General features: G+C 41.2%; 4 protein-coding genes across 7 annotated transcripts in view; all 4 read right to left on the bottom strand.

The window, feature by feature from the left end:
* Positions 1-1,460: 1,460 nt before the first annotated feature.
* On the bottom strand, positions 1,461-9,962 carry LOC125297768 (GTPase IMAP family member 8-like). Its single transcript, XM_048248228.1, is given in 8 exon segments — positions 1,461-1,555; positions 2,073-2,613; positions 5,351-5,490; positions 7,075-7,806; positions 8,113-8,856; positions 9,062-9,501; positions 9,503-9,758; positions 9,932-9,962. Coding segments are annotated over 8 exon segments (2,979 nt in total).
* On the bottom strand, positions 9,935-33,547 carry LOC125297537 (GTPase IMAP family member 8-like). The gene is given in 10 exon segments (XM_048247932.1): positions 9,935-10,011; positions 23,079-23,243; positions 23,867-23,971; positions 24,432-24,685; positions 24,687-25,062; positions 30,069-30,257; positions 30,548-31,243; positions 31,592-32,266; positions 32,392-32,660; positions 33,478-33,547. Coding segments are annotated over 9 exon segments (2,496 nt in total). The 5' UTR covers positions 32,423-32,660; positions 33,478-33,547; the 3' UTR covers positions 9,935-10,006.
* Positions 19,454-21,653, bottom strand: LOC125297562 (NACHT, LRR and PYD domains-containing protein 1 homolog). Of its 2 annotated transcripts, XM_048247995.1 has the most exons (3): positions 20,753-21,653; positions 20,409-20,519; positions 19,454-20,185 (listed from the first exon to the last, which is right to left on the bottom strand). In XM_048247995.1, the coding sequence occupies exons 1-3, from the start codon at positions 21,648-21,650 to the stop codon at positions 19,902-19,904; spliced, it is 1,293 nt and encodes a 430-aa protein (XP_048103952.1). In that variant the 5' UTR covers positions 21,651-21,653; the 3' UTR covers positions 19,454-19,901. The 2 variants fall into 2 exon arrangements, with proteins under 2 accessions (XP_048103952.1, XP_048103953.1); XM_048247996.1 differs by lacking the exon at positions 20,409-20,519.
* A 16,006-nt stretch (positions 33,548-49,553) lies between the features above and the next one.
* LOC125297516 overlaps positions 49,554-62,163 on the bottom strand; it is a 15,928-nt gene continuing 3,318 nt past the window's right edge. Inside the window, exons 4-13 of one of the 3 annotated variants that reach the window (XM_048247882.1) lie at positions 61,434-62,141; positions 60,277-60,984; positions 59,123-59,827; positions 57,966-58,649; positions 56,737-57,438; positions 55,883-56,542; positions 53,079-53,237; positions 51,335-51,488; positions 50,115-51,142; positions 49,557-49,907 (exon numbers count right to left, since the gene is read on the bottom strand). In XM_048247882.1, the coding sequence (XP_048103839.1) occupies positions 49,645-49,907; positions 50,115-51,142; positions 51,335-51,488; positions 53,079-53,237; positions 55,883-56,542; positions 56,737-57,438; positions 57,966-58,649; positions 59,123-59,827; positions 60,277-60,984; positions 61,434-62,141 (5,771 nt within the window). In that variant the 3' untranslated portion in view covers positions 49,557-49,644. Of the gene's footprint in view, positions 49,908-50,114; positions 51,143-51,334; positions 51,489-53,078; positions 53,238-55,882; positions 56,543-56,736; positions 57,439-57,965; positions 58,650-59,122; positions 59,828-60,276; positions 60,985-61,433; positions 62,142-62,163 lie in introns of all 3 variants that reach the window. The other 2 variants (XM_048247880.1, XM_048247881.1) reach the window with 2 other exon arrangements.

Here is a 62,163-nt window from a genome sequence, read left to right as displayed (position 1 = left end):
ACTCAGCACACAGTGAGGTGAAGCACACACTAATCCAGGCGCAGTGAGCTGCCTGCAACAACAGCGGCGTTCGGGGAGCAGTGAGGGGTTAGGTGCCTTGCTCAAGGGCACTTCAGCCATGCCTACTGGTCGGGGTTCGAACCGGCAACCCTCCGGTCACAAGTCCGAAGCGCTAACCAGCTAACGGCTGCCCCAAATTTAATTGAAATTAACTGAAATATATGAATTTTAAATTGTTAAGATCCTCACACTTTTTGTGACATCCAAGTCTTCCAGATGTTAAAGAGCCAATCCCAGAGCTGGTAGCTCCTGACATCAGAGAGTGTTGATCTGAGGGGGCTTCAGATGCTGTGTCTGAGATGAACGTGCCATAGCCAGAGGTTTTTTCAGATTTGTCATCACCTGTCACTGAAAACAAGACACACATTTTTCCAGAAACAACATTCCAGCATTGCATTGTCATTTAATACCACACATTCAACAATAAACATCACTTTATATGTATGTATTTGTTGTAGTTGTATTCAAATTTCTTATGAGTGGTTTAGACCAAGGCAATGCAATTAGGGGCCCGCCATGTTAGTCCTAAAGTTATGTCAGCAGCTGGGAATTTTGGTCCCAATAGTCATGCAAAATCATACATTTGTACATTTGAGTTTAACAAGTTCGAGCTATCAAAAGTGTCAAAAACTATGAATTGTTATGAAATGCTTTACAACACCACATATGTCTTTACAAAAAATAATAGACTAGTTTACAAGATGCTCACACTCACTTCCAGCCACATTTTCATGAACAAGCCAATCAGATGACAGATTACAGATGACCACAAATGATGCAGCCCATGTGGATTAAATGACCCTCCGTTAAAAAACTGCCAGTCCGCATAGACAACATACTCTTGTGTCCAGCAGTAATGTGAGATGATAATAACCTTGTTATCTAGCTCATTTAGATGTCTATTTAAATTTAACACAGAGCCAATATTTAGATACCTAAAGGCTAATATAAAGTTACTTGATACCATAAAAAAGAATAATCTCAGGGAAGTTGCCACTAGTCTTAATGTGGTTGCCTACTGAAACCTGGTAACTGTTCATGTTAAGCTCACTGTCCTCATAAAATTAACCAAAATCACAACTGACCCATGAGGGGAGGCTCAATGCTCTTCACCAGCTCATTCTCTTCCATCTGTTCCACCAACTGCTGCACCTCCATCTTCCAGTCTGCTGCTGTGGTCTCATTTGTCCTCCCTTCCTCATACTGGAAATGGCTTCCTCCATTGAGAACCACTAACTCATCAACCTTCTTCAGTACACCTGGCCAGCTCTCCTCACCTGCCCAGTGAACATACCTGTTCCCACATTTCTCAACCAGCCATTGCAGGGCCTGTCCTTCACTCTCAATGTACTCCTCAATGTTCCTGTCTAAAGTCAGGTCATCAGAGGAGTCAAACATCACTATGGCGTGATCCCAAACTCTGTCACCAAGAAGCCCCAGATGTGTCTGGAATTGTCTCCTTCTTCTCTCAGTGAAGTGAAGATCAGTGTAAATGCTCAGCACAAATACATGTGGACCAGGATCACACAGAGACACCAACTCTGCTTTAGTCTCTTCTAGACTTCTCTTGGTGTCATCGTAACTATAGTGTTCTCTCGACCTCCACTGATTTCCTCCTCACACTGAAGCGTGACTCCTTCTGCCATCTCTCCTCTGTCACTGTCTGTGTCTTGTTCTGAAGTAAACTCCTCAACATATTGCAGGAGCATCACCTTTATCCCAGAGAGAGGCTGAAATTCACCTGTAAAACTGTTTATTAATTTACATATTCCCCAAAACCCCACCCCCATACATTTGGCCTCAATTAAAAGTCCTAAATGTATTTTGTAGAGAACAAAATGAGCTAGCTAAGTAGTATGCATGGTGTGGGATATAGTCAAGTAATGTAATCTAGAGAGGACAAAATTAAATTGCTGGTAGTCAGCAGGATGGCATACGGTATTTCAATAAAAACAAAAAGATAAATCATGTGTATTGGTAATGTTCCGATCATTGTATAATAAACAACTCACCCATGACATATTTAAATACAACCTCCTGTTTGTTTCCTTTTGTCTCTCTGTCCTCCACTCTTGTACTGAGGTGTTTCCTCTTATTCTTCACTTCCTGTAGAATAGTTTTGTCGACCTCAAAGTGACGTCCACCATTTCCTGCTACCATCTCCTCAATCTTCTCCAGCAGCTGTGTGACCTGCTTGTCATCTATATTCTGATTGTTGAGGACATGATATCTGTTCCCACATTTCTCTACTAGAGGCTGCAGGGCCTCTTCACTCTCAACGTACTGCTCAATGGTTGTGTTTCCCAGCCAGTCTCCATGGGTGAACAGCAGCATGGTGTGACTCCAGACTCTGTCACTGAGAAGCTCCAGGTGTTCTTCGATGTTTCTAATGCCATTCTGTGTGATGGACTCAACTACTCGTACAAGCAGTAAGAGAATGTGAGGTCCTGGAGGACACAGAGACACACTGAGCACAATCTCCTGTTTAGTGAGCTCAGGAGTGTCTATGATGTTGATATTATTCCACCATCCTGGAGCCTCGACTACAGTGACCTGTCTGCCTGCTACTTCTCCCTGTCTCTTCACACACTGCAGTGTTCTCACATCAGGGTCAAACTCCTCTCTGCCCAGGATGGTGTTTCCTGATGAACTCTTCCCAGATTCTCTGTGTCCCAGCAGCACAATTCTGAACTCTGATAGTGGAGATGGTTCTCCTGTAAAATAGAATGAAGCAAATACAGTATGTGTTGTGAGAAGGTGACATCCCCCTTCTCACTGTCTTGCAATCCCAACAGAACTTTGATTAAATCATCATGGCCCACAAGAGAAGGAAAGAGAGAGAGAGAGAGAGATGAAGGCACTTCATCACACACACTCACACAAATACACTCACTCACATATTCACTCACTCTGTAACACACAAATACTTTCTCTTCTCTCCCTCTCTCTCTCTCTCTCTCTCTCTCTCTCTCTCAACAGTTAATGTCGAGCTCTGGAGAGAAAAATAGAGAGAGAGAGAGAGAGAGAGAGAGAGAGAGAGAAAGGGAGAAGAGAAAGCAACCTGCTCATCACACCTGATTGCCCCTGTGGCAACCACATATTGTAGCCCACGTTTTTCTTGTACTTTTAAATATATTTTCATTATTTCATATTATTTTCATTACAATACAATTTAGGGTATTTGCATTCGGATTTATTTACTACGTTCACGCTCTCAAACATAATTGTTAAAATATCCCACACGGTTGGGATACAGGAGTGCATTTTTCACTCGCAATGGCAGAGCAGATTAGGCTAATTTAACTAAACATGTTTAATTATTTTGATTTGGCATTAAAACTAATCACACTTCATCTGTAAACAACACTAACGTTAAAGTGCAAATTAAATTAAAGTGACGAGGACTCTGTGCTTAAAGTTCAGCCCCAAAGCAAAACTTTGTGTAGGCTTGCTCTAAAAAGTGATGTGTTAAAAAATGACACATCTGCTGTGTGTGCTCAGGGACAGCACATTTTGTGTCAATTTCAACACAGCAATTGTGTGGGTGAAAGGTTAAAGATAAATTTCAGCTATCTAACAATAAACTATATTTTAAACTGTCTTTCACCCAGCCATCCACACAATTGCTGTGTTGAAATTGACACACAGCAGATGTGTCATTTTTAACACTGCCACATTAAATTAGTTTAGGATGATGTTTTTCTTCCCTCAAAAATGATAAGAATCCATTACTTGTTACAACCTACCCTCCTTATACATTTTGACCAGGGGATAAAAAAGAGGGAATTAGCTACTCGTAGAAGCAGTAAGAAAATGTGAGGTCCTGGAGGACACAGAGACACACTGAGCACAATCTCCTGTTTAGTGAGCTCAGGAGTGTTTTTGAGGTTGTAGCTACTCCACCATCCTGGAGCCTTGACTTCAGTGACCTGTCTGCCTGCTACTTCTCCCCTGTCTCTTCACACACTGAGCTGTTCTTGTCTTCCAGGTCAAACTCCCTCTCTGCCCAGGATGGTGTTTCCTGATGAACTCTTCCCAGATCCTCTGTGTCCCAGCAGCACAATTCTGAATTCTGATAGTGAGATGGTTCTCCTGTAAAATAGAATGAAGCAAATATATATGTTGTGAGAAGGTGACATCCCTTCTCACCAAGGGTTCTGCAATCCCAACAGAACTTTGATTAAATCATCATGGCCCACAAGAGAAGGGAAAGAGAGAGAGAGAGAGAGATGAAGGCACTTCATCACACACACACACTCACACAAATACACTCACTCACATATTCACTCACTCTGTAACACACAAATACTTTTCTTTTCTTTTCTCTCTCTCTCTCAACAGTTAATGCCTGAGCCCTTGGAGAGAAAAAAATAGAGAGAGAGAGAGAGAGAGAGAGAGAGAGAAAGAAAGGGAGAAGAGAAAGCAACCTGCTCATCACACCTGATTGCCCCTGTGGCAAACCATTGTAGCAGCCCACGTTTTTTTGTAACTTTTAAATATATTTTCATTATTTCATATTATTTTCATTACAATACAATTTAGGGTATTTGTATTCGATTTATTTACCACGCTCACACGCCTCAAACATAATTGTTAAAATATCCCACACGGTTGGGATACAGGAGTGCATTTTTCACTCGCAATGCAGAGCAGATTAGGCTAATTTAACTAAACATGTTTAATTATTTTGATTTGGCATTAAAACTAATCACACTTCATCTGTAAACAACACTAACGCTAAAGTGCAAATTAAATTAAAGTGACGAGGGACTCTGTGCTTAAAGTTCAGCCCCAAAAGCAAAACTTTGTGTAGGCTTGCTCAAAAAAAGTGATGTGTTAAAAATGACACATCTGCTGTGTGCTCAGGGACAGCACATTTTGTGTCAATTTCAACACAGCAATTGTGTGGGTGAAAGGTTAAAGATAAATTTCAGCTATCTAACAATAAACTATATTTTAAACTGTCTTTCACCCAGCCATCCACACAATTGCTGTGTTGAAATTGACACACAGCAGATGTGTCATTTTTAACACTGCCACATTAAATTAGTTTAGGATGATGTTTTTCTTCCCTCAAAAATGATAAGAATCCATTACTTGTTACAACCTACCCTCCTTATACATTTTGACCAGGGATAAAGAGGGAATTAGCTACTCGTAGAAGCAGTAAGAAAATGTGAGGTCCTGGAGGACACAGAGACACACTGAGCACAATCTCCTGTTTAGTGAGCTCAGGAGTGTTTTTGAGGTTGTAGCTACTCCACCATCCTGGAGCCTTGACTTCAGTGACCTGTCTGCCTGCTACTTCTCCCTGTCTCTTCACACACTGAGCTGTTCTTGTCTTCAGGTCAAACTCCTCTCTGCCCAGGATGGTGTTTCCTGATGAACTCTTCCCAGATCCTCTGTATCCCAGCAGCACAACTCTGAGCTCTGAAAGTTGAGATGATTCTCCTGTAAAATAGAATGAAATAAGTATATGTTGTGAGACGGTGAAATCGTTCTCACTGTCTTGCAATCCCGACAGAACTTTGATTGAATCATGGTGCCCCACAAGAGCCGGGAGAGAGAGACATGAAGACAGCACACACACACACACACACACACACACACACACACACACACACACACACACACACACACACACACACACACACACACACACGCCACACACACACACACACACACACACACACACACACACACACACACACACACACACACACAGCACACACACACACACACAAAACCCTCTCCACCACGCACAGTAATACACACACACACACACACACAAACTCCTCCACACACACACACACACACACACACACACGCCACACACACACACACACACACACACACACACTCACACACACACTTCACACAAAACCCTCCACGCATTACACACACACACACACACACACACACACACAAACCCTCCACGCACACACACACACACACACACTCACACAAAACCCCTCCACGCACACGCACACACACACACACACACACGCCACACACACACACACACACACACACACACACACACACGCTCACACAAAACCCCTCCACGCACACACACACACACACACACACACAAAACCCCTCCACGCACACACACACACACACACACACACACACAAACCCCCTCCACGCACACACACACACACACACACACACACAAACCCCTCCACGCACACACACACACACACACACACACACACACACACACGCTTAACACAAAACCCTCCACGCACACACACACACACACACACACACACACACACACACACGCCATTACACACACACACACACACACACGCCACACAAAAACCTCTCCACGACACACACACACACACACACACACACACACACAAAACCCCTCCACGCACACACACACACACACACACATCGCCACACATTAAACCCTCCACACACACACACACACACACACACACATCGCCACACAAAACCCTCCACGCATTACACACACACACACATCGCCACACAAAACCCTCCACGACACACACACACACACACAAAAACCCTCCACGCACACACACACACACACACACACGCACACACAAACCCCTCCACGCACACACACACACACACACGCTCACACAAAACCCCTCCACGCACACACACACACACACGCTCACACAAAACCCCCCCACGCACACACACACACACACACACACACACACAAACCCTCCACGCACACACACACACGCTCACACAAAACCCCTCCACGCACACAGCACACACACACACACACACAAAACCCCCTCCACGCACACACACACACACACACACACACACACACACACACACACACACACAGCACACACACACGCTCACACAAAACCCCTCCACGCACACACACACACACACACACACAAAACCCCTCCAAGCACACAGCACACACACACGCTCACACAAAACCCCTCCACGCACACACACACACACACACAAAGATACTTTTGTTGGTTTTAGTTTAGTAATTGAAGCACAACTGACCCTTCAGTGACTGGTGGTGTTGTCTTTGCTCCTTCAGTGACTGCAGGTGTTGTCTTTGCTTCTCCACCTTCATTTGTCTCTCTGTTGCTCTCTGTTCTTCATTCCTCCTCCTCTCCTTCACTTCCTCCAGTCTCTCTCTGTCCATCTCATAGTGATGTCCACTGTTTCCTGCTAAAACTTCTTCAATTTTCTCCAGCAGCTCCTCTACCTGTGTCTCATCAGCCCTGTTTTCATTGTTGAGGACGTGGTATCTGTTCCCACATTGCTCAATGAGCCAGCAAAGTTCCTTTCCCTCACTCTCAATGTGCTGCTCAATAGGTGTGTCCCCCAGCCAGTCTCCAAAGTTAAAAAGCACCATGGTGTGACTCCAGATAGCACCACGAAACAGTGTCAGATATTGCTGTAGTTGCTGTCTGTCTTGACAAGTCATGACTGTGTCTAGATTTACAATCAGTAAGAAAACATGTGGTCCAGGATCACACAAGGACACACTCAGTATAATTTCCTGTTTGAGGAATTCCGGAGCCTCAGCCATGCCAGCTCCCCACCACCACCCTGGGGTGTCGACCACAGTGACCTGCCTCCCTGCTACCTCTGCCTGTCTCTTCTCACAGTTGAACATAGAGCACAACTCAAACACATCGTCACCCGGGATGGTGTTCCCAGTTGAAGACTTCCCAGTGCCCTTGAATCCCAGAAGAACTATCCTCAGGGATGACGGATTTGTATGACCTGTAAGAGTAAACATTATGTAAACAAGCTGTACGTTCGTGTTGTTGCTGCTGGTGATGTAATTGTTGCTGTTGCTGTTGTTTCCATTGTCATGGTGCTACATGACAAACTTTATGATCTTAATTAATTAATTAATTTGTATTCCTGTCATAATACCATAATCCCACACATAAACACTGTACAAGATTTGAATACATGTTATATAAATACATTTTAGACAGAAACACCTATAAGGAGCCAATGCAAAAACAGTCAATCTCTCTCCAAGTTATCTAAATGCATCTATCAAAACATACCGGTACTTACCTTGTGATGACCTGAGATCATGTCTTTGTTTCTTCACCTTCATCATTCTCTCTTCTGCTCTGCTTCTTTCTATCTTTTCTCTCTCTTCTAAGTCTCTCAAAAGACCTCTGTCCATCTTAAAATGAGAGCAGCCATTTCCTGCCACCATGTCTTCAATCTTCTCCAGTAGCTCCGTCGCCTGCCTTCCATCAGTGCTGTTGTGATTGTTGAGGACATGATATCTGTTCCCACATTTCTCAGTGAGCCATTTCAGGGCATCTCCTTCACTCTCAATGTGCTGCTCTATGGGTGTGTCTCCCAGCCAGTCTCCATGGGTAAATAGCAATATGGTATATCTCCACACTCTCTCACTGAGAAGCTCAAGGTGTTGCCTGGCTGAAATTCTCTGTGCTTCAGTGAATAAGATGTCTGCTCGTGTGATCAACAGAAACACATGGGGTCCCTGGTCACACAAACCTGGACAGAGCTGAATAGCTCTTTTAGTCATTTCAGGACTACATTTAATCTGATAATGACTGTGCCATCCTGGAGCCTCCACCACAGTAACCTGTCTACCTGCTACTTCTCCCTGTCTCTTCACACAAACAGCAGATCTCTGTCCAGTCTGAAACTCTTCTCTGCCAAAGATGGTGTTTCCTGATGAACTCTTCCCGGCATCTTTAAATCCCAGCAGCACAATTCTCAAGTCTGTTAGGGGCATTGATGTTCCTAATACAGTGAATACAATACATGTGTTTGTAGCATCTAAAAGTGGGACAAACTTAAATTGGAGCATTTAAACACTGGACAGCAGAACAGAACAGAGTTTTAGCAGGAATGATAGATCAGTGAAAAATAATGCAAACTTTATTATTAGATTTCCACTGGATTTGATAAACCAATGTAAACAATTACACATTTGGCAGAATAACTACAGAACACTACATGAGTTCAACTGGATACAAATGACCTGCTGATGATCGGTTAGATATTGTTAATAATCGGTTAGATATCGCTGTTCGTGTTCCCTTTTCTTTGCCTTTTCTTCTCTTCTCTTCTACTTCCTCCAGTCTCTGTCTGTCCATCTCATAATGACTGTAGCTATTTGTGGCCGCCATCTTGTCTATCTTCTCCAGCAGCTCTGTGACTTGCATTTTATCCCTGTTCTTGATGTTGAGGACATGATATCTGTTCCCACAATTCTCTACCAGCCACTGGAGCAATTTTCCTTTAACCTCAAAGTCTTTCTCTTCTGCAGGAGTCTCCTGAATGAACAGAACTAGAGAGTGTTTCCAGGCTCCATAGCCCAGAAGATTCAGGTGGTTTGATGTGGCATTTCTCGCTGCCTCTGTGAAGGTCATGTTCTCACGGATGACCAGCAGGAAAGCATGAGGTCCTGGAGGACACAGTCACACTGAGAACAATCTCCTGTTTAAGGAGTTCAGGAGAATCCATAGAAATATTGAGATCATGATCCTTCCATCCTGGAGTGTCCACCACAGTGACCTGTCTCCCTGCTACCTCTCCCTGTCTCTTCACACACTGCAGTGTTCTCACATCAGGGTCAAACTCCTCTCTGCCCAGGATGGTGTTTCCTGCTGAACTCTTCCCAGCTTCTCTGTTCCCCAGCAGCACAATCTTCACGTCTGAGAAACGGGGGTCACCTCCTGTAAATGAAGTACAGTCCAATCACTCATGAACTACTCAACGTTCTAAACACTTTGCAAAGTATAGTATTGTTCATCAAATTATAATAATCATTATATATTTATCTCATATAATATATTATAATATAATAACATATGTATATTAAAGATGGCATAGAGGTAGATATACTCACCTCTGGAGGGCTGTGGTCCTTCAGCTGCCATCTCTCTTCCTTCAGCTTTACTGGACTTTCAGCAGCATCAGTATTTCACTCTACCAGAAACATAGCAAGCTGCTTTCAACTTGGTTCAAATATGACGACTCAGGCGGATGAAAGCAGGCTTGTAAATGGTTAATCTCTTGGAATAGACCCCTTGCAGAAAATCTCACACTATTCTGCCCTCTTAGTCTTTAATGAGTCAAACTCAAGTAACCTTTCTGCTTGTCTTATGGGCGACGCCATTTTGAATTTAAGACTCGATAAGTCTATCGACGAATGTGAATTTTGTTTTGTTGACGGAAGGAGGACTGTGCATGTGAGCATTCAAAACAAATGTACTACAACTCATGGATTGAACCAGTTTCATTTCCCATGCGCGACACACCCCCTTTTTGAATGATCACGCGCACAGTCCTCCTTTCGTCAATAGACTTATCGAGTCTTAAAGGTACTGTGTGTATATAATGTCTTCTAAATAAACTTTCAGCACACATACAATGTTGCCAATGCCTTGTTTTAAATGTTAAAGGCTAATTCCGGTATTTAGCACTTTGAGTCCCTTTTCTGGTTTGTTTTGGATGAACTAGAGTGGTGGACTCCAAAATGTTGACGATGGGTCCTGTCTCGAGTTTCTGACTCGTTTGGAATCGCATTTGACTGTTTTTGAGTGGCTGGCTATGGGCATTAAATGTCCTCAAAACAACCCTTAATGTTTTATTTTCCATTCTGTAAAATCCCATTGATTTCTGTTGGAAGACCCATTGCTCCTTAAAATAACTGCTACTGGAAACGGAAAGGGGGTCTGTTTACGGTTGTAGTCTTTCCCCCGCGAGACCTACTTTTACTTTCTATGCTCCAGACTCAAATATTGAGCGGAAGTTTATACGCGGTTGTGAGGTATTTTAAGAAGCTAACTAGATGTACCGCACAGCGGTACAAAATATGACCGCCGCTCAGTCCTGTACATCCGTTCCGCGAAAAGAAATCACGCTTCAATTTGTCTCCATATTTTACTCCACCCCCCACTTTTGCCTACTCGTGCTGAAAAGGTGAATAGATTGTAGAATAGCCAAAGAAGATGTAGCATTGTTATAAAACCTTTAAAATCTCAAAACAATCACAAGTAGGGCAGTTCATCACAGTTCATCCATGGCAACTGGATTGATGAAAGGTCACTTACACCTGTAGGCTACATTGTATTTGGGAAAAGCAAAAGGTATCAGCATAATGTTATTTATTTATTTATTTATTTATTTATAAACAAAAACATCTCTGTCAGTTCCATGCCGTTTTCAACAGCTATCAAAAACAAAGGTCATTTTGGATGGATGGATTTTTTGTGAATGTTTCTTCTTCTACATAAGATTTTAGTCATCTTTAGTTCATCTGATACTTTATTGTCAATGCACAAATTAAGTAACAGTAGTCTGAAACGTTATTGTTAATGCACAAATTAAGTAACAGTAGTCTGAAACAAAATGCTGTTTTACATCTAACCAGTGGTGCAAATAACTGACATGTCCAAATGGGCCTTGATGAAATGCGTCGCTAGACTGTTCATACACATTTTAACGGGCCAAAGTTGAAGAGCTGTTGTCCGTTATTGTTCGTGCAAATATTCATGTTCCCTTGCGTTGTGTAACTGAGGTCCATGGCTAATCCAGGGGCGGATTATGAACTTTCGGGCCCCTGGGCCCAGATGTATTGAGGGCCCCCCACTAATTGTTGTATATGTTGGGGTTCATTTGTTTGATGTGATTTCCTGTATTCTGGTGCATTTTGGGGATGGCCAATACTAAATTCAATCACATTCATAGCCTACATCCTGATTTGTTGATATTGAGGCAATGATTCCATGCAAAGGCTTGGGCTTCAGGGCCCCCTGATCCCTTGGGCCCCTGGGCCCGGTAGGCCCATGCAGTAATCCATCCCTGGGCTAGTCTGGCTTTCACCAGACCAAGCTCAATCTTTTAAGAAATCAAAAAATAAATAGCGGGCAGATCAGGCTGGGTTCACCCAGCCTAGTCCATAGGCGCCCGATATTGTTTAATTTTCCGATTGAGATATCCACGCTCTGGCTATTCTAAATGCAAAAATGCATCAGAGTTATGACAAAACTGTAACTAACAAACTAGATCCTAATAGAAAGCTGTTAGCTTCCCTAAGCTACAGGTAGGATTATAAGGTAGGCCTATTTACAACATAAATTGTCAATAGGCTATGCTGGCGACACAAATAAAATCTCCTTTGGAAACCAATGGCTTACGCCTTACAGTATCAAGCGGACTTAAACTGACATATCGTGGCGAAAAGCTGTTATAAAATTCACGCAGCTCCATGAGTCAAGGACAGCGCGAATGAAGTAGCCACTTCTAAATGGGACCCACTACACAGTAGCTTAAGGTGTGTTGCTAAAGCAGCCATAATGAAATGAAGGTGTCATTGTTTGGATATTTCACACACACGTGCTTTTTAATTTCACAGACTACAACTACCAAGCTGGAATCAAAGCACATCGATTCCCCTCTCACACCCTGCACGCACTTAAAACAAAATAAACAGGCGTCTCAGTCTCATGCATGTATAGGCAAAACTGTATCAGACCGGTGTAACGTTGGTAAATCTTCCATTGCACAGAATGATTTTTGTAGCACGTGCAACAAATGACAGTCGAAAGATACAATTACAGTGCTGCTATCAATTTGCTTGGTATAACCGCATTTATAGTTTTCTACAAATGCAATCAATCAAATTGGCCTCCATCACTCAACCAACGCTAGGTAAAAGGTAACATTACCTAGGTCCTTATTGATATTATAAGATTAACGTACCTGCAGTAAAAACCAAGCATGTCCGATAAACATCCTCAGATTTATTTCGGCTTCAAGAAGAAATGGGAATTACATTTCATGGGAACATCGTCCTATCCTTATTAGACGTTCTCTGCGGTAAACTAGTCCTTGTAGGAAGCGTCCATTGTTTTTTCCAACCCACTTTTAAAGGGGTGGTTCAGGATTTTGGACATAGGACCTCATTTCCAAGTAAGCAAGTGTGATATTTATCAGTGGAGACCGTTTAACACGTTTCATCCAGTCCTTCTAATTGCAGAGTTCGCAGGTGCTAGGCTAGCGCAAGTCAACGGTATGTGCTAGCCTGCCACTAAAGACAGTCTTACCCACTCCAAAGTACACCCGACTAAATATCACACTTGCTTACTTGGAAATAAGGTCTTATGTCCAAAATCCTGAACCACCCCTTTAACTTCCAACAAAATTAAGTCTCACTGCAACGATGCACCATCTAGTGGACAAACGACTACTTATCGCCATTACTGGAAATGCAGCCATGATGATGATGATGAATATTTATTTTTTTGGCTTTCTTTTAATCCTACTGAATTTGTAATTATGTATCGGCCGTTCTAATACCGATAGTATGTGGGTGCCTGTGTGTGTGTGCATGTGTATATGTGTGCACCGCCATCTACAGGCCAATGAGTGTACAGTCACTATATGTACACATAACCTAAATTCGGGGGGCCCAGTACGGGGGGGGGGGGAGTGGCCCCCGGGGACGAAACGAAATTTTTCCGTAAAAGTCTAGTGGGGCTACATACCCACCAAATTTCATGTGCCCCAGTGGTTCGGTGTCCCGGGTATCGTTGACCAAAAATTCAGGAAGTAGATGACGAAAAAAAAAAAAAAAAACTTTGACAATCCCTATATGACCGCCGCTAGCGAAGCTACTGTTGATGGAGCTCTTGTTAGCCTTGTAGATGGGTTAAAATAAGTGATTTATGTGCATTATGAGAGATGCCCAGTTGCTAACACTAATAGAGCTATGGAAGAATCTGTAAAAAATGGTGGAATGCTTCGGGTTTGGGTAGGGTCACCCCTCGTCCATGACTCTAGCTTATGGTCATACTTAACGTATCTAAAACCCATTTAACACCGGATTTCTCCTTTAAAGATTGTTGTTGAAAATAAATAATGAGGAATGATTGTGCATTGTGCACTCCGTTTTCTCTTCAATTTTAAGAGAAAATAAAAATATAAAAAAACAACAAAAATACCACTTGTTTTGTTTTTCTTTGCAGAAGTCTGAAAGAGTACATTTATCCAAGTTACAACATTTAATTGTAATATGTACAATATTTTGTCCTGTCAAATTACAGGAAACTCCTAAAATGACAGGAAATTCCTGGCTAGTGAGTTGCCGTAAATATAACATTTTGCTGTAATAAATTTACAGTATTCTATCTGTGAAATTAGTAAGTAAATTTACATGATTGTATTGTAATTAATTACAGTAGGGATGTTGTATTAAGTACAGTACCGTGTTGTAGTTATTTTACAGTAACAGTCCTGTATACTGTTTACAATAAAATTAGGCTATGGCAATTATTAGCCAGGAATTTCCTGTAAAATTATAAGAAATTTCTAACAGTGTAGGGTGGTCCACATCCCTACCAACTGTTGTCTGTGTGGGTGAAACCATTTGCTGACCACAAGACTCGAGACATAAGGGGCACTATGGAGTCCCTGGGCCACTCATGGGGCTAAATCTCTGTCCCTGAGTAGAGACTGTGAGGGATGATATAATTGCTAAATTTTCTCCTGTGGTAACCATTGATTTCAGCCACCAAACGTGAAACAAATCTAAAGAAAATTCTAGGAATGGTAGAGGTAACACCAGTGAAATAGCCATTATATCTGTGACCAGATGGTGGTGCTATGCCATACGTGCATTTTGGGCATGTGAATCATCATTACCATAATATTCAATAAACTAAGTTATAGCCAAATCAGCCAATGTTTCTGTGACTTCATGACCTATTCTGTGTTTATGTGTGATAAGTAATCTGTGACTGATATGGAGAATGGCTAACAAATCTCTACCATGCACTGGAGGGCAGTGGGTTATAGTTTAGCAATAGTTATTTACTCACCATTACAAGAAACTTAAGTGTCTCAAGTACTCAAGTCATTTTTGACCAATCTTTACTGTGGCTTATCAACAAATCGTATAGCCTACACAAAGATCACATCACTCCTTGATGTCAAACAGACCATGCTATACTGTAAGTTAAATGAAGATACCTCAAAGCCATATCTCCTGCCATCTGACATCCTCTGACTCATACTCATACAGACTGAGTGCAAGTCTGGCCATGAGAAACTAAAATCGACTTTCCACTCATGAACACTGCTGCCACAAAAACAGGAAATGTGTCATGTAGTCATGCCAACCAGACCACAGTCCCCACAGTGCCCTTAATCTACATCAACATTGAAACTTTGTTACAAGATGTCTGCACTTTAGTGGATGAAGGTAAGCAGCACCACTAACAACTTTTGGATTGACCTACGATGACAAATCTACAACATTCAGACCTAGAAGTAGAAATCCCAAGTTGCTCAACTTCACTGATGTGGTGTTTGCTTATTTATTAACTTTGATTGTTGATGTGTATTTTTGTGTATTATGTATTTTTTGTTATGTATTTACTAATGTATTTTTAGTGGCATTTACATGTATTAATTTATCTTGTATGCCAATTATATCACAAGGGCCATTCTCCCAAGAGCAACTCGGAGTCAAGTGTCTTCTTTTTACTTGTTTTGTCATCTTCTTCCTCATAAAATTTAATTTAAAGGAAAACTTTGGTCTAAGAGCAACCTCAACAGTGTTAATCAGAGTAGTAAGAACGGGATATGGATTTACAGCAAAATAGCAAAAAATTATAAGGTTCTATCTGACATTTTTGTCAAAATTGGGTAACACTTTACTTGACAGTATCGACGTAAGAGTGACATGACACTGTCCTGCACACATGACACTGTTATGACAAATGAAACCTAATCTTAACCCTAACCCTAATCCTAACCTCTAACCCTAAACCATAACCCTAACTCTAACCCTAATCCTAACCGAATGTCACTTAATAATGGAAGTGTTATGTCATAAACATTTACGACTTCTTTGTGACACATTCATGACAGTGTCATGTCACTCTTGTGTCGACGCTGTCAAGTAAAGTGTAACCCAAAATGGAGTTTATTGACACTTATTCTCTGACAACTTGCGGCAGATTTGTTCCGCTTATCAGTATAACTCTATAGAATCCTAAAACTTTCAAGCTTAATATCGCAGAACTACTCAGAACGTAGATAGGACCCTATAATTCCAAGGGGAGGATATAGAGACAGCCTTGGGGGCAAGGTACATCACTCTTTTACGCTATTAAGATAATAAAACATTTCACAATGAGTTAGAGCAGTGGTTCTCAAACTGTGGTACGGTACCACTGGTGGTACTCGGACTCCTTCTAGTGGTACTTGACTTGAAACTGCGGACAGTCCCAGTTTTATGTTTGTTTGTTTCTCCCTGCTTACAGGCATTGGTTAATTCTGTGATGTACTGTATCAAATTATCACAACTCCACAACAGGTTATTTTCTTTTTATTGGGGGCGTTCACGCACGTAACTTTTGACCCGTTTTCAACTTTTGACTTTTGACCCGATTTTAAAAAATTAGGTAACATTATCGTTGGAATCCTTGGACCAAGACAAGTTCAACGCACCCTGTGACATCATTATTCGCCATGATGGATTTTCCGCCATATTGGATTTTATCAAAAGTGAGGTCACAGATTTGACCGATTGTCACCAAACTTGACACACATGATCTTCTGACCATGGCTTATACAGGTGCTTTTTGTCTTCAGAACTAAAACCGTTCACCCGTAACAGCCAATTGTAATTTATGGCGAAGCTGCCAAACAGGAAGTGAGCTCATATCTCTCCAACCATTTCATGTATCATAACAAAACTTCAACACAAAGTAAGTAGACTCATAACCCCATCAGGAGGACGCTCAAAAATGTTGGTGACCTTTGAATTCTAGGCGGCGCTACAATTAGCAAAATGCATTTTGGCCTGTAGCTGTTGTTGTGTTTGTTATTCAAATGTACTAGTGGGGTCTGGTAATACTGTTGGAGGTCCTTAGGCCGACCCAGGCCAAAGTGTGATGTCATTGTAATTGATTCGGCTGCCATATTGGATTTACTCAAAAACACTAAAAAGTTTCCAAAGGTCACAAATTTCATCTGATCTTCACCAATGAAAATGGCACAGTCCATCTTCTGACCACGCCTAACAAAAGTAGTGATTTTTGTAGTCATATCTATTACAGTTCGGCAGTAACAGCCAATCGAAATCGACAGCAACGCCACCAAACAGGAAGTGAACTTATATCTCTGCAAGGTTTTCTCGTATCAAGACTAAATATGTCCTCAGGACCCAATTAGGAGGAGGCTCAAGAAATCTGGTACATTTTGACCACTGTGTGGCGCTATAATCACAGGAAGTAGGCTTATATCTCAGCAATGCTTACACATATCGAAACTTATCGCTACTTATCGACACATGGACTTGAGACCCCATCCTGAGGAGGCACAGTAAATTTGGTGACCTTCGACCTCTAGGGGAGCGCTAGAGATACAGGAAATTACAGCAACGCCTTTACGTATCGAAGCCAAACTTGGTATATTGACTCGGGACCTCATCCTGAGGACGCACAATACATTTGGTGTACTTTGACCACTAGGGGCGCTATAATTAAGACTTTCTCGCATTGACTCCAAACCTGGTACATTGACTCGTGAACCAAGGCCGTAGTCATGATGTCAACATTGGGGGGGACCAAATCTGTGGTGGGGTCTGAGGGACCCCCAAACAGAATGCCCCCCCCGTGAAAAGAGAAGGGTGGAGAAGAAGCAACTTCACTGGTCCATCCCTGGACCCATGACTCCATTTGTGTTCAAAATGTAGGCCTATACTTTAAAAGAAATTACAAACTAGAGTATCTTTTGATAACCTCTATATTACACAGAATGTGGTTCTTTGACTTATTACTTACACCTGAAGATTTTCTTTAAACTAAGGCTTAGATTCATAGGTTTGGAGCCTAATAAGATTTTGTCTTTTAATTTAGATTTTATTATGCTGGCGGCTAATCACACAATTTTAACGTAGTTTGAAAGGGACAGGATTCAGGAATAGGCTACTAAGACAGGCCCCTCTTCTGTCTGACTCAACTCATGTTACCCCTGTATGCATTATAGACTGGCTTCTGACAGAAATGACGTTTCTGACGTTTGTAGAAACACTAGGCCTACTACAGCCTTTAATTGGTGAATGGAGGTGCAAATTCCTTTCTTTGGTTATTGTCCGCGATTCACATTAACTGTAGGCTATCACGTATTGTAAACGTCGCCACATTTGATCACGTTTTGCCTGCATGGATGCGCGATTAAGTGCGCATCTAAATATAATATGCAAGATGCAACAATCATTTCTAAGAGGCCTATACACGGTAATTTCTGGCATTACTACTAGCATATGATGCATTATTTATGTTGAAAGACGTGAAAGAAATGACACAGGCTTGCACAAATTCATCATTTAAAATAAAACGTTTCACTTTCGCCATCATTGCGAGAATAGGCTACAATATGGAAAATGTTCCCTTTCAGTCTGATCGGCTCCAAACATGTATGGGATTTCCTTAGCCTGTGCTACACCTTTCCAAGAAGTTTTGTGAAAAGTGTTCCGGTAGCTTTTGCGATATTGTTGACAGCACTACCTCACCGCAGTAGGGTGCAGTAAATGGAAGCTTTTGATAGCGCACGCCACTAACGAAAAACGGAAAATCACCAGGACAAACCACTCAGGGGTGTAGGCTACTCTGGAACCATAGGTTTGTGCGTTATTTACGTTTGATTACATTTCAGATACGTGTTGGTTTCCTGTAGGCCTAGTATAGCGCTTTATTCTTTCTTTATTTTTCTATGTTCGAATATTGGGGGGGACATTTTGGTCATATTTGAATATTGGGGGGGACACGTCCCCCTCAATGTCTATGGTGACTACAGCCCTGTCGTGAACACATGCTAAGGACCCACAATAAATTTGGTGGCATTTGACCACTAGGGGCGTTATGATTAGCAACACTTTCACCTATCACAACCAAACTTGGTATGTCATTGTAATTGATGTGGACTTGGGACTACATCCTGAGGACGCACAATTAATTTGGTGTGCTATGACCACTAGGTCATAGTATATTTATAAGTATATTTATTAAAACTTTCACTGATTGAAACTAAACTTGGTATGTGGAGTCATGACCCCATATTAAGACAGCACAATTATGTTGGTGAACTTTGACCACTAGGGGTGATATAATTATCAACACTTTCACCTATTTAAACCAAACTTGGTATGTGGATTTAGAGCACATCTTGAGGACACACAATACATTTGGTGACCTTCGAATCCAGTCCTGTCCAGTCCAATCCAATCCAACCTAACAAAACACAGTCCAATCCAATCCATTCCTAACTCCTGTTCAACTGCTTAACAGCTTGGCCCCCTCATTGCTGCTTGCAGCTATATTTTTTATTGTATTTACATCAATAGTGTACTGCAATGAATATATATCCATCCATAAATGTGATGTATCAACTCCACAACAGGCTAGTTTTACATTTATTTTATTTACATCAATAGTCTACTACTAAATGTATATCCATCTTCTGATACTTTCTGAGCAGTCATATTCTGTACAGTGAAGTCATGCTATGATGCAGCCTCCTCTCTCAGCTGCAGGGGGCACCTTACAAATTGAAGGAAACTAAAAAGTTATTTAGTTGTTTTCACCACAGACATCACCAGGACGGCTTTATCAAATTGTGTATAACATTTTTCAAAATGTCAAAGTAGCATTCCAGGTACAGTTTGTGTTTTGACAGTTTGTGGATTTACATTAGAGACCAATAGAATGGAGGTTTTGTGTATTGTTGATTTGCATGTGTTTTCTTAATAAGTAGTCCATTTGCACATATTGCCCACCAACGGTATGAGAAGGTTCCTATAGGTCTTAAGAAAGGTTCAGTGTTTTCTTGATAAGGTCTTGATAAAAGTAATAGTCCAGGTCTTTAAGGAGGGAGAGCATGATGCCACATGTTGTGTCTCCCTTTTTAAGCACCATGTCGATGAGGGAGGTCACCTGCTCATGCACCACGCTGGTCCTCTGCAGGATGACTTGTGCTTCCATCCTGTTCAACACAGGAGGCTGATGGGATTCAAGCCTCAGAACCAGACCTTTTAGTACGCCTTCTGATGTCCTCTCGATGAGATCAGGCCGAATATGGTACAGTCGATCTAGGAAGAGATAACTAAGTTTCAGGATTTTAAAACATCTTTTGATGCCAGTGTCTACTGATGCTGCTGCTATGCTCTACCCAGAACTTGAGCTCACCTCAACACAATGAAATAAGGTAAAACAAACAAACAATACCTTATTGGATTTACTGTTATTTCAAATGTTTTTTTTTTACTTTATACACAGAAAGTGGTTTAAAAGGTTATGTGTTGAGTGGTGTACCTTTGTGTGACATGGTGGCCATTTTCCCTTCTTCCTCATCAGTTCTGTGGATCCCTTCTCTGCTTGTGTAAGCCGCCTCTCTGGGGATCACTTCTCGGGAATGTCTGGATGCTGCGGAGGGAATTTCATGATTGCGTGCAACATCTCCAGTTTCACCAAATTCAAAATGTTCCATTGTCGTTATCCTAATGGACTTGCCATCACTGAGTATCTCACCTCAACACAATTAAAGAAGGTAAAACAAACAATAACATATTGGATTAACTGTTATTTCTGTTTTTGTTTTGTTTTTTTTACTTTATACACAGACAGTGGTTAAAAAGCTTATGTGTTGAGTGGTGTACCTTTGTGTGACATGGAGGCCATTTTCCCTTCTTCCTCATCAGTTCTGTGGATCCCTTCTTGGGAATGTCTAGATGCTGCTAGGGGATTTTCAAAACTGTGTGCCATTTCTCCCGTGTCACCATATTCAAAGCGTTCCAATGTCGCTTTCCATATGGATTTACCCTCACTGAGTATCTCCAAATCAAAAGAGTCCTCTGCGTTTTTAATGACAACTTTGAAAAACTCTGGAGGTTTGACGTATTTAAGGGTGATCGCTGATGGGGAGATCTTAGCATCACAGAGGGATGCTTTTAGGATAAACTCAGTACACATCCAAATGGAGATGTTCGGTCGATGTGTTATGATCTCCTTTGCATCTTGGTTCCTGCATAAATCCTCTTTAACGGCCTGAATCATGGAAGCATCCCGTGGCACAATGTATGTGAGTAGAACCAGGGGTGTCACTCTGGTCCGGTATATTAACACGTCCAGATGGGCTTTCATTGGGATTCCTAATTTCACCAGGACTTCTGTCAGTGAGAAGGAGGGCTTGAGGAGCTTTGCGTGGAAGCGGGTCAGTTCACATTTCTCTAGAGTCACACCAAAGTCAACTCCGTGCAGAACTCTCACAGCCTCTCTAAGAGAGGAATCGGAACCTTCCAGACAGGCAAAATGGGGCAGATGAGCCTCCAACAGTTCACCTGAGAGCACTTTGATGTCCATCAAGGGACCAATTGGCTCATACTGCAACATGGCAAGCTCTGCTCCAAATACATGGGGGTCACTAAAGTGATACTGTAGAGAGACTTCAACAGCACACACCCAGCGCAAACCAGATACTGTGCACTCAAAACTTCCTGGTGGAGAGCTGTGTTTATACACTGGGACTCCTGTCTCCATGGAAACAGAGGGTTCCATCAGGATCCAGTGTGAGGTGTCTTCATCTTTGTCTTCACAGGATTTGCAGCAGTTTGTTTGTTTGAAATACTGACACAGAATTGTGCCAGATGAAATGTCCAACCTTTAGGAGAGGAGATTTTAATTAGGTATTTTTCCTCAGATTTTGTCCTCACGTCCTAGGTTAGCAAGCCACAAAGAAATTAAATTAACACAACCACCAGCAAACTATAGTTGAACTGGAGTAATGCAGTGCCTGTAATCAAGCATGCATTCATTATGATCTTAAAACCTTTTTTAATAAATGTATGAGAAGGTAAATCTAAATCTTCATTCTCAGTCATATCTTCAGACAGTCCTCTCATGTCTCTCCTCCAGTCAGGATTGTCTACAGAATCCAAATCATCTTGGTCCAGAAAAGTGTCTTCTGAGGAATCTTCCTTAATGACGTTAGGCCCACATACATTTGATGGCTCTGGGACTTTGTCAACTGTGAAAATATTGTAAATATTGTTTCCTTTCTATGACTGAATTTATTTGAGATATTATAGAGATAATAGAAATGTACAAACCTAACCCCCAGTGTACCCATGAAATAAATATTTTTTTGCCACAATTTTATGTTCACGCTTTAAATTACATATCTCAAGAAAAAAAAAAAAAGATAACAGGGTGAAATGTTTATATGACACCTATACGAAACACACTGGACAAAAGATGAGCACAAATCTGAGACCATGGTGTGGAAACCAGTACTTTTGTGTTGAGTTGTTATAGAGTTATACCTGTGGCCAGAGGAGTGATATCTTCATCATGACTCTACACAAGTAAGGCAATCAATTTTGGGGTCGTTACTCAAAAAAGTAATGCATTACACATTACTCGCTACTGTAGAAAAAAATGTAATCCCTTACAATACTTCTTTACTCTCTATGGATAGTAACTCGGTACTGCGTTGAAATATTTCTATGTTATTGATACTGTCCCTTTTTTTTTGTATTATTATTATTTAATTAATGATGTTAATTAATTCCACTGATAGGAACTACAGTGTAATTACTGAATTAGAAGACTACTATGTTACTGACAAACGTAATGTGATTACAGTAATGTGTTACACTCAACACTGAAGGCAATGGGAAACAGCTTACATGTTTACAATACTTCGGTTTGTCTGTATAGGGATCCTATCTGAGCTATTCTGAGCATTGTCAGTGGTTTGAAAATAGCCGACTTGTTACTAATGCAAAAAACAATCTCAAAACTCCCAAAAGAAAGTTTGAACTTGTTTCCATCCATAAATAGACCAAGGTTGTTTTAACTTTGGATCTTTCCTTTAAGTGCATTTATTTAAGTTCTAATACGACCCTGATAATCAGCGCAGTACAGTGCATTGTACTGTAAATTGACCCAAACCCCAGAACAAAACACACCAGAGAGGTAACTCACCTCCCCCTCCAGTGCTCCCCTGGACACTCCACTCAGTGTGTATGGACTCCTGGGAGCCCCATTCAGCGGAGGCTTCAGACAAGGCTACAGAAGGTGCTGGTGATGGGTATGTGCCATAGCCTGAGCTTTCCACTGTGAACATCTCCGATCTGTCATCTCCACACACTGAAACAGAGTTTAATGTCAACAGTGGAAGTCAATGATACCACAGTGCTTTTCATCTCTATTATGTTGTCATGTTAATCCCAAAACAATATCACACCATGTGCAGCGACAGTAAAAGTTCGGATTGCACCTATCGGCCACCGTAAGGAACAGAGTTGTTGAAGACAAAATTTGAGTTGGAACAGTATATAATTATATTTGTTGGGTGGTGTGTATCTAACCCGGCCACACCCAGATATCACCTTTGACTGTAAGTACAATCATTTATCAACAAAACACCTAGGATAACAGAAAGAATAAATGCCTTCAGCAAATATGGTATATTTACAGAATAAAAACAGAATAAATGCCTGTAGAAAATATGGTATATTTATTCCAAAGTAGAGTAGAGTAGCTAAAGTAGCTACAGTGTCATTCAGAATTCCTGGCACTATTTTGCAATGTATTGTGATATTTCATAGGAATACATGTAGTACTCACTAAACTGAACTGGGAGAGTAGCAATGCTTTTCTGCAGACTCAACTCTTCCAATTATGCTGCTTATAGTTACAGTATCATTCCTAAATTCTGACACTATTTCACTATGTATTTTTTACAGAGAGTAATTACATAGGCTACTCACTCAGAGGGGGAGATGCCATGCTTCCCTGCAGAGTCATCTCATCCAATCGTGCTGCAGCCTCATCCATCGCTCTGTTCTGGTCATCTGCTCTATTCCATTTCAAACCTATACATTCAACATTAAAAAAAACTAACTGTTAATTTGGTTATGTAACGAGAGGTCCTATTCACCTAATTCCGCAACACAAACGGGGGGGTACTGTACATCCATTGCGATACACTGAGATAGCAGAGTTCTATCGAGGAGACAGGCATCATATGTTATGGGTCATCCTAAGTAAGGAACGTTTATTTAGGATTTTGGTGACTTAAGACATTTCTGTAACACCTTTCCTATCTGAAGTTAGGAGAACACTAACCTTCTTCAAATAGAGCAAACTACTGTAGGTAATGCTTAGACCACTGCATGACCTATGACCTTTTAGCATTGCTGTGATGGCGGGCTCCTTAAGTTCTGCTATGTGCTAACTGACAGGCTCTGCTATGTGCTAACTTTTACAGATGTCAACTTTTACAAAAAATAACAAGTGTTTTAATTTAAGTGAGGATACGATGTCACAACGCACCTCTGGAGAAAAACGTCCGTCTTCTCTCTTCTTGTGGTCTTTTATAGTGAGCACCTCCATTTATTACCACCATCTGTTCTATCTTCTCCAGCAGCTCTGTTACTTGTGTATCATCAGTCCAGTCCTTGTTGTTGAGGACATGATATCTGTTCCCACATTTCCCAATGATCCACCGCAGGGTTTCTCCTTCACTCTCAATGTGCTGCTCAATGGATGTGTCTCCCAGCCAGTCTCCATAGGTGAAAAGGACAATTGTGCCTCAAAATATTTTTACCAATAATGTCAAAATGGTCCCGCACACTTTTGTTGTTGTCCTCTGTAAACCTACAAGCTACAGGTATAACTAGAAGGACAGCATGTGGTCCTTGAGGACACAGAGACACACTTTGGATAATCTCCTGTTTAGTGAGCTTAGGAGTGGTGTTGACTGTGGCATCACCCCACCATCCTGGAGCCTCGACCACAGTGACCTGTCTGCCTGCTACTTCTCCCTGTCTCTTCACACACTGAGGTGTTCTTCTCTTCAGGTCAAACTCCTCCCTGCCCAGGATGGTGTTTCCTGATGAACTCTTCCCAGCATTTCTGAATCCCAAAAGCACAACACTCATGCTTGAGAGGAATAGAGCATCACCTGTTAAGAAACAGAAAATTAGCAAGTTGGCCCCTAGCAACAACCACAGTGAGAACAGTTGCTGTGGAATCTGCTAACCCCTACTGGACAGTACACTTTATTTTTGTCCAACTGGGGGCAGTGTAGTGGTATCCCACTTATAGCTAGACAGCTAGAAACTAGGGGTGGGCGATATATATCGTCTGCGATAATATCGTGATTGTTGTTTTAACAATGTGCAAATTGACATTATAGAGTATTTAAATTACTTATGGGGAAAAAACACTCGAAATCACGCATTGAAGACTAATACATTCACAGGAGGTGTATGCGGGAGAAGCCCCTGGCTGCAGCAGAGCAAGTGTCACGTGATCACTAGTGGGTCACAAGTTGTCACATGCACGCCTAATGTTTATTTTGTGCAGAGAGTAGCCTATTTGGGATTTTGTGCGGCTCAAGTAGCATTGATGTTGATGATGATTTTTTTCCTTCACAGTATTATATGGAGAGAAAACATTAGCCTTTGAGTATTTTAATAGTCAGTTGTAAACAAATAACTATTCTCATGTAACTCTTGTAAATGGACTGAAATTCGCTCTAAATATCTACGTTTACCGATTATGCTAACCGTTAGCATCTCTATGGGATTTCTCATATACATTATCCATAAGCTAACGCATTAGTTTCTATTCTGTAACTTGGAATGCTAGCCTACATGATTGCTCTTAAACAAAACATTCAAGGAAATAACTGAGATGTACTCTGTCGGTCTGCTTAGTTTTACAGTGAATCATATGTAAAGGTATGAAAGGAACTTCAGCTTAAGACTTTCTCTTGGGAAACTGTTAGGCCTATTCATGTTGTCTAATGTAGCTGGCTAGACCATGTCATTGCCACACAAGTGGGGGCATACTTGGAAATGAGTCAGAGTGACAATGCATTGGTTGATTTGGTTAAAAAGTCACAGGTTAGGTTATTGGTTATTATTGTAATGATGCTATTCATAAATAATGAGCTGTAAAGTAACTCAGACTTTAACAAAAAAAAAAATTAAAGGATATCATCTAATTATCGCTATCGTCAAAATCACAAAAAATATTGAGATATTATTTTTTGTCTATATCGCCCACCCCTACTAGAAACCAGCTTATGCTGATAGCTGGTTTTAGCTGGTCTTTGCTGGTTTTCTTCCAGCTCTTGCTGGTCTTTACTGGTGTAGCGGGTTAGGCCACCAGTTGGATATGCTGGTGTGGAAACTGGTCATGCTGGTGTGACCAGCCTGTCAAGCTTAACATTGTTGGTGTAAGATGGGCATGCTGGTTTGCTAGAATGACCAACATAAGCTGACATGGCCAGTTAAACCAGCAGCATAGACCAGCAACACCAGCTGAAATGACCAGCTTGAGGTGGTACGACAAGCAAAACTAGATGAATTACCACCGTAAGCTGGATAAACCAGCTGAAAGTATGTTTTCACAAGAGTTTTGCTGATCTAGCAGGTCAACCATCATAGGGTCAAAAAAGCTGGTTAACAAGCTGGTCAACCAGCAAACCACCTAAAGCTGGTCTGGCTGTTTTTTTCAGCAGGGATTTATGTTTATTGTTTGATAATGTTTAGACTAATGGAAATGACAAATATATATTTTTGAAATAAATTATTGTAATATAAAGAGTACAAAAACACATTCTTAGACCCAGCACAGAGTTTGTGACCAATGCAGTTTTCTTTTTCCTATCAGGTTTGCACGTTGACTAAATAGACATTTTTAACCCCCCTGTCAAAATAGTATCAGAGGATTCAGAGAAGTGCTAAACACACTCATGCTCCATACTTTAGACTATTCATTTAAAGGTATGCAGTATTAGGCATTTTGGCCGACTGAGCTAGAGTTCCCCCTAGAGGCACAATATATATTTTACTCTGCCAATGTAAACAGCCTACTTAGGGACTGTACGATATTTAGCGGGGGGGAGGGCCGGTCGCCAGACGATCGGGTTAAAAATGTTCTGCCTGGCCCTCCCCCCTGGTCAATTTTTTTTTCCAGGGGCCTCCCCCCGGCTCAAAAAAATTCTCCTAGGCCCTCCCCCCTACGTGAATCAAATAAAACTGGTCGGAAAATGACGTTTACAAGGTTAAAACGGCCAGCAAATGTCATAAGTACTTACACACACACGGGTACACAGTGTTGCGCGAGTTTGGTCACAAGCGGCCCGCGGTCGCCCGATATTTTAATCAACCCGACCGCAACTCGGACGAATATTAATTAGGACAAAATTATACCCGACCTGCGATCCGACCCGCTTATTTACAAAATGTGTGCTTTTGGTTATAGCCTGCATGCAGTGTGACAGTAGGCCATTTCTGTAAAACAAACTAATTTATTTGCAAAACTTTATGCAGTAGAACTACACTCAGTAGGCATGCAGGACATAATGTTTGCGCAGGAGAGAGAATGAGAATAAGAGCGCAAGCATGCACGCAACCACCAAGGATTAGAACACTAGGATAAGATTTGAAGGCCATGGACATACATCTTTCTTTCGAAAACAGAAATGGTGAGGCAAGGTAGGCAAGAGAGATACATTGCTGGTCAAAACGTTAGCATAAGAACTGGTTTATAATGCTGAATGAAGGACAAAGCTTTACTAAAGCACATCCACTGTTTAAAGTCACAAACACAACAAACTAATAACTTTTATGCATGCGCGAACCTATAGCCTACCGGTAGATATGGCTGTGTAGCCTAGTCTGTGCCATAACATTTATTCCTGCAGGCTGCCCGTTTTGGCTGTCATACTTTTAAATGGCTTCGCAAGAAGTAGGCCTACATAGACCATAACTTGTACTACTGTCATCTTCTTTAAGAACTTTTCCCAATATTTCCCATAGCCTATATCGCTTTTCCTGAAGGGGTGTCTTTATTATTTTAACTCGCGTCTTCAGCTTCTTTACTGTTGACTTTACTGTATTGATGCTTTACTGTATTGATGCTAGCCTTTTCGTGATATTTTAAGTAGGCCTATTTGTAGAAAATATATATTTAATTAATTTTAACTGACCCGCCCGCAAATGACCCGAATATCATTAAAATATTTACTGTTTATGACTCATAACCGCGGGTGACCTGCAAGCTTACAAGGGGGTTTGTGGGAGATTCAGGTAGCGTTGCGACTTTTTGGACTCGCCCACTCTGTCAAAGAGACGTGAATCATGTTTTGGCCTACAAACCTTTTAAAATATCGAAAACGGATCATTGATCAGGGAAAAAACATATCATGGATCAGGAAAAAATAATTTTCCTCGGCCCTCCCCCAGGCCAAAAAATTTCTCCTGGGCCTTCCCCTAAGGCTTAAAAAATTATCTTAGGCCCTCCCCCCTGACCCCCCCCCCCCCGAAATATCGTACAGTCCCTTATTGTAGCTTGTTCCTAGCCTGGGAAAAAACCCAGACTTACTTCCGGCAAATTCGAGATTCGCTCTGAAAGTCACAGGTTTTACACGATGACGATAGAGCACCCTGTTGAAGAAGCCGATTTTTTAAAGGTTTTTTAAAAAAAAAAAAAAAAAACATCAACGATGGCTGCTCTCGCTTGTTTGAAGCTGCTATCACGTTGGTTTAAGACAGGGAGATAGAAGTTTCGCACCTGCTTCCTTATGTTGGAATATGCAACATTATACAAACATGTAAGAGATAGCCTACCTATGTTATATCTGCAACAGTGGTAGGCTACTGAAAACGGTTTGATATTCTGTTTATTTATAGGCCTACGGCATAATTGCTTTGAACGTTTCAGTCTCTCGCCCCCCATTCCTGCTTTATATGTCTCGGTCAGCCAGAAAGGACAAATGAGACAAAATGCTCATTTGAACGTGAACGGTTTTGTTCAGAGCTGAGAATGCAATTGTGTTTGACAGAGGGCAGATAAATGGCTAGTGACAAAATATTAGCTTTCAGTGTGGCACAGTGTCTTTATTAATTAGCCTACGTTTAATTAAAGTGGTTAATTCTTCCTGCTTCTCCCTACAACCAGACAGTGTTGCAAATTGTGTGTTTCCGTCACTCTGTCTCTTTCGATGCTCTGATTGGTTTTTCGCCTCTCCTATTGCGTCCGAGGCATTTTGATCAGCGTCCGTTTGGGAACGCCCTTTGGAAATGGGCTGTGAACGAACCTTCCCCAGACCCACTCTCAGTTACGACTGAGTAGGGTCTGGTTTCAACCGGGCTAGCTTGTTCCCCCTGTACACAATGGACATGCTTTTGTTGTGGAGGTGAAGGATTAACAACAGGCAAAATCTCGAAAGAGCTATATCTCCTAACAAGGTAATGTTTCACTTAAAGGTGCTCTAAGCCATGCTAGGTAATGTCACTTCTGTTTTCTTTCAAACAAAACAGTGTTAGCTCGCTACAACTCCCCCCCCCCTCCCCATGCTGCTCCCGTTCAAATGAAATTCTCATAAACGCGCATCTCGTCTGTGATTTGCTGGGAAAGTTTGTTATGTTTTTATGGGCTAGGTTTGCCCAGGTTGCTTTTGTTGCCGTTTTTGGAGCCTAGGCTGTCCACAGAGATCACGTTTTTTTACAGTGTATTCAGGACACAGACAGCTAGTGGATGGTTAGGTGATGTTTGCAGTAAGTGGCATGACATGTTTTAGCCTAAACAAAAGTGTGGCATCACTTAGAGCACCTTTAATGCTTCACTGTTCCATGTCTTCGGGTCGACTATTCTTGATGTTGGCTGGTTCTCTCGTTAGCGACTTGCTACAGCTACAGCATGCCGCATGTCTATGCTAGGTCAATGATTCCCCTGTTACAAGTTAATTTACCATCAAATTGGCTTCGTAAAGGTTCTATTAAGGTGAATATATATTGCATAGTGTGCCTTTAAATCTCTAAAATAGGACCCACTGAGGAATGGAAAATAATAATAATGGTAATATGAATTTAATATTGCAAGAGAATTAAAAACATCATATGAAATATAATATTAGCAAATTAAATTCCAACACATTCAAATTAATGAACTCACCTCCTGAGAATTGGAAAGCAGATATCTGCCTGTAGACCCACATCCGTCTGTCCTCTGCTCTCTGTGTCTGTTGTTTTCTTCTCTCCTTTACTTCCTCCAGTTTCTTTCTGTCCATCTCAAAGTGATGGCCCCCGTTTCCAGAGATAATTTCCTCCATCTTCATCAGCTCTGTGATCTGTGTTCTGTCACCTTTGTCCTCATTGTTGAGAACATTTTTGTCATGTAGTTTTTGTTTATATAGATACCGTCAAGTAAAGTGTTACTGTTTCTTTTTATTACATGCATTGTTCATTCTACTTTGATGAAGAACATTTTACGGTGTGTCTAATGCATTCTACTGATATATATATTTGGGTAAATGTTTCATACAACCAAGTCCTTTTATTTAACTGAATTCACATATTACCCAATTTATGGCAGTTAAAAATAAAACAAACTTTTATTTTTTATTACAAAACACATCAATGAGACAAACTCACGCTTCAGCGACTGGAGGTGTTGTCTTTGCCTCTTCACATTCATCAGTCTCTCTGTTGCTCTCTGTTCTTCTTTCTCCCTCCTCTCCTTCACTTCCTCCAGTCTCTTTCTGTCCATCTCATAGTGACGGCCTCCGTTTCCAGAGATAATTTCCTCCATCTTCTCCATCAGCTCTGTGATCTGTGTTCTGTCACTTTTGTTCTCATTGTTGAGAACATGATATCTGTTCCCACATTTCTCTACCAGATATCTGATGTGTTCTTCACTTTCAATGTACTGCTCAATGGTTGTGTTTCCCAGCCAGTCTCCATGGGTGAACAGCACCATGGTGTGACTCCACACCTTCTCACTGAGAAGAAATAAGTGATGCTGAAGTGATGTTTTGTGTTCCTCTGTGAAAGCAGTGTCCACTCTTATAACTAAACAAAAAGTATGGGGTCCCTGATCACACAAACACTGACTCAGCACAATCTCTCTTCTGACCATTTCAGGGCTGTTCACTGAATGGCCATTCCATCCAGGTGTCTCCACCACAGTGACCTGTCTGCTTTCTACTTCTCCTTGTCTCTTCACACAAACAGCAGTTCTCTGTCCAGACTGAAACTCCTCTCTGCCCAGGATGGTGTTTCCTGATGAACTCTTCCCAGCATCTTTAAATCCCAGCAGCACAATTCTGAGATCTGGAAGCAGTGCACCTCCTGCAGGAGTAAATGGAGAACTTCAGCAGGTGTGTGTGTGTGTGTGTGTGTGTGTTCTTTCACTGAAACATAGGGATGTATTTGGGAGCAGACTAGTGGCACCTACAGTATGTTTAGTTTATCATAAAGACTAATATGATTGTTTCTGTGAGTATGCTCCACAAGTGTTCTGGAAGTCCTTTACTGTACACCCCATCTAAGTAGCTTTGCAATCTTGAGTGATCTAGTCACACAAAAATTTAACAAGTTATGATACATTTGTGTCACAATCTGAATCTTTCCTTTGACTACTAAGTTTAGCAGCAAAGACTCATTACTACAAATTAATTATTACATAATGTAACTCACCTAGTCTCTGGAGTTTATTTCTTCTCTCCTCTGCTCTCCTCTCTTCTTCTGCCCTCTTCTCTTCAACCTTCTGTATTATTTCTCTGTTTATTTCATAGTGATGGCCACTGTTTCTTCCCACCATCTCTTCTATCTTCTGCAGCAGCTCTGTGATTTGCGTATCATCCTTGTTGTTGTTGTTAAGGACATGATATCTGTTCCCACATCTTTTTAGAAGTTGTTGGAGCATTTTCGCTTTAACCTCAAAGGCTTTCTCTTCTGCAGGAGTCTCATGAATGAACAGAACTAGAGAGTGTTTCCAGGCTCCATGGCCCAGAAGACTCAGGTGGTTTGATGTGGCATTTCTCTCTGCATCTGTGAAGGTCATGTTCTCATGGATGACCAGCAGAAAAGCATGAGGTCCTGGAGGACACAGAGTCACACTGAGAACAATCTCCTGCTTCAGGAGTTTAGGAGAATCAATAGAAATATTGAGATCATAATCCTTCCATCCTGGAGTGTCCACCACAGTGACCTGTCTCCCTGCTACTTCTCCCTGTCTCTTCACACACTGCAGTGTTCTCACATCAGGGTCAAACTCCTCTCTGCCCAGGATGGTGTTTCCTGCTGAACTCTTCCCAGCTTCTCTGTTCCCCAGCAGCACAATCCTCACTTCTGAGAGATTGGGGATAGCACCTGGTCATGAGACAACACAGTTGTATCACTCATGAACAACTTAACTTTCCAAACACTTTCCAATAGTTTATAGTTTTTCACCAAATCATAATCAATATACTTATACATTATAATAATGGGCTCACCCCTGCAGAGCTGTAGTCCTTCAGCTGTCATCTCTCTTGCTTTGGTTTCACTGAACTTTCAAAATCATCATTCTTTCACTCTGATAAAAACAGTTGCTTCATGGTTCCAACATGACTGAACTCAGGCAGATGAGACCAAATGTTTCAGCTCTTGGCATTGATCCCACAATATTCCGCCCTCTGAGAAGCTCAGAATGACTTTAATGGATTTGGACAACCAATATAACTCTTGACTTGGTGTGTGAGCTACTATATGTCTCGTAGAACACCTGCAAAAAAGGAAAAGTCAGCGTTACATAGTTACATAGTTTTGAATGAAAAACAACTTATTGTGTTCAGTCATTTCAATTGACTCCTGACTGTTCTTTAATTCTCTGATCTCTGATGTTGTTTCACTGTATCATAAGGAATCTGAATCATAACAAATAGGCCTCTGGGCTACATGCAGAGTACACTTGGTGTTATATACTAGAGGCTTCTTGTTGTTGACTAGATTTACATGTTGGGTGAACTCTCTAAAGGTTTTCAAAGTAGGCCTAAACATGCTTTCTTCCCACCATAGAACTAGTTGGACAGTAGCCTAAAAGTTGTATCTGCCTATCTCAACCCATTGTCTTGTGAGTTCCTTGAATGCAAAAGCCGTGAACACCTAAACCTGTTGTTCAGTGTTTTTGTTGGCATATGCCTAGCCTACACCTTTCCTGAATGAAGCCTCATTAAGCCTCATCGTTCATTGTCCTTTCCTGTTTGTCGGTTTGATTGCATGTTGAAATATTAGTATCACAAAATTATAGTAAAATAGATACTACTACCATGATGATGTCACTGTGAATTGAAATGATCATATTATTATATTAATCATTCTCCATTTGTACTTTTATTTAGAACTAAGCAATGCTTTTAGACCTCATCTGAATCAGTATGTGTGTTTACGGATTGAAGGTGTTAACTTGTGTGTATGTCTTCCTACGTGATTGTATAGCTGTTGTTTGCTAATGGTAACAGAAAGAACTCTCGTTCTAAAATAAGTCAGGGACATATAATATTGTAACCTGCATATCATGTGTATGATAGAATATGTCTTACCTTCACTACAAGAATCATTCATTCCTCTGAGATCCGAATTCCAAAGAAGCATTAGTCTCACATATACCATAGTAGCCTGCTTCTGTCTGCAGTGCGTTCTGCCTATATTCCAGGAAAGAGAACCAAAACCTGTTTGACAGCACAGCACTACTAGCATGTGTCAGTGTGATGCAATCATAACAGTCGCATGATGAGTGTGGACATGTTTTTTTATATGCCTAAACCCTCTACTATGATGCTTATTCAGAGACAAAACATACTCTGAGCTTTATTACAAAAAAAAACTATTACCACTCATTTAACAGATATGACTCGATTAGTGTGTGTATTACCACTCATTTAACAGATATGACTCAATTAGTGTGTGTATTACCACTCATTTAACAGATATGACTCAATTAGTGTGTGTATTACCACTCATTTAACAGATATGACTCAATTAGTGTGTATTACCACTCATTTAACAGATATGACTCAATTAGTGTGTGTATTACCACTCATTTAACAGATATGACTCAATTAGTGTGTGTATTACCACTCATTTAACAGATATGACTCAATTAGTGTGTGTATTACCACTCATTTAACAGATATGACTCAATTAGTGTGTGTATTACCACTCATTTAACAGATGTGACTCAATTAGTGTGTGTATTACCACTCATTTAACAGATATGACTCAATTAGTGTGTGTATTACCACTCATTTAACAGATATGACTCAATTAGTGTGTGTATTACCACTCATTTAACAGATATGACTCAATTAGTGTGTGTATTACCACTCATTTAACAGATATGACTCAATTAGTGTGTCTCTGTCAAAAAGAAAAGAAGTTCAAAGCGCTTCGCCCTGCACTACTTCAGTATAGGCCTACAGTTGACATGTGCTCTGTGTGTGTGTGTGTGTGTGTGTGTGTGCGCGTGTGCTCTGTGTGTGTGTGTGTGTGTGTGTGTGTGTGCGCGTGTGCTCTGTGTGTGTGTGTGTGTGCGTGCTCTGTGTGTGTGTGTGTGTGCCTGTGTGTGTGTGTGTGTGTGTGTGTGTGTGTGTGTGTGTGTGTGTGTGTGTGTGTGTGTGTGTGTGTGTGTGTGCGCATGTGCTCTGTGTGTGTGTGTGTGTGTGTGCATGTGCTCTGTGTGTGTGTGTGTGTGTGTGTGTGCGCATGTGCTCTGTGTGTGTGTGTGTGTGCACATGTGCTCTGTGTGTGTGTGTGTGTGTGTGTGCGCATGTGCTCTGTGTGTGTGTGTGTGCGCATGTGCTCTGTGTGTGTGTGTGTGTGTGCACGTACACGTGTGTTTTCTGGTATATTGGCCAATATTTGTCATCGAGATTTAGCAGAGATTACCCCATAACTACTAGTACAGTCTTACCATGGAGACAGATGAAACGATAAACACGGTTGCACATCTCACCAACTAACTGAGCACATTGGATAACGTTGAAAAAACAGAAAAGTTGAGCCACTCCTGATGAATATAAAAAGCCTTTAATCACAATTGGCTACATGTCAACGCATTTCAACTATACAGTTTTCATTTTGCCCTGATGAAAACTGTATAGTTAAAACGTGTTGGAATGTACTGTAGTTTGTGTGTGAGGGTATGTGTGTGTGTGTGTGTGTGTGTGTGTGTATGAGAGAAAATGAGAGAGAAAGAAAGAGAGAGTTAGAAAAACACAGGCCTGGAGACATAAAGCACATAAAGATCGTATTCTTCAGCTAAATGTGTAAAAATAAATGTCAATCACAATCAAACACACTGACACACACAAACACACTGGTTATTGTTTTGACAGATTAAAAATGATAATAATAAATAATATAAGCCTAGGCCTATAGGCTGTGAAGTGTGATACAGCCATGGATACTGTGGACCCCTAACCAGGCATTAGACATGTTTGAACCAATAAACACTCATAAGACATGCACCCTCAGTTATTACTTACACACTCACAAATTCATAGCATCACTGATGCACTGATAGCGCACACACGCACATCACATATTTCACAACATCAGTTCCGGTAGAGAGAAGGACAAGATGATTTTATCTGGCCTGCAGAATCTAAACGCCACAAGAAGATCAAACGTAGCACACGCACATCACACACAACTCAGGATGGAGAGAGCCTTGTGTATGAGCGCGTTTCTCCTGCTGTCGTTCGTCGTCGGTGTCCACCTTAGTCCAGAGCCTGAACTCGTGTTCGGACTCGAAGGAGGAATTGCAGAATTTCCTCTATGGTCCTCCGAGGTGGATCACTACGTGCTCTACAGGGTTTCCAAAGATGGAGATCTGTCTCTTCTGGTCAACTGCTCCCAGCCACAGACACCACAGCCAACCGCCTACAACATCTCGTGCAACTATTCTCTAAACTACTTTGAAATGACCAACCTCACCATGTCCCAGAGTGGAGACTACAGGGCTGAAGGCCAGCGAGAAAAAGGAGGAGGAGGAAGAGGAGGCAACGTCACAGAACACAGGAACTTCCGACTCATCATCTGTGCAGAGGGGAGCAAGAAACCATCTGTGGAGGACGTCATGTTTGACGCCAGAGTGGGACTGTGCAGGCTCGATTCTACTCTGGGCCACGGGAGTAGCCTACGGCTGTACCGCTCCGACGTGTCCAAGAAGAAGGTTCTGGTGCTGGACACCAACTCCTCACTGGAGCCGATCCTGGAGGGTCTGAGGGGCAGACTGCGGGTCGATCTTAACAACTCTCTGGTCACACTCTCCGGGATCATGTTTGTCGATACTGAGTTCTACTGTACGGTGTGGAGAGGAGCTCGATGCCAGAGTTATAGCCACAGGTCTTTGGTTTTGTATCGCAAGAATGTCATTGCCTATGAAAACAACAATGTTACTCTTGCTTGCACTTCAAAAGATGACCGCACCAGCCATGTGTACTGGTCGACACCCACTGGGGATGTCGTGCTCAGCAAGAATCACGCCCAACGGCAGGAAGTGATGTACATGCGCAACGGCAGCCAGACCGGGGACTTCTCGCTCGTCATTCCCTCTGCGTCACCACCACAACACTCTGGCACCTACGAATGCATGGGGCGCCATCACCCCATCATGGAGTTCAGCCTGTTTGTCTGCGCCAAATACTCCCCTGTGGATGTGACGTTCTATCACGGCCAGAGTGTCCTTCTGGGGTCCGTCGTGCGCTGGAACGCCTCTTGGTCTTTGTATGATCTCCAGTGGTACCGCAGCACAGCTCTTCAGCCGTGGGCTTTGATCCTGGACCGGGACAATCGATCGGAGCGCGTGCCAGGGGCTCTCAAGGGCAGAGTGACCTTGTCCCGCCCGGACTACTCTCTGACCGTGTCCAACCTCACAGCGCAGGACAGCGGGGTGTACAAGTGGCGAGCCTTCAGAGGAGTCGAGGGGACTGAGGGACGTCCCAACCGGGTTTGTTCCCAGGGCGCCGTTCGCCTTGTATACAGGGATCCGTTTGGGGCGGGCTCTTCTTTCCACAGTGCGTACGCTTCACTGATGAGCTGTGCGCTGCTGGGTCTGGCCGCTGCTGTCGTCTGGGTCACCCTGAGGGGCAGAGAGGGAGAGCAGCGGGCTTCTAGAGGGCAGAGCAGAGAGGGGCAACAGCAGAGAGGGGCAACTGAAGAGAGGGGCAACAGAAGAGAGGGGCAAATGCAGAGTGGACACAGAGGTCTCCATGATGACGTCCTGGAGGTGGCTGAAGACAGCGTCTGAACTCAACACGCTTCTCTCTCCTGTGTTTTCTTGCAGCTTCTGAACGTCTGAACTCAACACGCTTCTCTCTCCTGTGTTTTCTTGCAGCTTCTGAACGTCTGAACTCAACACGCTTCTCTCTCCTGTGTTTCCTGCAGCTTCTGAACGTCTGAACTCAACACGCTTCTCTCTCCTGTGTTTTCTTGCAGCTTCTGAACGTCTGAACTCAACACGCTTCTCTCTCCTGTGTTTCTTGCAGCTTCTGAATGTCTGAACTCAACATGCCTCTCTCTCTCCGCCTCTCTCTCTTCTGTTTGCTACAGCTTTTTTGAACACAACGTCTGAACTCAACACGCTCTGTGCTGCAAAAAGCTGTTGAACACAGCATCTAAACTGAACATGTCTCTTTCTCTTGTTGTAGCTGTTAAACACAGCATCTGAATTGAACACTTTCTCTCTCTTGTTGTCACTGTCGAACACAGGCACAGCATATGATTCTGAACTGAGCGTTCTTCTCATGTGTGATTTCTGCCTCTGATCTCTCATGGCATGAGTCTGGTTTCGTAAATGGCTGAAAATGTGAAAATGAAAATCCACATCATTATTATCTATTACTATCTATCTATCTATCTATCTATTGTGTGTGTGTGTGAGAGAGAGAGAGAGAGAGAGATTAGAGGGAAAGGGGGAGTGGAGAGAGAGAGAGAGAGAGAGAGAGAGAAAGGGGAGAGAGAGATTAGAGGGAAAGGGGGAGTGAAGAGAGAGAGAGAGAGAGAGAGAGAGAGAGAGAGAGAGAGAGAGAGATTAGAGGGAAAGGGGGAGTGGAGAGAGAGAGAGAGAGAAAGGGGGGAGAGGGAGGGGGAGGGGGAAAGAGAGAAAGGGGAGAGAGAGAGAGAGAGAGATTAGAGGGAAAGGGGGAGGAGAGAGAGAGAGAGAGGGAGGGGGAAAGAGAGAGAGGGGAGAGAGAGAGAGAGAGAGATCACATGGATGAATTCCTGAGTTTTGTTAGCCTTTTCTTTGCACCTTCTGCCCCTTTCCCAAACTATGTTGGCCTACTACCCTGAGAGTGCTTCTGCTGTGCATAGCCACCCATGCTCTATACTTCACATTAATTTAGAATTCATTAATGCACATTAATTAGCATGTTCATTTAGGCTGCAATTAATGTGTACATGTTCCAGATTTAGCAATACAGGCTAGTTCAAATATGCAATCCCCTGGCAGGTTGGTGGGGCTTATTTTACACATATCTTTTGTTTGTTTGTTTGTTTTGGCCTAGCTGTGTTGAATATTGCAAAATACAGTTCTGGGTTCATGTACCACATGTTCAACACTCCAGTGACTCCAAGCTATTTGGACAATGCTTCACGTCACAGTGAACTTGCATCTTATTTGGCACATGCTAAAGCCCAACCAAGGAAACACCAAATCTGGAAAAAAACGATAGGAAATGACTGATATATTTCATTTTTAGATATGTTCTTGATAATATGAGTGCATGTATATGAGAGGATGTAACACACACACACACACACACACATCTGTATATATATGTAAGGGATAATGGACGACACGGTGGTCTGTTCACAGAAGTTAATGCACGGTCAAGGTTGTAAAACGGCCCCGACGCGAAGCGGAGGGCCGTTTAAAGGTCCAGTATGTAGGAAATAATGGAAAATAAACTGTAACCATTCCAAAAATGATCACCATATGTTGTCAGAGAGTGAGGAAACACGATGAATTGAAGTAATGGCTTATTTGACAACATTACTCTAACCCGTGAAACCCCGTAAAACCCATGAAATAAAATCAGTTACGGGGCGGAATCTCAATTTTCGTTTATGTTTTGAACGATTAATTCTAGAATAGCGTATTAATAATGGGCTAGCGCGTCCTCCTATTTGGGTTGCCAAATTAGCAAAGGCCAACTGTCAACAGCTGTCAGTTGTAGTCATGAACGCCTACAAGAGGCAGGCAAATTTCCGATATTAAAACAAGAAACAAATTAAGTGGACATCGGAGGAGCTTCCTGAGATGGTGACGTCTTTGTCAAACGAAGAATATCAAGTCTGACGCAGAGCTGGCCATATTTCTCCACAACAGGTAGCCTATGCTAAACTTCATCTGCATCGCTAACTTCAGCTACATAGCCTATGTTACGTTGGTTAGAGAGGTATTTTTTGTTTTCACTGTTTCCGTAATGTGTAGCTGGGTCATAGTTGGAGAAACGTTAAAGCAGCTGCAGGTCAACTAACGTTAGCTACGTCTTCATTATATCTGGCAACCCAGAAGAGGCTCGCGTCTGGTGGTCTTGAGAACGTTCACCAGTGTTTTGATTTTGGCCAACAGAACGTTAGGTAACAATCCTACAAATTGCACCCTTAAACCTCGTAGTGCATTAACTTCTGTGAACAGACCACCGTGGAGTCCATTATCCCGCTTATTCCACTGTTGCCACTTGCGTTATGTTCATTTCCTGTTACAATTTAAACGTTTTAATCGCTAAAACTGTCTTGTTTGTAGAACTAATTTCTTCCGACACATATCAACTAATTTCTCAACTCACAGGAAAAACTGCCGTTACTAGTTCTAAATGGATGGTTGCTACGGCCAAAGGCCAGTCGTTAGTTCTATCTCTCCCGTTGTCAAGCGGGCGTATCCCAAGATTCTGATGAGCTTTAGCTTTGAAACATCGCTATTTTACTTAGCCTGCTGTCATCCATCTAGCTAAAAGCCACCTCCGTCATATGCTACAATGTTGCAATGTTCTGAACGTCTGCATTTTACAGCTCGGATGCAACGTGACAGTTCATTTAAACTTCACAACGAGTTTGGGGAATTAATATACAAGTGTGATACGGCCAAAAAATGGATCTACTTCATAGGTGTGCAGATAACATACGGTTAATGGTCGTTCTAAATTACGTAGGACAATGGGAAATTCAACCAAGCAGTGGAATAAATATATATATATATACACAGTGCAACCGGAAAGTTTTCAGACCCTTTCAAGTTTTCCACATTTTATTATTTTTCAGACTGATCTTAAAATGGATTAAATTATTTTTTTCTCATCAATCTACACACAATACTCCAACACTCCACAAAAAAGCAGGTGTTTCGAGTGTTTCATAAATGTATTAAAAAAAAAGACTGAAATATTCCATTTACATAAGTATTCAGACCCATTGTTATGATGCTTGCAAATTAGCTCTGGTGCATCCTACTTCTATCTATGGTCCTTTTTTTTTTTTTTTTATACTTTATTGCAATTATTTATCTACATCCATGTAAGGTACCCACTTCACTTATTTCACATGTTACATTGCAATTTTTGTTTTTTGTTATTTTATACATATATAAAAAAAAGAAATAAGAAAAGACATGACAAAAAAAAAATACTCCATACAAAACAAAACATGACACACGGAAAAGAGGGGGGGAGGGAAAGTAGGGGAGTGGTATTTGAGTTTACATAATACTATTTTATTCTATGTGCAATTGTACTTGTTTTTAGGTATTTATAGGCGCGTTTTTGGTCATTTATAGGGGGGTGTTTAAGCCTACATGTGTCTTTGGTCCTGTGTGGAATTATCTGTGTTGTTGTACTTGTTTTTAGGTATTTATAGGTGCGTTTTTGGCCATTTATAGGGGGGTGTTTAAGCCTACATGTGTCTTTGGTCCTGTGTGGAATTATCTGTGTTGTTGACCGATGTGTGCATATCATTTCTATTATTGAAATAAATAATTATTTTATGTAGTATTTTTTCTGGGTATAACTTATTCCATTTACTAAGTTGGTTCCTAACTCTAAAAGTAAGTATTTCCATATCCAAGATGTTTTCTATTGTGCTATGCCACTTACACAAATCTGGGGCTTTTTCTTGTTTCCATCCCCTTGTTAGTTGTTTTATTGCAGATATACGTACTATATTAAACATTTTTTGATATTTAGGTTCTATTTTCTTGGACAGGCTTATACCTAAAAGGTTTTCTAATGTTAAGGTCTGTCGCAACTCAAAAATATGTTTTATCGCTTTATCAAATTCCTTCCAAAATGTTTTTAGTACTGGGCATAAGAAAAAAATATGGCTATAATTTGCGTTTTGCTCTCCACAGCTTCTCCAACAACTAGTCCCTAATGGCTGAGATTTCCCGCATTTGTCAGGTGTAATAAAATATCTCTGTTGCAATTTCCACGCAAACTCATTCCAATATTTTGATTGTGTTATTGCAGTATTTCCTTTTAGTGACTCTGTCCAGTTTTCCATTGTGATATCAATTTTCAACTCTTTTTCCCATTTTTCTTTAACTTCAACCTTTACTAAGGTGAGTTTTTGGAGTATTTTGTATATTCTTGAAAGATTCCCCCTACCTGTATTCCTATTCTTAATTAAATATTGTACTAAATCGTTTTCTGTTTGCTCCGCTAAGTTTTCCTTAACATAACTTCTGACCTGTAGATACTTGAAGAAGTGTTTTTTATCTAAGTCGTATCTTGAAGCTATATTTTCATATGTATCCACCATGTGTTTATTTAAAACTTGTGAGAATTATATTAATCCTTTATTAGCCCAATTGTTCAAGATTTGTTCCATTCTATTTGGTAGGAAGTCTGGGTCATGTGCCATCTCCCTGAGATATACATAATCAGTCTTTATTTTTAGTTTTTTACAAATTCGTTTCCAAGTTCTTATTGTGTTCAAAATGCTAAAATTTTGACCTGTGTGAAGATTTTGAGTCTTTTTCCTTAGGAAAGGTAAAGTCCCTAATTATACAGTTGCCAATTCTCTTTCTATTCTAATCCACTTAGTATCTACTTCCTTGTTCACCCATATCATTATTGAATTTGTGTTGCATAAAAGTAGTTTTGTAAATTTGGCACACCTAACCCCCCTTCTTCCCTTTGTTGAGATACAGATTTTAATTTAATTCTATGTCTTCTATTATTCCAAATGAAATTAGAAATCAATTTGTTCCATACCTTAAACTGGGATTCTAAGAGTGCCAATGGTAATGCCTGAAACAAGAATGGTCCTTGAGATGCTTCTACAACTTGATTGGGGTCCACCTGTGCTGAAATGAATTCACTGGAAATTAAAGGAATTATCCGGAGTAAAATGCACTTTAGATCAATTTACGGATGATTGGGAGTACATACGTTGAGTTGACATCCAAATAATGTCATTCGGATGTGTTTTGAGAAAGTTCGATGTTACCGTTTTTAGTCAAAACTTGTTAGCCTGGAAGTGACGCGGGCATGTCATTTCGCCGCTACAAAACGCTATTTTTATACCTCTTCTACAGTTCCAAACAACATTACACTTACGTGGTAGTGAGTAGAGGGTCCCTAAAGCCAAACCGAAGTATCCCGAGGTCTTTATGTGGTCGGATAGAGAGTCCAGAATGATCTGGTAAAAAAAAATGTAAATAGCATCCCATATCGATGATTGAACTGACAAGAAGCTAACTTCGCAACAGTGGAATCAACTGTAACATAGCACAGTGTTTCCTAACTGGTGGGTCGGGACCAAAAAGTGGTTCGTGGAACCGTTCTGGGTGGGTCGCTGTAACGGTGCGGTCTCCCACATATTGATAGCGGCTCCCTGACGCAAATTAGGCAAAATCTCCCTGAATCTATAGTGAGTGATCAAGAGCGCGCATGCGAGACCGCGTGTGCATCTGAGTGTAGCGTGCACACGACGGGAAAGAGAGAGGGGTGGTGCGTGTGTCCCTGAGCACATCCAAGACAGAGAGCATCCCGATTGGCCTGTTTCGCTAAATCAACCAATCAGTTTTCAGTGTAGGCGGGCTTTTATCTTTTTCTCCCGAACTAATTAATCAGTTCAGTAGAAACAGGAGCGTCATGGTAGAGTCAGTGCCTTCAAGACCCATTTCAAAGTGTAGTCTATTGTCTCATAAGAGTTAAAAATAATGATAGGCCTAGTCTTGCACGCTGCACTGTAACAGTGACTTTAACATTGCCCATGGCGGGTTAAATGATTGCAAAAGACATGTTGAGGTGAGTTTAACAAGTGTCAATTCATGTGCATATTATTCAGGCCTATACTAGATGGCTAGTTACCAAGGCTACATGAAAAGACCAAACTACCAAAATCTATATATTTTATTTTCACAATTTCTATCTAGGCCTTCCTTATTTGGTGTACTGACTAGACATATTGAACATTTCGTGATACCTCCCTGAAATGACTTTTTGCAGGTTGGGATGTCTGCAAAACACAAACGCATACGGGACAATATTCATTAACAGCCTTACTTTCAGGGTGGCCAACTGAAGGTTGAGGGAACACGGACATTCAGTGAACTTTTCATTGTGCCGGACAATAGCGGAGGATACTAGTTGTCTGTTTGCTTCCTGGTCTGGGGACTGAGAAAAGACCCGATGGAAAGTGGCAAGGAACATTATAAGTTTGTGGAGTGTGACGTACTGCACAAGCAGAGGTCAAGTGTGCAGGACAAGAGGGGTGTTTGGGACGTTCTGGTTATCTATGCTGTGTATTAGGTTATGAAATGATACAATAGGATTGCCTTGTTATGAAACTGTGGGTTTTATGGTATTGAATGTATTATTGGATATTTATATAGAGAAGATGTGTTTTGTTAGTTGATTTATTGATTGATTGTGCATTGGTTTAGTCTGCAGAGTTAAATTCTCTGGTGGGAATATGGTTGAGAGCAGTAGGAGGTAGAATGGTCTGAGGTGAGCAAGTGATTGCCCCTGCTTATAGGCCTAAAACTCTTAGTGACCTGAAGCCTATTTACCTTATAATTGAAGAGGGTTGTCAAAGTTCATTTTGATATAGTTTTTGCAGTTTAGCGATTGATTTGAGATTATTGTTTGGAGTTTGTTTTTTCTTTTCTTTTTCCGATTTCTCCAGACCGGTAGATGCATGCTCAGCTGCTAAGGTGGAAATAAAACCTTGCCGTTTTGAGACACTGTCTCCTATTTCCATCACCGCAACGCCATCCCGATCACAGTCGCAGAGTTTGTGGTTAAAAATAAATAAAAAAAAATCTGCAATTTAAAATGCTACCTTATCTAATATTGGACCTTTATTTTGATAAACTTTATTTGTAGCGTACATATCAGTCATTGCCATGGACATAGACAATGTTTATGTGACAGGTCATGTTAGACATAATTTTAGTAGTAAAGTAGGCTGCTACCCTGAATATTTGAAGTAGCCTACAGGAAGTAGGCTTTCAGTGAACTTACTGTAGCCTACAGTAAGTAGGCTTGGATATAGATTCACTTAAACTGAAGACAAAATAGGACAGAAACCACATTGTGTGGTGTGCAGTAGATGGCTGGCACATGAGGGCATTAAACCATCAAAACTAAAAATGCCACATGAAAACAAGGCACCCCTGTCAAAGTCATACCTGTAGAGTACTTTGAAAGGTGACATCAAGAGTCACAAATGTAGGCTAATGGCAAACATCCGCATGTTCCAAACAAGTAGGCCTACAGGCACTTCGCTTGTCTTACCATGTAGCTCACCATATCCATTGGCTTGAACGCTAAAAAATATATATATGGGTCGCGACTTTATGAACATGGGAAATTGTGCCAGACCAGTTGAGAACCCCTGACATAGAATACTACCCACCATCATTTCCGTAACCAATGATTGTAGAACAACAAATTTAACAGGTCGGCCTCTTTTTAAACTGAACTGCATTTCCCTTTTTGTGCTATAAATGCATGCCTATTGCCTACATAAATGACTGGCAACATGGGGGACAAACAGAATAACATCCTGCAAGGTGTCCCGATATACAGAATTAATTAACTTGGTGGAGAAAACTCTTTTTGCATCGGGGAGGTCTTTGCTGCATACCTCGGCAGATGTTATCCCTGGCATAAATCCTCATGACAAATCCATTAACCCTTAGAACCCGATTGACGCAAAGTGCGTCAAAAAACACACCCTTTCTTCTCTGTTACATTGCTCCGCGACTGTTCATCACAACGAGATAAAACCTTTATTTTATGACAGAGAAGAAGTGGGGCTTTCCAAAGAGACTACGCACTTGTCTGTACGATCAAGTATGAAAATTAAAAAAAAGTGACAGCAAAATAATAACTTCATATAGCTCAACTTACCCCACGTTTTTGTCTGTTTTTGTGGCAAAGCATGTTTATAATCCAACGCTATCGTGTGTTTCTCTATGGCAAAACATGTTCATAATCCGGTTTTGAGATCCTAGCAAATTCCTGCATGGCATCCAAAACAAGGCTCACATTGCATCCCAATTTGTTCAACAGAGAAACACCTTTTTTGCCTTTACTTTGTTCATGGCAATGCAGTTAAAAGTTGAGAATCATCATGAGTGCATACACCATAGTCACACATGCTAACAGGTAAACTTGGGTCAAGTCAGGTCAGATCAGTTCGTGTCACAGATATGGAGCGCAGAATGGTCATTTTTCATCGCTAAATAAAAAATGGCATTTATTAAATCACACACCACATATTTCTGTAAATTGCTCAGCCCCAGAGTATCCCTCCAACATGGCAATTATATTGCCCGTTTCAGGACAGTCTGCCCTACACACACATGAAATGCATGTAGAGCTATGAGCTTGCTGTGGTGAGATACAGGTCAAAATATAAGATTTTTTATAATATGATTTTTATATTTTAATTCTTTAAAAATCAAAATAAAATCAATGCTAGTACTAATACATGAAATGATGGCAGATCTGGATAGCCTAGACTCTGCTGAAAAAAAAAAAACAATATATAGTGGCACTTACAATGACCAGAATAAATCCTTATGAATAAAGGTAGTGAAAATGCCCTAAAAACAGCTTAGGGTTCTAAGGGTTAAGTGTTTTTAATACTGTCCTGTAGTGAGACTGAACATCAGCTATTAGGTACTCAAGGTCATGGGGTCCATGTCTGGGCTCCATATTAAATTGGCGACGCAAAAAAAATTGGGTTTACAACCCATGTTGACCCTCAGTTGACTTTTCTATTAATTTTTTCCAACTTCAGACATGTCCAGAGGGGATCGTAAAAGAGAAAAGTTGTATCTAACACTTACGTTGGTCACAATGTGGCAATACTGCAAGAAAAAGGAAAAATGGGTTTACATTTTACCCTGTCCTTCCAAAAGGGTAATGAAATTAGTATTTGTATGGACAAAATCGCTACTTAGGTCAACTTTAGAGCTGAATATAGGGAATTGCCCAAGGAATATCATTGGGTACCCACCCTATTCTTATGGAGTAACCCCTAGGCAACAAGAAACAACAAAGAAAAAAAATGTAATGGTTAGTAACTGAGTGATGAAATGTTGGCTTATCAGAGAAAAAATGACAGGTTTTTAAGTATTAAGTATTTAAGTATTTAAAATACTCTATACAATCCCTGAAAGTATTTTGTTACAAACTATATTAGATTTGCTTCAATCCTGTAAAATACAAATTACAAAATACGCTAAAGTAATTAAATACGTATTTAAAATACATATAATTAAAATACTGCCCATGTCTGTGGGGAAGGATACAAGAACATTTCTGCAGCATTGAAAGTGCCCAAGAGCACGGTAGCCTCAATCATTCTCAAATGGAAAAGTTTGGAACAACCAACAGTCTTCCTAGATCTGGCCGCTCAGCCAAACTAATCGAGAGTAACAGAGTAATCCGGGACGAAAGGCCTTTGTCAGACAGGTAACCAAGGACCCGATGGTCTCTGTGAATGAGATCCTGAGTTCCTTTGAGAGGATGTAAAGAAGAACATCAGTGCAGCTCAGTGCCTGGATCCTTCCACACACACACACACACATCAGTGCAGCTCAGTGCCTGGATACTTCCACACACACACACACACATCAGTGCAGCTCAGTGCCTGGATCCTTCCACACACCGTTGGGAATTGTGGCCAAATAATTCAGTCTACGTTTCATCAGACCAGATGATTTTACTTCTCATGGTCTGAGAGTCGTTGAGGTTCTTTTTGGGAAACTCCTAGCAAAAAACGGCTTATACCTGTCCACTCTACTATAAAGGCCTGATTGGTGGAGTGATGCACTGATGTCCTTTTTGCAACTAGATATGAGTTGAACAGATTTGCAGATTATTACATTCTGTTTTTATTCACATTTTACACAACGTCCCAACTTTTTCTGTTTTGGGGTTGTAGTTAAATGAAGAATTTTAGTTAAAGTTGTCTGTTCTTTCATTTCCATGTTCGGCATGTTTTTCTCTTAGTCAAGCATTAAGTGGTATGGGGTAATGTTGACACAAACAGTGAGTGGTATGGGGTAATGTTGACCCAAACATTAAGTGGTATGGGGTAATGTTGACACAAACATTAAGTGGTATGGGGTAATGTTAACACAAGCATTAAGTGGTATGGGGTAATGTTGACACAAACAGTGAGTGGTATGGGGTAATGTTGACACAAACAGTGAGTGGTATGGAGTAATGTTGACACAAGTTAGAGAGAAGACAGTTTGATAAAAACACTGATTTGATTTCAGTACATGGGTCATAATGGATCTATTACCATTTTCTTCTCAGATAAAGGTCCAATCACAACCAAACCAAACACACAGTCACCACCACACCCCATGGACTAACATCAGATTCTACACATAGGGTCCACTAAAACTGCCACATGTTGATATCTTTAGATTTTTGTGATCTTTATGTTTAAATGTGAAATTTGGTGTACTTGTAGTTTGTCCCATTTACTGAGTGACCTTCAAGCTTTTCAAGGGCACTTCTTTCAATTCTGATTGGACCCTGATTATCTCTGCTTGTGGATATATTGTTAAATGTTTATATTTCTTAGAAGACACGTTTGTCCAAAATAGACTCACATTGTAGTGTACATTGATCCAAACCCCAGATCAAAACACACTAGAGAGGTAACTCCTGGGAGCCCCATTCAGCAGGGGCTTTCCACTGTGAAAACCCCCGATTTTTTTATGCGTACTCTACTTTTCAGGTTTACACGTACGCAATGTTAGTATGAAATCCACACAAGTCTTCGTACATGAGGCCCTTGGTGCTGATTTAAATATTGCACTCTGATGTATGTGTGTGTCTCTGTGTGTGTTTGTGTGTGTGTGTGTGTGTGTGTGTTTGTGTGTATATAAGTGTGTGTGTGTGTGTTGTTGTGTGTATGTGTGTGTGTGCGTGTGTGTGTGTGTGTGTAACCCAACCTGTTGCTGCAAGCTCGAATCAGATGACCAGCAGTGGCTTCAAACCAATGAAGAAGAGGTATGACACCTAATCTGTCTTTAAAGCTCATAATAGCCTGGTACTGAATTAAATATTGCACTCTGATGTGTGTGAGTTTGTGTGCATTTGTGTGTGTATGTGTATGTGTGTAACCCAACCTCTCGGTACTAGCTCGGATCAGCTGACCGGCAGTGGCTGCGATAATCTTGCAGCACCAGTAGAGAGAGACAAACCAGTGTAGTCGTGTCCAGTAGGAGGTGGCTGGTTGCTTTATGCATCACACAGACAAAATGCTCTCACAAATGTATCAAACGGAAATACTTTGGGACTCAAATCAGGAAAGAGCTACCAAAATACAACATCAAGCAATGATGAGGGGTCCTATGAGACTGGCGGCAGGGCACAGCCTAGTCACTAGCTTGATGTTATCTTGCCACGGGTGTTACTGTAAACACTCACATCAAGCTCTATGACAACTAAAGAACAGCTGACATTTACCATCACTTCTAAAAGCATTGTTCACATTTTTGCTGATTTTGATTGGTTGTCACATACAGGCTTTTAAAACGACATTGTTGTGAGGCTTGGTCTGAGAAGCATTTGGACCAAATCGGTGCAGGTCAGTAGATGACCCAGACCCATCCTTCAAAGAGAACAACTTTGATCCCAATTCTTTTGAAAGGCTCACAAGCGCCCAACTTTATTAATTTTTTTGGTTGTTAAGATACATTATAATGCATCAGTTAACATCTACGTAAAATTGTGAAATAACCTATCCAGCATTAACTGAGAAGCCCTAATAGGTTATAACAATAAATCAACAGTGACAACTGGAAAGCGAAAAAATGTCTTTTCAATAACAATTTATCATAAAGTATCAGAGTTATGTGATGAACATATTGGTCATACATTAAACATATCTCCATCTTTTGATCTCTTTCTGAGTTGTCATATTGTCTGTACAGTGAAGTCATGATATGATGCAGCCTCCTCTCTCACCTGCAGGGAGACCATGCGCTACACGCTTTGTTTTTACAGGCCGAGGTCTTGATAAAGGTAACTGTCCAGTTCTTTAAGGAGGGAGAGCATGATGCCACAGGTTTGTTTTTACAGGCCAAGGTCTTGATAAAGGTAACTGTCCAGTTCTTTAAGGAGGGAGAGCATGATGCCACAGGTTTGTTTTTACAGGCCGAGGTCTTGATAAAGGTAACTGTCCAGTTCTTTAAGAAGGGAGAGCATGATGCCACAGGTTTGTTTTTACAGGCCAAGGTCTTGATAAAGGTAGCTGTCCAGTTCTTTTAGGAGGGAGAGCATGATGCCACATGCTCTGTCCCCCTTTTTAAGCACCATGTCGATGAGGGAGGTCACCTGGTCCTGCAGCACGCTGGTCCTCTGCAGGACGTCTTCTGCCTCCCTGCTGCTTATCACATGAGGCGAAGCTTGAAGTTCATCCAACAGATCTCGGAGTAGAGCTCCCGATGTTTTCTTGATGAGATCAGGACGAATCATGAACAGTCGATCTAGAACGAGATCATTAACGTAAGATTTTTACTTTTGACATTAGCTGCTACTGTTGCTATGCTCTACCTAAGTAAGATTTTGTAGTTACCTGAATCCAAATCATGTTCAATGCAAAACAAGAACAAACTTCTAGGTTTAAAATATCTTTCAAATGTTTTATTCTGTACATAATTGTTTTTTATAAAGGTCAGCATTGGATTATTTACCTTTGTGTAACATGGAGGCCATTTTCCCTTCTTCCTCATCAGTCCTGGCAGCTCTGCTTGTGTAAGCCACCTCTCTGTGGGTCATGACTTGGCAACGTCTGGATGCTGCTGAGGGCATTTCATGACTGTGTGCCACATCTCCAGTCTCACCAAATTCAAAGCTTTCCAGTGTAGCTTTCCATATGGACTGCCCTTCACTGATCAGCTCCAAATCAAAACAGTCATCTGCTTTATCAACGACCACCCGGAATAGGTCAGGAGGTCTGATGTATTTTAGGGTGATCTCTGGTGGGGAACTTCTAGCATGACTGGCAGATGACTTCAGGCTAAACTTTGTGTGCATCCAAATGGACATATCTGGTCGATGCGTTTTGATCTTCTTAGCATCTTGTGTCTCTCGTAAATCCTCCTCAACGGCCTGAATCATGGAAGCATCCCTCGGCACAACGTATGTGAGTAGAACCAGGGGTGTCACTCTGGTCCGGTAGATTAACACATCCAGATGGGCTTTCATTGGGATTCCAAATTTCACCAGGACTTCTGTCAGTGAGAAGGAGGGCTTGAGGAGCTTTGCGTGGAAGCGGGTCAGCTCACATTTCTCTAGAGTTACACTACTGTCAACCCCACGCAGAACTCTTACAGCCTCTCTAAGAGAGGAGTCTGAACCTTCCAGACAGGCAAAATGGGGCAGATGAGCCTCCAACAGTTCACCTGAGAGCACTTTGATGTCCATCAAGGGACCAATTGGCTCATACTGCAACATGGCAAGCTCTGCTCTGAATACATTGGGGTCACTAAAGTGATACTGTAGAGAGACTTCAACCGCACACACCCAGCGCAAACCAGAAGCTGTGCACTCAAAACTTCCTGGTGGAGAGCTGTGTTTATACACTGGGACTCCTGTTTCCATGGAAACACAGGGTTCCATCAGGATCCAGTGTGAGGTGTCTTCAACATCTTTACAGGATTTGCAGCAGTTTGTTTGTTTGAAATACTGACACAAAATTTTGCCTGATGAAATGTCCAACCTTAAAGAGCGGAGATTTTAATTACAAACTGACATGGTGGCTGAAAAAATCTTAAGGTATTGGGGCCACAAAAAATTAAATTAACAAAACCAAACAAACTATGGCTGAATCGGAGTAATTCAGTGCCTGTAAACAAGCATGGATTCATTAAGATCATAAAATCAATTTAAATGTAAATCTAAATCTTCATACTCAGCCATATTATCAGACAGTTCTCTCATGTCTCTCCTCCAGTCAGGATTGTCTACAGAATCCAAATCATTTTGGTCCAGAAAAGTGTCTTCTGAGGAATCTTCCCTAATGACGTTAGGCCCATGTACATTTGATGGCTCTGGGACTTTGTCAACTGTGAAAATAATACAAAAGACCTTTTCCTTTTTGTGACTGAATTACATTGAGATATTAAAAATGTATCAACCTAACCCACAGTCCCATTTCTGCCCATTTCTAAAATAAAATAAATGCTTTCATGTAGGTAGAATATGAAATACAGATTCATTGCCATGAATTTTTCCTTCATGCTTGAAAAGGCATAACAGGAAATGAAATCAGATAACTGGCTGAAATGTTTGTCTATAGGACACAATAGACATATTGGACAAAAGATGAGCAAAAATCTGAGACCATGGTGTGGAAGTCAATATGTTTGTCAGTATGGAGTTATACCTGTAGCCAGACCAGTGATACCTTCATGTGAAAAAATCAGACACAGCTGATTCATGGGATCCCATGGTACTGTATAAAGTATGTTGGATTGGAGGTTTTCTAAAACTGGGTAGGGATCGCCTACAAAAAGGGACCCAAAAGCTCTTCTTTGCACAAGGATACCACCTTTATCCTTTTTGTAGGCGAAAGTCAGATGTCTATGACATCATATCCTGTCCAGATGGCCCTCCAAGTCTCCTAAACCTAGCCTTCGGCCCCAAAATCTTTCTTTTAATATTATTCCATATTCAATGTGCAATCATTAACCAAAATGAATAAATAAAATAGATAAAAATAAAATAGATAAAAATAAAAAATAAAAACAAAAACATTGTTTTGGTCATATTTGTGGACATATTCAAGGACGTAGTAGGTGATACTTGCTTTATTGTAAATGTGTGTAATGTAGGTTACAGTTAACATTTAACAGTTTTGGACATGGTGCTGTTGTTTAAGTGAGAGCAGCACATTGATGAAATGGAAATAGGCAGTGTTTTCCATGTACAGTGTTTTCAGTTGGTGCTTCAGGCACAAGCGGGGGGGAAGGATGAGTTCAGCACCAACACTCCTCACCTGCACTCGTCTTAGTGTAGTGTTTTGTCCATTTGATTTACTCTTGATGCCAGACTTGGCTTTCAATATTAAGCTATAAGCCAAATTGGTGGCTGTTAGGTCTTTATGCATTTATGCTGTAGCAGGCTATGTGTATAACAGAGAGATGGAATACGGATAGAGGTACGCATGGCTGCTCTGAGCTGTGTGTGTGTGTGTGTGTGTGTGTATGTGTGTGTGAGAGAGAGAGAGTGAATTTTTTCAGCATATTTTGAATCAGGTCCGGAGAAGTTTAGTCAGCTCAGTGATCATAACACGCTGTTATTTCCTGTTCTGCGATTGCATTCAATGTCAAAGATGGCAACCAGGAAATGTTGACATAACTTGCTTAATTTAATAATGTATCACCCCTAAACATGGGAGTCAGACATGAGGCCCTATATTGAGGCACTCCAAAATACCTTCCAGAATTTCTGGCACCTGTTTTTAGTCAACTTTACCAAAGGTGGCAACAATTCTTGAGGGTACTGTATATGGAAAACAATAAGCAAACGTGCACATTTGTTCATACATTTGGCTGAGATGATCTAAAGACTCAATAAATGTCATTATTGGATATATTTTTTTGCTTAAGTATATTAATTTAAATATATGAATTTTAAATTGTTAAGATCCTCACACTTTTTGTGACATCCCAGTCTTCCAGATGTTAAAGAGCCAATCCCAGAGCTGGTACCTCCTGACATCAGAGAGTGTTGATCTGATGGGGCTTCAGATGCTGTGTCTGAGATGAATGTCCCGTAACCAGAGGTTTTTTCAGATTTATCATCACCTGTCACTGAAAGAAAAACACACATTTTTCCAGAAACAAAATTCAGCATTGCATTGTCATTTAATACCACACATTCAACAATAAACATGACTTTATATGTATGTATTTGTTGTAGTTGTATTCAATTGTATTAGAGTGGTTTAGAACAGGGCAATGCAATTAGCAAGTTGGGGATCAATAAAGTATTTATCTATCTATCTATCTATCTATCTATCTAGAACAGGGCAATGCAATTAGGGGCCCGCCATGTTAGTCCTAAAGTTATGTCAGTAGCTGGGAATTTCGGTCCCAAAGGCTCAATCATGCAAAATCATACATTTGTACATTTGAGTTTAACATGTTTAACAGAGGCCAAATTTCCATCACAAGATCAAAAGAGTATAAATACTTATACTTATACTCTAAAGTTACTTGATACCACAAAAAAGAATCATCTCAAAATACACAGGGGAATTGCCACTAGTCTTAATGTGGTTGCCTAGGGAAACCTGGTAACTGTTCATGTTAAAGGAACCATATGTAAGAAATGTATTTCAATTAATCATAAAATGGCCCTGATATGTCACTAGACATTAAGAAATCATGTTCATTTTAAATAATATCACTGACAACAGTAGCAGTGTTTCCTCTATGTTGATTTGGTAGTGGCGGCCCCCCACGGTTTAATTTTCTTCCCCCACGGTATCAGAAATGGGGCAGACGCACAATAGGCACAGTTGCTTTTCAAAATTCATTGTGCAGACCTGTTGTAGATTCTCCAAATATACAGCTCAATCACAACTGAAAATAATGCCTCATTGTGTGTGAATAGAGGTAAATACTAGGGCTGTCAATCAATTAAAATATTCAAATTAATTACGGCTTCATGCCGAAACGCGTCGAAGTGTTTTAATTATGTTGTGCCCATTAAAATAAAGGCATTTTAACTACAAAGAAGATGAGTGCCTTGGTATTCTACAACTTTTCTAAAATGAACTAAGCCTGTCACCAAAGAGCACCATCTTTACAAAGTTTTTACAAAGCTCCTGGTAGCACTCCAACTGGACTTGATTCTCACTTATTTCTTTGCACTGATGTGCAACTATAGAGTTGATGAACTCCGGTGATATGCAAATTCCTTGCTGCAGACATTGCAGAGGACTATTTTCAACACTTTATTTTTTATCAACACCATCAGGCCGTTTTTTAAAAGTAAATGTTCCAATCAATGATCCAGGCAGCACGTTTTCTTCTCTCTCCTTCATTTTACAGTCTAATTTTTACTGACTAGAACGGCTCGGGGTCAAAGGTTATACGGAATCGATTAATCTGCACTAATTTTTTTAATCAGTTATTTTTTCTCAAATTAATTAATCGAAATTAATCAGTTATTTTGACAGCCCTAGTGAATACATATAATTGTTTGTGTTGCAGCGAAGTGTCAGTTGTCAGTTCCGTGGGACGGGGGGACGTGGGGGGTTCGGACAGGCCTGCCCCCACTGCTTAAAAAAATCCTAGAGGAAACACTGCAGTAGTCCGGCCAGGATATTGTCATTTAAAAAGTGAAGTTGCAGCCCTCAATTGATGTTGATGGTGTCATGTTGTGTTTTGGCCTGATGCGCCACCCTTCACCTACTTACTAATCACAAAGTCAGTAGTGTTTCGGCATCCGGGTTGCCAGCTCTGCCAGTCAGGGGGGAGGGGGAGGGGATACACCGCTCTACAGTAATTTGAAAGTGATTGCACCAGTATGGTGCAAGTGATTGTACCAGTTTTGGCCACAATCTTACATACGGTTCCTTTAAGCTCACTGTCCTCATAAACCAAAACCACAACTGACCCATGAGGGGAGGCTCGATGCTCTTCACCAGCTCATTCTCCTCATTCAGGTCCTCCAGCTGCTGTATACTGTAATATTTCTATAACTTTATTGAACTGAACTATCTAATATTATTTGTACTTCTAGTGCAGTGGTTCTCAAATGGGGGTACGTGAAGGCACTCCAGGGGGTATGTGAGATTTTAAAATATACATATATTTAAAAAGTAGAATCCATGCAAAATTACTTAAAAAATGCTTTTAAAATACTTAAAACAATTATTTAATAAATATTTCAGGAAAATATAAGTTCATAAAATGAATTTTATATTTCAGTAGGCTATTCAATTTCATTATCCTAAAAACCCAGAGTCCCCCCTATACCAGGATGGTTCGACCCAACCTGTCACATACCACCCATCACCTGTCAATCACTGTCAAAACTCAAACGATGGAGTCGTGGTTGAAGCGGTAATTCTGATGGCACAGTGCTCTGTTTTAAGTCTTTTTTCTCAACTAAAAATGCTTTGTGCTGGTTAGGGGGTACTTGGCTGAAAAAATATTTCACAGGGGGTACATCACTGAAAAAAGGTTGAGAACCACTGTTCTAGTGGACCAACACTAGTGAAAACACCTATATACAAATACTAATTTATTTATTTTTATTTATTTATTATTTTTATTTTATATTTTTATTTATTTATTATTTTTATTTTTTAGTACATTACTTCTAACTGAACGAATGTCAGACCTGCCATGTTCAATGATGGAGGAAAGTACTTCTGCCACTTAGTCGGGAGTGGACTATGTTTGCTCTGAGTCAAACATCATGTTCATAACATATTTAGACTTACTATCGGGGGCAGTGTCCTTGCTCTTTGCCAGCTCAATCTCTTCCATCTGTTCCACCAACTGCTGCACCTCCATCTTCCAGTCTGCTGCTGTGGTCTCATTTGTCCTCCCTTCCTCATACTGGAAATGGCTTCCTCCATTGAGAACCACTAACTCATAAACCTTCTTCAGTACACCTGGCCTGCTCTCTTCACCTGTCCAGTGAACATACCTGTTCCCACATTTCTCAACCAGCCACTGCAGGGCCTCTCCTTCACTCTCAATGTACTCCTCAATGTTCCTGTCCACTGACAGGTCATCAGAGGAGTCAAACATCACTATGGCGTGATCCCAAACTCTGTCCCCCAGAAGCCCCAGATGTGTCTGGAATTGTCTCCTTCTTCTCTCAGTGAAGTGAAGATCAGTATAAATGCTCAGCACTAAAGCATGTGGACCAGGATCACACAGAGACACCAACTCTGCTTTAGTCTCTTCTAGACTTCTCTTACTTGGTGTCATCTTAACTCTAGCGATCTCATGACCTCCCCTGATTTCCTCTGCAGACTGAAGCGTGACTCCTTCTGCCATCTCTCCTCTGTCACGGTCTGTGTTTCGTTCGGAAGTGAACTCCTCAACATACTGCAGGAGCATCACCTTTATCCCACAGAGAGGCTGTAGTTCACCTGTAAAAACAATTGATTAAATTATAATTAACACACACACGCACACAAACACACAGACACACACACTGTGAATATCACCAAATAATGTTTTGCTCCATTGTACTCCAATTTCATATTACTTGATCCCTGCATCTCCATCATTAATTCTAACAAATAGCTAATCATGTCTCTTGATTTGTCTAAAAAACACTCACCCATGACATATTTAAACATAACCTCCTGTTTGTAAGCTCTTGTCTCTCTGTCCTCCACTCTTGTACTGAGGTGTCTCCTCTTCTTCTTCACTTCCTGTAGAAGAGTTTTGTCAACCTCAAAGTGACGTCCACCATTTCCTGCTACCATCTCCTCAATCTTCTCCAGCAGCTGTGTGACCTGCTTGTCATCTCTGTTCTGATTATTGAGGACATGATATCTGTTCCCACATTTCTCTACCAGATACCTGAGGTGTTCTTCACTTTCAATGTACTGCTCAATGGTTGTGTCTCCCAGACAGTCTCCACAGGTAAACAGCACCATGGTGTGACTCCAGACTCTGTTACTGAGAAGCTCCAGATGTTGTTGAATATTTAGTTTCTTGTCCACTGTCAAAGAAGTAGCTACTTTTACAAGCAATAAGAGAATATGAGGTCCTGGAGGACACAGAGACACACTGAGGACAATCTCCTGTTTAGTGAGATCAGGAGTGTTTATGAGGTTGATATTACTCCACCATCCTGGAGCCTTGACTACAGTGACCTGTCTGCCTGCTACTTCTCCCTGTCTCTTCACACACTGAGCTGTTCTTCTCTTCAGGTCAAACTCCTCTCTGCCCAGGATGGTGTTTCCTGATGAACTCTTCCCAGATCTTCTGTATCCCAGCAGCACAACTCTGAACTCTGACCGCGGGGATGAATTCCCTGATGAAAAGAATATATAAATATATTTGACATTATATGACCATGTTATCATAAGAACTTTGTGAACTTTAAGCAACAGTAAGGAGTTTTGGTTTAAATCTAGTGAGCTAACCACCAAAAGTGCATGTACACCTTGTACACACCACTTACAGCCCCACTGGCAATGCTAAATGTTGGTGCATGTCTGGCGATACAGCTGACAATGGACTGATGTGTAAACTTTTCTTTCATTTTCACAGGGACTTACGCCCCGGAACACAGAACTATAGTGCACATCCTGGATTGTTAGTGGGAACGGCACATGTGTTTACATGTGATGCACATGATATCAAAATGAATTTGAAGATGAAACCAAAGATAACAGGCAGATAAAAACTAGCCAATCAAGTGTAAAGCAAATGCAGTGTTGCTTCAATTTAACTAACTTAACTATTTTACTAATTTCTTACATGGCCATAAGAATTAACATTATGATATATTTGATTCGATGTTTCATAGGCAAGAGATTAAGTTTGTTAAATACTCACGCTTCAGCGACTGCAGGTGTTGTCTTTGCTTCTCCACCTTCATCAGTCTCTCTGTTGCTCTCTGTTCTTCTTTCTCCCTCCTCTCCTTCACTTCCTCCAGTCTCTTTCTGTCCATCTCATAGTGACGGCCCCCGTTTCCAACGGCAATTTCCTCCATCATCTCCATCAGCCCTGTGATCTGTGTTCTGTCACTTTTGTTCTCATTGTTGAGAACATGATATCTGTTCCCACATTTCTCTACCAGATATCTGAGGTGTTCTTCACTCTCAATGTACTGCTCAATGGTTGTGTCTCCCAGCCAGTCTCCACGGGTAAACAGCACCATGGTGTGACACCAGACTCTGTCACTGAGAATCTCCACATGTTCTTGGATGTTTCTAATGTCATCCTGCGCGATAGAATGAGCTAATTGTACTAGCAGTAAGAGAATGTGAGGTCCTGGAGGACACAGAGACACACTGAGCACAATCTCCTGTTTAGTGAGCTCAGGAGTGTTTATGAGGTTGACATTCTTCCACCATCCTGGAGCCTTGACTACAGTGACCTGTCTGCCTGCTACTTCTCCCTGTCTCTTCACACACTGAGCTGTTCTTCTCTTCAGGTCAAACTCCTCTCTGCCCAGGATGGTGTTTCCTGATGAACTCTTCCCAGATGTTCTGTATCCCAGCAGCACAACTCTGAACTCTGACTGGGGATGTATGTCCTGCTGTATAAAAATACAGAAATGACAACTATTGTAGATGTTTCTTTGGTTACACTTTACTTGATGGTATCTACATAAGAGTAACATGACACTGTCATAAACGTGTCATAAATATTAGAAACAAGTCATAAATGTTTATGACATAACATAACGCTTATGTCAGTCGCTTCTGTCAAGTGTCATTCAGTTTTTGTCATGTAGTTTTTGTTTATATAGATACCGGCCAAGTAAAAGTGTTACCGCTTTTTTTATTACATGCATTGTTCATTCTACTTTGATGAAGAACATTTTACGGTGTGTCTAATGCATTCTACTGATATATATTTGGGTAAATCTTTCATACAACCAAGTCCTTTTATTTAACTGAATTCACATATTACCCAATTTATGGCAGTTAAAAAAATAAACAAACTTTTATTTTTTATTACAAAACACATCAATGAGACAAACTCACGCTTCAGCGACTGCAGGTGTTGTCTTTGCTTCTCCACCTTCATCAGTCTCTCTGTTGCTCTCTCTTCTTTCTCCCTCCTCTCCTTCACTTCCTCCAGTCTCTTTCTGTCCATCTCATAGTGACGGCCTCCGTTTCCAGAGATAATTTCCTCCATCATCTCCATCAGCTCTGTGATCTGTGTTCTGTCACTTTTGTCCTCATTGTTGAGAACATGATATCTGTTCCCACATTTCTCTACCAGATACCTGAGGTGTTCTTCACTCTCAATGTACTGCTCAATGGTTGTGTCTCCCAGCCAGTCTCCACGGGTAAACAGCACCATGGTGTGACACCAGACTCTCTCACTGAGATACTCCATATGTTGTTGAATGTTTCTAATGTCATCCTGCGCGATAGATTGAGCTAATTGTACTAGCAGTAAGAGAATGTGAGGTCCTGGAGGACACAGAGACACACTGAGCACAATCTCCTGTTTAGTGAGCTCAGGAGTGTTTATGAGGTTGACATTCTTCCACCATCCTGGAGCCTTGACTACAGTGACCTGTCTGCCTGCTACTTTTCCCTGTCTCTTCACACACTGAGCTGTTCTTCTCTTCAGGTCAAACTCCTCTCTGCCCAGGATGGTGTTTCCTGATGAACTCTTCCCAGATGTTCTGTATCCCAGCAGCACAACTCTGAACTCTGACTGGGGGGATGCATGTCCTGCTGTATAAAATACAGAAATGACAACTATTGTAGATGTTTCTTTGGTTATACTTTATTTGATGGTATCTACATAAGAGTAACATGACACTGTCATAAACGTGTCATAAATATTAGAAATAAGTCATACATGTTTATGACATAACATAACGCTTATGTCAGTCGCTTCTGTCAAGTGTCATTCAGTTTTTGTCATGTAGTTTTGTTTATATAGATACCGGCCAAGTAAAGTGTTACTGTTTCTTTTTATTACATGCATTGTTCATTCTACTTTGATGAAGAACATTTTACGGTGTGTCTAATGCATTCTACTGATATATATTTGGGTAAATCTTTCATACAACCAAGTCCTTTTATTTAACTGAATTCACATATTACCCAATTTATGGCAGTTAAAAAAATAAACAAACTTTTATTTTTTATTACAAAACACATCAATGAGACAAACTCACGCTTCAGCGACTGCAGGTGTTGTCTTTGCCTCTCCACCTTCATCAGTCTCTCTGTTGCTCTCTGTTCTTCATTCCTCCTCCTCTCCTTCACTTCCTCCAGTCTCTTTCTGTCCATCTCATAGTGACGGCCTCCGTTTCCAGAGATAATTTCCTCCATCTTCTCCATCAGCTCTGTGATCTGTGTTCTGTCACCTATGTCCTCATTGTTGAGAACATGATATCTGTTCCCACATTTCTCTACCAGATATCTGAGGTGTTCTTCACTCTCAATGTACTGCTCAATGGTTGTGTCTCCCAGCCAGTCTCCACGGGTAAACAGCACCATGGTGTGACACCAGACTCTGTCACTGAGAATTTCCACATGTTCTTGGATGTTTCTAATGTCATCCTGCTCGATAGAATGAGCTACTTGTACTAGCAGTAAGATAATGTGAGGTCCTGGAGGACACAGAGACACACTGAGCACAATCTCCTGTTTAGTGAGCTCAGGAGTGTTTATGAGGTTGACATTCTTCCACCATCCTGGAGCCTTGACTACAGTGACCTGTCTGCCTGCTACTTCTCCCTGTCTCTTCACACACTGAGCTGTTCTTCTCTTCAGGTCAAACTCCTCTCTGCCCAGGATGGTGTTTCCTGATGAACTCTTCCCAGACATTCTGTATCCCAGCAGCACAACTCTGAACTCTGACTGGGGGGATGCATGTCCTGCTGTATAAAATACAGAAATGACAACTATTGTAGATGCTTCTTTGGTTACACTTTACTTGATGGTATCTACATAAGAGTAACATGACACTGTCATAAACATGTCATAAATATTAGAAACAAGTCATAAATGTTTATGACATAACATAACGCTTATGTCAGTCGCTTCTGTCAAGTGTCATTCAGTTTTTGTCATGTAGTTTTTGTTTATATAGATACCGTCAAGTAAAGTGTTACTGTTTCTTTTTATTACATGCATTGTTCATTCTACTTTGATGAAGAACATTTTACGGTGTGTCTAATGCATTCTACTGATATATATTTGGGTAAATCTTTCATACAACCAAGTCCTTTTATTTAACTGAATTCACATATTACCCAATTTATGGCAGTTAAAAAAATAAACAAACTTTTATTTTTTATTACAAAACACATCAATGAGACAAACTCACGCTTCAGCGACTGCAGGTGTTGTCTTTGCCTCTCCACCTTCATCAGTCTCTCTGTTGCTCTCTGTTCTTCATTCCTCCTCCTCTCCTTCACTTCCTCCAGTCTCTTTCTGTCCATCTCATAGTGACGGCCTCCGTTTCCAGAGATAATTTCCTCCATCTTCTCCATCAGCTCTGTGATCTGTGTTCTGTCACCTATGTCCTCATTGTTGAGAACATGATATCTGTTCCCACATTTCTCTACCAGATATCTGAGGTGTTCTTCACTCTCAATGTACTGCTCAATGGTTGTGTCTCCCAGCCAGTCTCCACGGGTAAACAGCACCATGGTGTGACACCAGACTCTGTCACTGAGAATTTCCACATGTTCTTGGATGTTTCTAATGTCATCCTGCTCGATAGAATGAGCTACTTGTACTAGCAGTAAGATAATGTGAGGTCCTGGAGGACACAGAGACACACTGAGCACAATCTCCTGTTTAGTGAGCTCAGGAGTGTTTATGAGGTTGACATTCTTCCACCATCCTGGAGCCTTGACTACAGTGACCTGTCTGCCTGCTACTTCTCCCTGTCTCTTCACACACTGAGCTGTTCTTCTCTTCAGGTCAAACTCCTCTCTGCCCAGGATGGTGTTTCCTGATGAACTCTTCCCAGATGTTCTGTATCCCAGCAGCACAACTCTGAACTCTGACTGGGGGGATGCATGTCCTGCTGTATAAAATACAGAAATTAC

Source organism: Alosa alosa, chromosome 7 (genome assembly GCF_017589495.1).
Source record: "Alosa alosa isolate M-15738 ecotype Scorff River chromosome 7, AALO_Geno_1.1, whole genome shotgun sequence".
Classification (NCBI taxonomy): domain Eukaryota; kingdom Metazoa; phylum Chordata; class Actinopteri; order Clupeiformes; family Clupeidae; genus Alosa; species Alosa alosa.
This window is presented reverse-complemented; position numbering and strand designations above follow the sequence as displayed.

Excerpts from the sequence above, each read along its gene's own strand:
- LOC125297562 (XM_048247995.1), bottom strand. The coding sequence starts at position 21,650 with ATGGAACCCTCTGTTTCCATGGAGACAGGAGTCCCAGTGTATAAACAC. Across the intron at positions 20,520-20,752 it reads GGCCTCCATGTCACACAAAG|CATCCAGACATTCCCGAGAA; the intron begins GTACACCACTCA and ends TTCCCTCCGCAG. Across the intron at positions 20,186-20,408 it reads GGCCACCATGTCACACAAAG|ATCGACTGTACCATATTCGG; the intron begins GTACACCACTCA and ends ATCTCTTCCTAG.